General features: G+C 43.4%; 1 protein-coding gene across 1 annotated transcript; it reads left to right on the top strand.

The window, feature by feature from the left end:
* Positions 1-15,879: 15,879 nt before the first annotated feature.
* On the top strand, positions 15,880-40,689 carry LOC144248266 (3'-5' RNA helicase YTHDC2-like). The gene is made up of 27 exons (XM_077790253.1): positions 15,880-16,054; positions 16,682-16,772; positions 17,145-17,338; positions 18,946-19,145; positions 19,751-19,917; positions 22,354-22,456; positions 23,628-23,784; positions 25,990-26,097; positions 27,190-27,338; positions 27,727-27,862; positions 28,217-28,343; positions 29,301-29,366; positions 30,148-30,332; positions 30,483-30,579; positions 30,656-30,743; positions 30,843-30,923; positions 31,364-31,446; positions 32,368-32,473; positions 32,611-32,730; positions 33,084-33,356; positions 33,850-33,976; positions 34,420-34,625; positions 35,920-36,115; positions 37,223-37,332; positions 38,754-39,043; positions 39,439-39,616; positions 40,405-40,689. Exons 1-27 carry the CDS (start codon positions 15,880-15,882, stop codon positions 40,447-40,449), a joined length of 3,858 nt encoding a protein of 1,285 aa, XP_077646379.1. The 3' UTR covers positions 40,450-40,689.
* Positions 40,690-71,136: the final 30,447 nt, after the last annotated feature.

Here is a 71,136-nt window from a genome sequence, read left to right as displayed (position 1 = left end):
CTGTTGTTGCAAGTAGCTGACTGCCTCCAGACACTGGGGCTGCCTTTTGTATCTCCTGGAAGCTGGGATCTCTGCTTTAAAGTGAGCATCTTGCATTTTGTTTCCCTCAGGGAAAATGGTGAACGTGGAAAATCCCAAGATGAAATACACTGAAATGGAATATATTGGCAAGGGGTGAGTCCAGCCACACTTACTTCTACACAACCATGGGCCAGGGGTTCTTCTGGTATATCACTGGTATATCAGGTGTTCCACTGGAATATCTATCCAGTGTGAAGTCAGGTCAGCTGCAAACATGTTCAGACACTGGAGATAGATTGTCCTATCTCTTCAGTGCTGCTCAGAACTTGTGAGTGTGCTCAGAAGGCATTGTCAGAGACATCTCCATGCTGCCAAAGCCTGCCTACATCAAGGAGCAGGACCTGGAAGATCTCCTTGTCTCTCAAGTGTGGGACAGCTCTGTGTTAATTTCTTCAGTATTTTTGTATGTCTCAAAACCACACTGCCACACTAATGAATAAAGAAGAATCTTGCTTGCCTGAAAGGGCAACCTAGCCCCTCTCAAAGCTGTGATATAACAGTTCCCAGGAACATTTCTTTCCCATGGTCTGTGGAAGGAAATACTCCATGGTCTAGATAGGAACCACTCTGTTTAGAAACTGAAACACAAGATGAAAGAATCAATTCCTTTAAGAGCTGAGGTAGTAAACCCCAGCGCTTCTGCAACCAGCCCAGGCACTGCCCATGCACTTGAGAGGAAAATGCATCATCTGCCTTCTGGCAGAGCCCTCCTGCATCCTGCAGGTTTTAGGCATTTACAGCAGAGATCTCCTGTGTGGGCCGGCTTTCACTCTAAGAAATAAACAGCTTCTCCTTTCTCTGCTTCTGTTTTGTTTCTAGGCATTTTGGATCTGTGGTTAGAGCACTGAACCAAGCCACAGGAGGAGAGGTAAATGCCAACATCCCCCACAGACTCTGCTGCACTCAAGGGGTTTCCCCTCTGGTGTGACCAGCTGTGGCCGGAGCTTTGGTTCGAGCTGTGCTGAAGAGGCACAAGAAACACAGACTGGTACCAGCCTGCAAAATACATTGGAGACAGTCTTTGTCCTTTTCAGCTGCCAGAAGGAAGTCACGCAGGGCAGCAGTTCATTTCAGAGAAGGATGTGCTCACTTTCTCTCAATTGCTAAAACAAAGGTGGTGCCTCAGGGCATCTCACTGCTCTTTGGGGCTACAGCTTCAGAGTCCTGAATTCTCACTTCTGGTTGCCAGCAAATACATCTGAAAGTTACTGGTAGTTCTTTAGCCACCTGCAGTGCTGCACTTGGGAACTGCACATAGGGAGAGATCTAAGAGGCGTCCCTAGAAACTCAAAGCCCTGCCCATAGCCCAAGATGTAGCCACAGAGTATTAAGGCATGGATTACTTCTTCTGAATCCCATACAAAGCAGCAGGGAGTGGGCTCAGAGGTTTGTGGGTGATAGTTGAGACACCAGTGTCACCAAGTGTTCACGGCAAAACCTCAGTGGCCACATGTCCTGTAACTGGCCCCCAAGGGAGTGGAGAAATGGGCTATTGCAATGTCACTTCCTAATTACTGCAATGCCTAATCACAAGACAGTTTGGCACAGCTCAACTGTGTCATTGCAAAATCACTTGCTCCATGTGCTTTGTGGTCTCATGCCACCAACTTCTCAAGTTACTGATTTTCAGTGTCATTTTAGGTGACCATAAAGAAAATCAGCCTTAAGGGACGGCAGAGGAAGCAACTAACCGTTAATGAAATCACAATCATGAAGAAGCATAGGAGTCCCAGTGTTGTGAATTATTTAGACAGGTGAGTGGTCATGGTCTTATCCTGTGAATATGCATGTACATACTGCAAACATGAGAGGTTAAAAATCCACTTTGGACACTTCTAGAAAGTAGAGCTGTTAATTATAATGTATTAATATTTCTCTACTCATCTGCAATGGATGAGAAGAGAGTGCATCTTCTCTGCATGAGTCTTCCCTGGCACACGTAGTTTGAAAATTATTCAAAACCTGGATCAGCTGTATTTTATATGTTAATACCTTTTAAGTTCACTGCCTCCACATTTTTTTGCATTGATTTTTTAAAGTTTCTTCAATGCTGAATGATGAACCATCCTAAAGTGGATTTCCTTTGGATTGTTGCCCACCTTTTCTGTTGCTATGCATGCCAGGAAGACTAGGTGCTTATTTCCAGAAACACCACGCGTGACAGGCTTTTGATCTGGGCTCTTACTAAACCACACTTTTCACTTGCTGGCCATCTAAGACATCTCCTTTTTCACAGCTGTGCCTTTCTCCCTGAGACTGTACAGATTGCAAACAAAGCACAGCCAAGAGGGAATGTCTATTCCTTTTATTTTGTCCTTGTCACAAAGGGCCTTGGAAACAAGATGCCCGGAAGCAAAAAATCAACCTAGCCATACATGTTTATCTTCACGCCCTTGTTTCTTTCCTTCAGCCACCTTCTGGGTGAGGAACTCTGGCTGGTCATGGAGTACATGGATGGAGGCGCTCTGAGCGATGTCATCAGGAAGACCTTCCTGACTGAAATCGAGATAGCAGTCATCAGTCGGGAGGTCAGCAAGCCCACCTGTGCTTCCAAGGGTTTGGGTAGGATTATCTGGGAAACAGGGGCTCAGAACAGGAGAGGTTTCATGTGCCAAACTTTGCTTCTGCGTTGCTGGTATGCTATGGGCATGTAAAAGCATCTCCAGTGAAATGCCTGGAGTGCCCCTGCACCCACTTTACTCAGTTCTTGTACTCCTATCTCCTGCTGTTGTATTCTCACTCTGCCTCTTGTATCTGCTGTTCTCCATCTTGCCTCCCTAAACTTTTGCCTGTCTTCACTGCATTCCTCACTTGTAGAAGCAAGGTGCTGGTAGCAGGATTTGAAATGAACAGCAAAGGAAAAAAGAGAGACTAATTTCTCTCAGTCCTCAGCTAAAAAGGGTACTAGTGCAGCTAAAATGCTCTTTGCTTCTGGGCACATCCACTGCAGCAGCAGTCATCCTGGCTGGTTTGCAGGGGACAGTCTACAACAGCAGGTGCTGTTGCTCTTTCAAAAGGTGACATGCCTTTCCTTAGAAAGGTCCTGCTCTGCAAGTGTTGGAGCAGCAGCTCTTCCTCTCAGTGGCACTGTGTTCTGCCATTACTCGCCATTCTCCTAGGGAATGGGAACCTTTTAGAGTCTCTGTTTCTTTTCTGGTGTGATGAAATCACTGGGTTTGTCCCTCCTGGTTCTGTTGACTCTCTCAGTGCTTGCAAGGATTGGCTTTTCTTCACTCAAACCAAGTGATCCACAGAGATGTGAAGAGCGACAACATCCTTCTCAGAACTGACGGCTCTGTCAAGCTGGGTCAGTATATTCCTGGTCAGGTGCAGCTTTCAGGGATGTGGGGTGAGGGGCTGCTTTGAGTGGCTGCCAGCTCCCCAGGAATGGTGCTGGTGGCAGTGCAGGGACCCCCCGCTCTGAGCTGATGACATGGTTGCAAGGTGCACAGAGGTATGACAAGGAACAAGCAGTCAAAAGGGGTGTTGCTCTGTGTGTGTCCATTGCAGAGGGAGGGAGCAACAAGTCTAAAGCTTCCATAGAACAAAAGCCACTGCTGAAGGCAGTGTACAAAATGTGGGGATTTGGCTAAAATCCTGAGGAAACAGAGCAGGGACAGTTGTCCAGGAGATTCAACAGCACATTCTCAAAGTTCTACTGGGCAATTCTTTTGCTTGGTCTCCTAATTGCACAGAATTCAAATAAAAGCAGTATTTTGCTTTCCACTCAGCTGATTTTGGCATCTCTGTTGAGCTCAGCCCTGAGAAGAATAGACTGGCCTCGGTAGCCGGGACTCCTTGGTGGATGGCGCCTGAAGTGGTGATGGGTCAACCATATGGCCCCAAAGTGGACATATGGTCTTTTGGAATTGTGGGAATCGAAATGATAGAACGGAAAGTTCCCTACCGGAGCCGAAGTCCTGCCATGGTAAGGGGCAAATACTCACTGATCCCGCTTGTCTTTCTCACCTGCCCTGTGTTCTGCATGCCATTGGACAAAATCCCATTGCCATCTGCTGGAACTACTGCCACCAAGGTCCCGTCCTTAAAATGTCCCTGCAACACATCAGCATCTGCTGTAGTTGTGGTTGCATCAGTGTGGAACTCAAGCTATACCACATGCAAACAAACCCCATGCTCAGGCAATATTTTCCTTTGGGTTGTAAGTGGTTCCAGTTCTTTGGTCTGTGTAGATGGCCACAATAAAAGGAAACAAGCATCTTAGAATTGGTGCTGTCCTTCCAGAAATTAAGGAAAGAAAGCCAAACCTAACAGAGTTTCTAAGAGAGTGGTTTTAGTGAGGAACTGCATCCCCTGTGCAGTTTCTGCCCACTGAGAAACATGCCTGGAACATGGACATGAGGCTGCAAGGGCCACAGAGTCTCTTCTCCTTCTTGTGCAGTGTTGCTGAAACACTTAGTGACTGTGTTTCTCTCATAGCCCAAGCCACCTTCTCCACATCACCAAGCCGGAGCCTGGTGAAAGGGAGAGCCTGCCAAAACCTCCTGTTTGTTTCCTGGCATTTTCTGGGATGGGCCTACCATTCATGCATTGACTTGTGTAGCTAAATGAGCAGAGGGTGTCCACAGGGATGGCACCTCTCCATCTTCGGAGCAGGAAAAGTTTTTCTGTTGCTGCATAAGGGAAGCTGAAATTTTCAGACTGCTGACAGAAAGGGCTGCAGGTGGCTCCTGTGTGTCCAAGCAGGCATTTTCATCCCCATACATTTGTGCATGCACCTTAATGTGTCTGTGTGGAATATGAGATTATAAATATTTGTTTCCTTACCTGGGGATTAACTGATGGATTTCCTTTCTTTTTGTTCAATTACCATTGTTTTCAAGAACAGACAAAAAACCTGATGAATCTTGTTGTATGGCAACCGGGCTGAAGGGACCCACAAGCACTGCAGAGATGCCTTTCATGTCCTAATCCTTGGAATTAGTTAGTATTACAAAGTCGCCCTTCCAAAAAGGCTGCCAAACTGGTGTGAATCCTCAGAGAAGCAAATGTGCTTTTGCTGATGTAGTTCCCAACTAACTAGGTCAATCAATGAAATTGGCTGCCAAGGCAAGATCTGCGAGATGATGGAAAAGCTGTGGCTGCATCAGAATTTGGTTTTTTATTGGTAAAGGAAAGTCATCTCTGGGTCTCTGCCAGGGCAGAAACTGCCACTGAAGAAGAGAGGTTAAACAATGGCTTCTGGGAGGGCAGTTACAGATGGGAAAGAAGCAGGTGTAGCCTTGTGTTTCCTGTTTCTCCAGACTAAATTCCTGATAGCAACAGCAGGGACGCCACAGCTGCAGCAGCCCAAGCTCCTCTCGGCTTGGCTGCGTGACTTCCTGAGCTGCTGCCTGCAGAGAGATGAGGAGCGGCGCTGGTCTGCCAACGAGCTGCTGCAGGTAAAATGCCAAGGGGCTGAGGTGAAACAGTGTGCGAGGGATGGGCTCCTCCTCCACCAAGGTCCGAGGCCTCAGATGAGCCCCCTTCCTCCTCACCTCCACTCTCGGTGCTCTTCAAATGAAAATGCTGAGGAGTGCTAGACTGGGCTGGGCTGGCAGGGCTCTGTAATGTCCTGTTTTACCTAACAGCAAAAGAATTGACGTAGAGCATTGTAGAGAGACATGAAATGGTGGTGGAGGAAGCCACGGCTGCCAGTCCTGGCAGAGCACTCTGGAGAGATTTGGCTGTGGGCAGGAGGGGCTGTGGGGGATTCACTGTGAGCCTCTGAGGGGTCCTGGTTTGTGCCCCCCACCCCACCCTTAGAGGTTTCTGGCACACAAACAGGGAGAGCTGAGAGGGACTTGTCCCAGCCCCATCTGCTGCCTGGAACACTCAGGCAGAGGGGAACTGGCCCAGGCTGACTGCCAGGTTGTGTGGCAGAGAGGGAACTGCAGGACCCAGCGCCACTCGGCTGGCCCTGCTGGGAAGGAAGGTGCCATGCAGCACAGGAGGGGCAGGGCATGGAAAGGCAGACACTGCTCTGTGTGCCTGTGGAAACTAGCACAAGACAGGGACCTATGGGAGTCATTGGAGCTTCTTGAAAGGAAGAAACTCCAGGGACAGAAAGCACCATTTCTAGAGCACTGGCAGGGCAAAAACCCCAGCAAGATGGAGAAACCAGAATAAATGGATGAGTGGGATTCTGGGCCGGGTTTGCCTGTGATGGCAAGATCCTGCACATGACAATTGAGCAGCTGATGGTCCCATTGTTTTACTTTTCAGGTCTTTCTAGGAACCAGAGGAATCGTGATTGAGTATTTGAAGCACTAAACTTGGAAGGAGATGGTTCACTGTTCTTTGTTTGGTTTTTTTTTTTTTTCCCCTTGGCCAGCATCCATTTGTAACATCAGCCAAGCCAGTGTCCATCCTGGCACCACTCATCACTGTCCTGAAGAGGATGCAGGAGGGAAGAATGTATAACCAAGACAAGGTGTCATCTCCACAACCAGTTTTGAGTAGGATTGTAGAATAGGATTGTAGAAGAGTCTTGTAGAATAGGATTGTAGAGGATTGTGGTGTAGGGGTGTTAAAGAGTTTTGTAGAATAGGATTCTGGAGTAGTATTGTAGAGTAGGATTGTTGAAGAGTTTTGTAGAATAGTATTGTAGAGTAGGATTTTAGAGTAGGATTGTTAAAGAGTTTTGTATAATATGATTGTATGGGCAGACTGTGGAGTAGCATTGTAAAGTAGGATTGTTGAAGAGTTTTGTAGAATAGTATTGTAGAGTAGGGTTGTTGAAAAGTTTTGTAGAATAGGATTGTAGAGTAGGATTGTGGAATAGGAATTTTGAGTTTTGTAGAATATGATTGTATGGGCAGATTGTGGAGTAGCATTGTAAAGTAGGATTGTTGAAGAGTTTTGTAGAATAGGATTGTAGAGTAGGATTGTAGAGTAGAAATATTGAGTTTTGTAGAATATGATTGTATGGGCGGATTGTGGAGTAGCATTGTAAAGTAGGATTGTTGAAGAGTTTTGTAGAATAGGATTGTAGGGTAGGATTGTTGAAGAGTTTTGTAGAATAGGATTGAAGAGTAGGATTGTGGAGTAGGAATATTGAGTTTTGTAGAATAGGATTGTATGGGGGAATTGTGGAGTAGCATTGTAACATAGGATTATTTAAGAGTTCTGTTGAATAGAATTGTAGAGACAGCTTGTAGAGTAGGATTGTTGAAGAGTTTTGTAGATTACGATTGTAGAGTATGATTGTGGAGTAGGAATGTTGAGTTTTGTAGAATAGGATTGTAGAGGAGGGTTGTGGAGTGACATTGTAAAGTATAGTTGTTGAAGAGTTTCGTAGAATAGCATTGTAGAGTAGGGTTGTTGAAGAGTTGTAGAATAGCATTGTAGAGTAGGATTATGGAGTAGGATTGTTGATGAGTTTCCTAGAATGGATTATAGAGGAGGATTTTCAATAAACAAAGTTTCTGAAACATCAGCCCATTTCGAAGATTACCCTCCTTCTGACTCCTTCAGGGGCTCTGTCCTCACCAGGCTTGTGGGAATTGTTCCAGCAGCTCTGGGTGCCAGGCAAAGCTCCCTCTGCTGCAGCTCTGTCCACAGGCTCCTCTCCTGAACACTCAGGGGCAACAATAACACTCCCCTTGAAACAGAAACAGAAAGAAAGAAACCCTTCTCAGCAGTTACACAGAACACCTGGTCCAAAAACTCTGTGGCTCACACTCTTAATCCCTTGCTCCTAGCAAGAAGTCTGGGCACCAAAGCCCTTCAATAGTCAAAAAGATTTGACTCCTCAAACACAGTCCAAAAACTGTCAAAGCTGACAGTGTTGGACATGGGTGTGACACTGAACACATGGGATGGTGTAGTAGATAGGGACAGGCGAACGGAAGATTTCGGGATGTGACGGAAAGAAAGACCCCCATCCCCCTCTCACCCTGCAACATGTTATCCATTACCCCAAAGAATGTAACCACACCTAACCAAGTAGTTTTCCACTCCTGACTAACCCTAGAGACCCTGCCAACCCCCCCTGACGTAGCAGAGTCCCCCAAGACTATTTAAACCCATGAGATAAGATAATAAATGCTTTTCGACCGTCCACCACATTGGTGTCCTGCGTGTGTCGTTAGCCCGAGTGGCCCAGGGGAGACTGGGCTGCCGTGCTGTTCCTTGCAACCAGGTCGCCGTTGTCTCCCATGAAGGCAACAGATGGCTTCTAAGGAAGGAGTCCTGCCAGCTCCTGGCACAGGGATGTGCTCCTCCCTCCACAGCCCTGAGCACAGCAGTCTCATCCAGGCTACAGCTTGGCAGGGACTGCGTGGGAACACACATCTCTTCCCACAGAGATGCCCAAGAGCAAGGCGACTGAGCTCTGCAACATGGACAGCAAGACGGGCCAGTTTGCCCAGCTGAGGATTTCCCAGATGGAAACTGGACTGCAGGCACCAGGTTACTGAGAGGACAGGAAAGCTGCAGCTCCAGCCCAGCCCCACCCATGGCTCTGGGAGCACCTACAGGTACAGCAGAGCTCTCACAGCAGCAGCAGCTGCAGCCCAGCCCTGCTTTGCCTTGGCCTTCCTACCCAAAAGAGGCAGAGCCCACATCTCCACATCTGCTTCTGGAACAGAGGCACCTCTCGCATGCCCCTCCCTGCACAGGACACTTTGCCTTCAGTGGCAATTCTCCAGGCACTCTTCTCTTCTTTCCCATCAAACAAAGCCTCTTAGAACCTACAGAGCTTCCACTTCCTTACCACAAAGGCCCCTGCAGAAGGGATTCTCCCCAGGAAAATGAGCACGCAAACCTGGCCAACACCTCTCATCCTCACTTAAGGGCTATCCCCCTTTTCATTCCCTCTTCTTTAGGAAATCTTCTTTTACCAAGCAAATCCTGCCCTGTCCATTCACAGCTGAACTGAAGAAGCCTTTGCTTCTCAGCCGTGCAACAGCATTCAAACGCTCTCAGTCCAGCCTCTTTCATCCCTGTCCAATGCAGGTTCCTGAACAGAAGGAGACTTCTCAGGCAGGGATCTCCTGCTCTCCCAAATCATTTTCTCAGCAGCAAGGCCCAGATCTACTGGTGGTGATTCCCCTTCCCCAGGTGCATTCTGTGCTGAGCTGGATGCCCTCAGCGCTGCACAACCAGCACTGCCGGGTGGAGCGCTGGGGGCTGAAGCGTCTGCTGTGCCTGCAAGAATCCAAACACTTTGGTTAGGCTCCTGAATGGGGCTTTGGGATGCAGAGCTCTAATCCTGCCTTGGTTCAAACATCACAGGAAACACATAGAAAACTCTATTCCAGAAGTGTATTCAAATTCTGAAGCGATTTGGAATTTGGATTTCTTCTTCTTAAAAAGTATTTATTTTAATTGATATGTACATACATTCAAGTATGGGCTGTAAAATTGATCTACACACACACTAATGAAGCCAGGCTGTGGCACTGCCTCCCCTGAGATCCAGCTGCTCATTTCTTCCTCATGGTCGTTATTTCCCAGTGTTTGACCTGGTGTCTCCTCTCAAAAGGACTCTATTGCTCCCAGCGTGTACAGCTTTTGCCTGCTTTTCCTAGGAATCCTAAATGTGCTGAACAATCTTTCAGGCTGTTTCCACAATGGATCCTAAGGAGATCAGTAAAGAACAGCCCTTTGGCAGCTGCTTTGGCTACTGAAGGCATTTTCTGCTGAGATGGTGATGACTCTTCATTTCAGTTTATGATGGCTCATGACTGTCCAACCTGGGCCCTCAGCCCTCAAGATCTGCTAAGCTTTTGATTGAGCAATGGGCTGTAATCACTTTGTTGAAGATTTTGTTTTTAGGAATATCCCAGGAAGTAAAGAAGGAACAAGACAGAGCTGGAAAAAGGCACCTGGGTGTGTTGGATTTGGCAGAGCTTGGTTTTTGGTAGCAGGGGAGGGCCATGTGGGTAGCTTCTCTGGAAGGCTGCTAGAAGCTTCCACCATGTCCGACAGAGCTGGTCTGGGATGGCTCTGAAGAGGGACATGCTGCTGGGCAAATTAGAGAGGTTGTAACATCTCTGTGATGACATGTTGAAGAACAAAAGCAAAACAGCCCATGTGTGGTTCTTTCCCAGGGGTGGCGAGGCACTGCTGCCAGGGGCCATCCAGGTGCAGCACGTGGCGATGAGCTGCCACGGCTGCTGCCATCCTGGCACGACCTGTGGTGAGCCTTCTCTGCCTGGCTGCTCCTGGCCAGCCGCACTGTGGACAGAAGGGCAGGGGGGCGATGGCAGCAGCTTCTCCTTCCCAGCATCCACATAAAGAGAGGTGTTCAATAGTGCCAGCCCTGAAGTGGCCACCACTGCCCCCATGGTGGTGGCAGGGCCACGTGGCTGGGAGCAGAAATGTAATGAGCGGTTCCCCGGAGCAGAGCCTAGATGAGATCAACATTTTGGTGCTGTGACATCCTGCAAGAAACTTTGAATTAGTCAAACTTTTTGGCAATGGTACCCCATAGGAGCAGTTTTTCTTCTAGTCAGAGAAGAGGAAGAAGTGAGGACATGTGAGGGAAAACAACATGGCAATGCCAAAGTCAATAGAAAAATAAGGATATGAATAAGGGGAGAGAATCCACTGGGCCATAACTCTGTGGGATGTGTCTTGAGTTTTTGGAAGTCGCAGTCTCTCTTTTATCCTAAACTCACAATTTCATCTTGCCCTCTTTGTTTCCTCATTCGCTGAGTTAGTGAGAAAGTACAGATTCCCAATTCGCCTACTCCATTTAACACATATTCTCCCTCATCAAGCATTGTATGGTCATTAAAATTATCTTTAATCCCACCCTGGTCTGAGAGTGTGGTCCTGCATCAAGATCAGCTGCCTGAGCTGTCCATTCTGCCTTTAGCTTCTCCGGGGTGGTAGTGTGTTTTTCTTCCATAAGTTGGTTCTGTTATCCCTGTGCAGATGGTTTGTCCTTGAAGCCTATCCTCTCACCTCCCTTGTCCATCTCCCCAAAGATGCTCTTTGTTCCAGTACCTTCCATGTCCATCACTGTAACTCTGCCCTCCTCCTTTGTCTGTCAGTATAATCCCGTCTTTACTTCCAGATCCTTCCCTGTCAATCTTGTATCCCCCTAAAACCTAACTGGTTCATTCAAACTGTACTCTTCCCCTGTTATTCCCTATGGGTTTGAGCATTGTAATCCCTACCTTCTGCTCCTCCCCAGGTTCCTTGAAATTTGAGAAAGTCTGTAACCTCCCCTTGTACCCTCCCCTGTATATAAATTGGTGCACACCTTTGTTCTGTGTCTTTCCTTCCCTGACCCTTCTCCTGGAATAAACCTCCCTGAGAAACCATTGGAAGACCCCTCCCTGTTCTTTGTCCCGACCCTTTTGCAGATACAGCTCGTGCTCTGGGGGAGCAGCCTCACTGCTGCAGCTTTCTAGCAGCCCTGCTATACTGCCACCAGGCCAATCCAGGCAAGGGGCGGCCACTCTCGGCGTGGTCAGGGAAGGGGCTAGCTAGAAGTTGACCCAGCACTCCTGTCACTCCTGCCCTACAGGGAGAAAGCGTGTGTGGGAAATAACCATTTATTCCCTTTTCCTTCAGTAAAGATTTGTGAGAGCCCTGCTAGAGTTGCCAGTGGGTTGGCCTCTTGCAGGGCTGGGGAGAGTCCTAGGGGCTGAGTCCCTTCTCTTAATGGGGTGCAAGGGTGCCCATGGCAATCGGTTGTAGCCCAGGAGAGGGGTGGAGGGGCTGAAGCTGCTGCCCTGGGCAGAGGGATCTGCCACTGTCACCACCTCCTGCCATGGCTCCTCCTGGGGCCAGTCCCACTCCACGGAGACTGGCACAGGTGGGGGGCAGCTGGGACCCCCAGGGAAAGCAGCCTCCGATGTACCAGCTTCCTCCTCCACATGACAGACTTCGGGGCCATGGACAGGAGCCCCCATCCAGGAGCTGCTGCTCTGGGAGCTGCTGGAGGTGGTGGAGCTGGCACTGGCCACAGGGCTGTTGTTGTCGTCCCTGAAGGCACCAGAGCACAGCAGCCTCTGGGCCTCCTCGCTGCACTGGCCCACCATGATGCTGATGGTGCCATGCACCAGTGGAGCCGTGTGCTGCTCGAGGACAGGCTGCAGCCCCTGCACCAACACCTCGGCGTTCAGCCCCTTGAGGCACAGGTTGTGCAGGATGGAGCTCTCTGCGGCCTCAACCAGCCACCACCAGAGCCGGAATATCCCCTCCAGCCTGCGGCGCAGCCAGCGCTGCAGGGGCTCCAGCAGCTGCGGCTGTCCACGGAAAAGTCGGGCCCACACCTCGGGCAGGAGGCCACCCGGGAACTCCGGCCCTGAGGGGCCCTGCTCAGCTGGGGACAGTGTCCCCTGTGGCACAGCTGCACAGGACACCACAGGGCCATGGGGCTGTTCTCATCCAGGCAGCCGGGAGCTCTCCCTGCCCGGCCGGTGGCCACTGGCAGCTGCTCCGGGGCAGTCCCGGCTGTGTCCTGATGCTCGTCTGCGTGCTCAGAAAGCCTGACGGTCTCTATGGGTGTCCTGCAGAGTGGGCACGAGGGATTCCTGTGTGCCCACCGCTGGATGCAGCCCAGGCAGAAGCGGTGGTGACAAAGCAGTGCACAAGTCACATCCTCTCCGTGCCTGGCACCGAGGTCTGCCAGGAACAGGCTGTGCCCAGCACCAGAGAGGCCTGGCTTGATCCTCTCGGCCGTGGCCTCTCGCTCAGTAGAGTTCAGGCTGCAGCCAGAGTGGCCCTGCGAATGCCTGAATGGAAGCAGTGAGAGACACAATGTCTGTTGGAATCGTGCTCTTCCCAGCCTTCATTCTGGATTAATTGCTGAATACTATGGATGCCTTGAGGGCACTGAAGGGCTGCAGTTCAGTTCAGTTCAACAGTGATGTGGGAAATGGATTTGTAGAGACAAAGCTCAAGTTCTGGACCATGGCAAGTGAGGACCTGAGAGAGATTGTTTTACAAAGACAGAACTGATCAAAAGGCCTTTTCTTTGATGTCTCAAAAATAAATAGAAGTGAAGTAAGGGAAGTGGAAGTGGAAAAGACAGAAAAGTAAGAAATGATGCGTCAGCGGATGATAGGAGAGGTTACAGAAAGGGGGCAGTGGCAATCACCCGGATCAGCAGCCAAAGGTCTGGGGAACTATCAATGTAGGAGTGTATCCAGTAGTGTGCAGTAAAGCAAGAAATGCCCATTTTCACTGCAGTTAATTTATTAAACAAATATCTCTCAATATAATTTGACATCAGCCTTACTTCCCTAAATCTGTATAAATACATAACTTACTTCATGGGATCATTAATGATCACAGCAGCAAACAGCTGTCTGGTTACAAATGTTCCATAATGCTTAAACCCCTGCATACTGGAATTCCTTTTTTGTTTGGGGTGTTTGGGGGTTTTGTTTGTTTGTTTGTTTTGGGGTTTTTATGGGTTTTCTGCATCTTTTTGTTTTTTGTTTTTTGTTTTTTGTTTTTTTTATTATTATTCAAGGAACTGAAAAGATAAATATATCTTGTGCTCTTTCATTAACTTGATCTTGAAGAATTGGCTTACCAGTGATCCTTGCATCATATTTCAACAGCTAGCAAGTCTTACACCACTTAAAATATTTTAAAAATCCCAAACAAACAAAAACCAGAAAGACTAATTATTTTACAGTCAAACCTGACACAGTCTAACACAGTGCATAATACTACTGTTTCACTAACATCCTTTGCAGTTCTTTTTCTCTTAGAACTGGCATATTTTGTGGAACATAAGAGTGTTTACAAGAGAGAAAATGTTCTGCAAACTGAAAAGAAGTCAGCAAAAGTGACTCTAGGGAAGGTAAAATAAGAATGCCTAATTGTATTTAAACATGCAGATGTATCTTTTGCGTAAAACTGTGCTGCCTCTTAATTCTTCTTATAAAAAATACATGGGCATTTGACGTATGTTAATACAAGAAAATAATTCTTATTCCAGGGGTTATTTGTTTTGAGTAAACATTAGCCAGAAGGTATCTCTGAGGCCAATCATGAAAGCAGAATTTTTAAATACTTACAGGTTGTTATTTCTAATACGAAAATCCATAGCTAGTAATTTTTACTAGGAGAATACCTATAAAGAATACAATCTCCATGTCTAAGAGCTTGGTCAAGCACAATTCTTTGCTCATTCATATGCTGAGTGCAGACTGTGACTCAGTATTCAGCAGGGCTGCAGCAGGCAGTGCATGCCTGACCACACTCTCCTATTTTTTCACCCTTCTAATAGCATTGGAGAGTCAAAAAAGCAATGAAAAGAGAAGGGCATGTATTAAGGAATTTGTTATGCAGGATGCACTCAGGCTTCACACCATTTAGCCATACAGATGAGCCCTAACCCAACAGTTATCTCTGTGCACTGCTGTATTTACAGGATTGCAAACTGAGAGCAGAATTGAGCCGAGGAATCTTTTTTCAGAATCATGGGGCTTTTTGTCTGTAGGAAGGCAAGCTGATGCTGTTAAGAGGTAGAAACTGTTAAGAGATCTGGGTGCTTAATAAGATAAGTGGAAGATCATTTGTTCACTGTGATATGCTCGATTACCTTGGTTTGCATAAGAATGTACTGGTGTGTCTTTGAAATGCTTATTTGCTTACAAGGTGATAAGGAGGTTGAGATTAGAGTCCTGGGTATGTGTATCTGGTCTGCTTGCTGCATCTCAAAAGAAGAGACTTAGAAGCTATCACAACGACCAGACTCAGACTACATCTGGAGAGTCACGCCTGCAAGGAGAAGGGGGGGGATAAAAGGAAGGTTGGGACAGAACATTTTTGCGCGCCGTTGGTGGAGCAGGAGACTCCCCGGCCGCCCAGCGCTGTGCTTTGCCTGCCTTACTCGCTTGCTGTTTTAAATAAAATTGCTTTATTGAATTAAGACACTTCAAATTGCCGTGTCACAATTTATAACACTTAAGTAAAGATGTGACTCTTTCAAATTAGTTATGAACTCTCATTTTTCCTTGTTGATACCAAGGATGATAAGAGGAATGCTCATTTTATTCAGCTGGCGTGTTTAATTTTCTATAACTGTGATGTGCTTTGAGGTGGCAGTACTGAATGTCACAGGAACAGCTATGAGGAACTAGCATTTTGTACTTTGATTGAAGATACATAGTCAGATACCTGAACTGAAAAACTGAAAAAAAAATTAAAGTAACCTTAGAACAGATCAATTGTTCCGCTCCAGTGTAATCTCTCAGTGCAGAATTATGCTGAAGTTAGCTTTGTAAAAGCCTTGCTGGAGGTCGCTTAAGAGCTACTTTTCAGCTAGCTACATCAGACAGTGAGTGTTTATTTTCTATTTATTTAATTGCCCATTTCAACTGAGGAGTAGTAGCTTATTCTTCTTCCAAGTACTCTCCTTCTGACCTAATGATGTTTCCGAAGCAGCAGCCTTCAGTACCGAGGCCTGTGTCAGGCCCAAGTGGATTTGGTTAAGTTTCTAGCTCGTGTCTTCAGCGTGGAGTCCAAGGACAGCAGGAAAAGCAGGGCAAGCAACACTTTACCGAGTGAGGAGGCTGAGGCCCGAGATGACCCTCGCCACAGCTCCGTTTCACACCATGCCATGAAAGCAGGTAATTCATGACGGGACAGGGAGCAGGGCCGCGTTCTGCCCGCAGCCACACGCGCAGCGCGCTCCTCGGGCAGCCGTGCCCCCCGAGCGGCGGGACCAGCGCCAATTTCCTCCCGCCGGGGCCGGCTCGGCTGCGGGCGGCTCCAGCCGGCCCCGCCCCGCCCCGGCGGCGCCCTCGGGCCGAGCGGCTGCGGCCCCGGGTCCGGGCGGTGTCGGGGCCGTGCGGGGCCGCGCGGGGCCGTGTCGGGGCCATGTCGCGACACGGGCGGGTCCCGCGGCGGCAGCCCGGCGGGGCTGCGGGGGACGGGGCTGCCGCCGCCGCGGTGCGCGCCCGGGCCGAGCCCCTCGGGGCCGCCGGCGTGGACGAGGTGGTGGCAATAGCGGCGCAGCTGGCCCTGGAGCGGTTCCGGAGCGGGGACGAGGCGGGTGCGCGGCACGGCCCGGCCCGGGGCAGCTGCGGGTGTGGGGAGGGCGCTGGCAGCGGGTCAGGGAGGGGATCCTGCCCCTCTGCCCGGCCCTGGTGAGGCACGGCTGGGGTGCTGTGTCCATCTCTGGGCTCCCCAGCACGGAGACAGGGAGCTGATAGAGCGGGTCCGGCAGAGACCACTGAGATGGAGGTCTCTCATCAGGAGAGCTGTGGGAGTTGGTCCTGTTTGGCCCAGAGGAGACTGAGAGGGGATCTCACTAATGCATATGAATATCTCCGAGATGAGTCCCAGGAAGGCGGTGCAGGCTTTTTGGTGACAGGACAAGGAGCAATGGCCATAAATTCAAAGAGAAGAAGTTCCACCTGAACTTGAGGGAGAACTTCTTTCCTTTGCGTGGCAGAGCACTGAAACTGCTGCCCAGGGAAAGCGTTGAGTTTCCCCCTCTGGACACATCCCAAACCCTAGATGTGTTCCTGTGTCACCTGCTCCAGGTGACCCTGCAGGGGGGTTGCACTGGGTGGTCTCCCTTCCAATCCTAACAATTCTGTGGTTCTGTAACATTGAGTTGTCAAGATTACTGCCTGTTGCATTGTTACTGTCTTTTCATTATTATTTATCATTCTAGAGATGGAATTTCCTTCTAGCTTCACTAGTACTGAAAGAGCATTTGTTCACCGGCTCTGTCAGTCTCTTGGACTGGTATCTAAAAGCAAAGGGTGAGTCGGGGTACAGTTTTCAGTTCTTTGGTGCAGATGATAGAATTTCAAGACTAATGATAACCTGATTGATGTTTTCAACATCCTCAACTTGCTGCAAGGAATAGTATTAGAGAAAAAAGTGTAAAAGTAGCTACAGATATGAGCATCTTTGTTCATTGCTGTATGCATGCTTGGAAAAGCTTGTGACATGCATTTTGGGACAGCATGATTTTATACTCTGTGGATTTAATGGCTCCATTAAAAAAGGTTCTCACTGTGATTTCTGTTTTTTTTCCAAAGATTTTGCTTAGCATCTCATACCCTGACAGATAAAAGTTAACCTAGAGTAGGTTCCTTTTTCCTAAAATAAGTTTTCCCTCCCCCTGACAGAAAAGGAGCCAATCGATACCTGACTGTAAGGAAGAAGGATGTGTCAGAGGCACACGCAGTCATGACTTGTGACTTGGCTCTCTGTACGAAACACGCCGTTCGGAGCCTAATTCAGCGCTTTCCCGTCACAAATAAGGAACGCGCGGAGCTCCTGCCAAGGACAGAGCGAGGAAGTGCCTGTGCTGTTGAATCTGGTACGTTCAGCATGTGTTCTCATTTGGACTTGTCCATCGACACCACTCAAAACCACCTGCAACCCAGTGACAAAACAAACCTCTTCCTGCTCTGTCCCCTCTGGTGTCCTAACAGACACCTTCAAACAAATGCATTAATTTTCCTTACTTTTAAGGTCTTTTATAACTGGTGCTGTGAGGAACTTGGGAAGTCATATCATGCACATTGAGATGTCCACCTTGTGTTGTGTTAATTTAGAATCTTTGAGCCAGTCCAGCCAAATCTTTTTGGAAGCACATTTTGAAATGTGGCTTCACAGAAGTAACTATGAGGTGGGGTTGAAGAGTCAGTGTTACTGTGATGCCATAAGAACGCCTATATTAGAAAATGAGGTTGTCTGTTCTGCTTATAGAAATTAATGTCCTTGATAAATCAAAAATTTCAGTTTTTACTTCTTCATCTCTACAAAATAGATTTGGTCCTTAAGAGACTACTGTCCAGACTTCTTGATTTCTTGAATATGGAAGAGTTCACAGAAAGACAAACTTCTGTCGAAATGCTGGGGTTCTTTTTAAAAGCAAGGTTTTCATCTAAATTATTGCTTTAGCAGCTACAAGTGGAAGAGTTGCACTGTGTTTCTGTGTGCAGAGATGGGTGTAGTGAACAGAAAACATTTGTACCAGTATGCCTTGTTTAATTGCATGGTTTTGATACGTGGTGTCTCTTCTTGACGTGCTTTCTTTGCTGTTATTTCCAATTGTTTTAGTTGTTTAATAGGATTGTTATATGAACCAGAGGGAAGCTGTAATAAAAGTACTGAAATGCAATGTCTTAGGAATGTAAGGGATAAGTTAATGAACAGTCTAATATTTGCCTTTCTCTGCATCTCAAGAATGTATTTTTAGTTCTCCTGATCTCTTAGTCGTTTGTCTTGGTACAACAGAGCTTGAAATTTAGTATGTGAATCTGTTAATGGCATTACATATGTATAACTGAGTTTACAGCAAACTTTTCATTCTGCCAGAGAATAATTCTCAACGAAATATAGAGTAGCACTTGCAATGATGGATGTGAAGTAGCTCCCTCAGAAGATGTGCCTGTTTTTTGGCTACTTATGCACTGCTTTCTAACACATCGCACTGCTGCGTGGGGGCCAGGGCTCTTGATACAGCATGCTTGCATTGGTATGATTTCAGGCAAACGTGTGGAATAGCTTAAAGGTTTAACTCTGTCAGTGTGTATTTCTAGGGGGAACTGCAGGTGTGAAATGTGGGCGCAGATACAAAGGCCACCAAAATACGCCAGGCTGATATTCTCTGGTTTAGTTTGTTTCTCCTTTTGCTCTTTGTAGGCTTTTTTGACTTGGAGCAATGATCTGGAAGAGTCTGGTTTTCTTCAAAATACCTATGAAAGTAATAACTGTTTTGAAAAATACCTATTGCAAGCACTGCAGGACATGCTATAAATATGACGTCTAAATGTGTGATGGGTTTGTCACTTTACCCACAGGGATGCATAAAAAGCCATCAATGTTAATTTTTAAGTACATTTTTAAGTAATTTTTGAGCAGTGTTTTTGTGACCTTCCTCTGTGTCTGCATAAATGACCTTTTAACTTGTCTTCACAGAAAAGAAAGAAGTAAACAAGACAAGTGGTCGACTTAATGATGGTATCCCCCAGGTCCCAGGGAAAAGAGGGGAATCAGAGTTTGATTCCTTCAGGCAGTCACTACCAGTTCTTGAAAAACAGGAAGAAATTGTCCAAACCATAAAGGACAATAAAATCGTTCTGATTATAGGAGAGACTGGATCAGGAAAAACGACGCAGGTATGTTGCTTCAATGATATAAAAACTATAACAGTATTTATTCTAAACTAATGCCAGTTGTGTAAAATTTGTGATATGGGGTACTTTGATGCTATTTCAAGGCTTTCCTTTTCCTGTATGATTGAAAATGTTGTTCCAATTTATTTTCTTGCTTTTGAAACACTAAGCCTCTAGATAGGTACTAGAAGCAAAAATGATTCCTTACAATTTTCTGGTAGATACCATTTTTTCATTAAAATAATACAAAATATTGAAGGGAAAGTGGCTGTGATGTTTGTATAACCCTTTTTCTTCTAAGGCTAGTTCTGTTCTTAGTATCCAGAGTAATCTATTTTTTGTGTTAAAATGTGAGATTATCTGCAGGGCTTTGTTTTTTTTTTAGATTTCTCTGAAGCAGGAGGGAGGCACTGTAAGGTTTTTCTTTAAAAAAAACCTAAATAGGTTATACTTAGAAATTCACTTTCTGCTGATTCAGATATGCTTGCTGTGATAATTGTAATGAAAAGTCTTTTGCAGTGTGCAATATTGATATGCAGTTAATGGTTTCCCTGTGCTAACAAAGCTGTGACTTTCTCAAATAGCAAATTTGAACCACTTCTTTACAGATCCCTCAATTTATCCTTGATGACTGCTACAAGAATGGAACTCCCTGTCGTGTGTTTTGTACTCAGCCAAGACGTTTAGCAGCTGTTGCAGTGGCTGAAAGAGTGGCAGCAGAAAGAAGAGAGAAGATTGGCCAGACAATTGGTTACCAGATCCGGTTAGAGAGCAGGTACCAATGGTACTTCTAAGTGTCGGTTGATCTTGTGTTGGTCTTGTGAATCTTGTGTACATTGAAACTGCAGTATGTTTGTGCTGCAGCCTCACAGATGGGATACGTTACTGCAGGTAAGGAATACGTAAGAGTGAAAAGGATGGCTTTCTTCCTGTGTTTTGCAGTTTCATGTAGAAGGCTGTCTTACAGAACTGAATCTCAGGTATTTTCTGTTGATTTCTTCTGCATGGAAATCCTTGTCTGATTTTCAGATCAAGTCTACACTTTCTTCTTTTTTTCCCCCTCTTCTCTGCTTTTAACATGTGTGGATTCAAAAGGTCTGCAAGCTTAGAAGGTAGGTGTGAAAACCAGCATGCTGTAACAAATGTTATGTAGTGAGAGTTGATAGGAGCCATAAAAGGGAAAACAGAAAAATTGGAATGTGACTGATGAAGCTGAGCATTATTTATCAGTCTAGCCTGGATTAAATGTATTCTTCTTCAGCTGCTGTGTTTAAAACATGAAGTGATGTAAAAATAGAGGTTTCAGTATCACTTGATGAATTTGTCTGTAAAGCAGAGCATGAATGGATTGTTTGGGGTTTTTACATCTTTGCACCGTGTAGCGAAATGACATTTCAGGGAAAGGCCAGCAGTTGAGATATGAGTGACCAGAAGATGGCTAAAGGTTGTGTTGCTTGAGTGAACAAAGATAACACATAGCTGGTGAAAATGAATGCACTTGAACAATGAAGCCACAATAAGAATTCAAATATGTGTATGAAAGCTCACAAGGATATTAAGAGATTAGAAGAGCTGGTGAAGATGTGTCACAAATAAGCCGAATGATTAATATATGGAAGTACTATGCTGGCAGAAGAAGAGCAAAGTCAGGTGAAAATGGTAGAATTACTGGGAGCAGTGCAGAAAATCCAGCTTGAGAAAAATCAATACAATTACTCCAGGGAAACACTGAAAGGGGGAGATAACAATATTTTGAACTGTGGACAAAAGAAATTTGGAGTGGAGATGTTGAGAGGTGTTTCTAGTAAGACAGAAACATAATTTTTAAGGTTTTCTCAACTGTCTTCCAGAGAAAAGCTGTAGAGTACAGTACAGAGGAACTTTTCAGCTCTTTTAGGATGGCAGTAGCAGAGGGAGTAGTGAGAATTGCTGTTTTTATTGGGACAGCTAACTGTGCCCCAGGTATGGAATTGTAACATTTCAGTATTTTCACCTCCTGAAAAACCAGAGGATCAAGCAGATGCCTCTGTGATTTAGCTGTAATGAATTGTGTCTTCAAGGCAAGGCTTTGGGAGCTGTGGGGAGGCTTCTGTGAGGACGTGCCAGAAGCCTCTCCCGTGTGTGACAGAGCCGGTGCCAGCCAAGACAGACCTGCCTCTGGCCAAGGCTGAGCCTATCTGTGATGGTGATAGTGCCTCTGGGACAGTGGGGAATGGGGGAGGAAAACCTGCACAACAGAGGCAGCAGTTCATGAAGAGTGGTGAAAGCATGTGAGAGAAGCAGCTCTGCACACAGGAAGGTCAGTGCAGGAGGGGAGGAGATTCTCCAGGTGCCAGAGCAGCCCATGGTGCAGCCCATGGTGAGGCAGCTGTGGCCCAGCAGGCCGTGGAGGTCTGTGGTGCAGCAGGGATCCTCCTGTGAAGGATTCTGTGTTGGAGCAGGTAGATGCTTAGAGGAGACTGTGATCCTCTGGGAAGTCTGTGCTGAAACAGGCTCCTGGCAGAAGCTGCGGCCCCGGGGAGGGAGCCACACAGAAGCAGGTTTGCTGTCAGGATTGTGACCCTGTGGGGTCCCACACTGGAGCAAACTGTTCCTGAAGCACTGCACCCTGTGGAAAAGGACCTGTGCTGCAGCAGTTCCTGGAGAACTGCAGCCCATGGGAAGGACCCATATTGGAGAAGCTCGTGGAGAGCCCACTTTCCCGTGGGAGAGACCCACATTCTCCTTATCTTTCTCTGGGGCCTGGGAGTCTTTTTGTTATGTTTCTTCTCCCTTGCCCGTGGAGAGGACAGATAGAGTGGCTTGGGTAGGCACTTGGCGTCCAGACAGGCTCATCCCACCACGTGTAGACAAGTACAAAGGCTATATCCAAGCACAGGCTGAGGAATTGGAACCTGGTTTTCCACATGGAATTTTCTAGTAAAATGAATGACGTGCAGGCTTTCTTCACAGTTTTCTTTTATTTCCTTAGTTATTAATATTGAATCTTATTCTTTCAATTAATACGTTGTCCAGAGTTTTGAGGCGCAAGCACTACAAATTGTTAGGAAATGTCTGGGAAAAGGCATAGTTTAAAAACAAGTGGTGTGCATGAATCTTTTGAGGAGAGAACTGTAATTTCTCTTCTGGTCAGCAGCTGCTTTAATTTTTGATCCATGGAAAGCTTTAAATGTTGCAAACCCCTGAGTTGTCTCTGTGATGTGATCCATAGGGTTTCTCCAAAGACGCTGGTAACATTCTGCACTAATGACATGCTCCTTGGCACGCTGATGGCAGGAGACAGCACTCTCTCCACCGTGACCCATGTTATTGTGGTGAGCATCCTGTGGTCTTTCATGTGGGGTGGAGCAATATGTATTGCTTTGGAAAATGAGGTCCTCATTTGTTTTACTGAAATTTGCTGAGCACTTTAGGTGTTTTTGTTTGGTAGAATCTGAATCAACTTCAAAGACTTTCTGAGTCCTCAGAGTAGAATGCATGTTTCGTGCAGTTTGGTGTTTTTCTGTGTGTTTGCGTTTTTCCTGTAAAAATATCTTATTTTCATGCCAATGGTTAAGTGTGGAATCAGGAGGAGTGGAGAGGGACAGAAGTGTAAATATTTCTGAACTTCCATGGTCAGCAGAAAATCCTTAGGGAGGCTTACCTTGATGTGGTTCAATGTGATTGTGTCAGATTTTCTCTTACCATTTGTTTTAGCAATACAGGTTTTCAGTCCATTTGTTTGCCCAGAGTTTTCTAGATAATGTGGAGTCTAATTGCTAGCAAACTATTCAGATTGTTCATTTGTGATTATGTCAATATTCCTATGATGGAACTGAATAAGTAAAGGGAACTAGAATGTTTTTGGCAAGACTTAAGTACTGAAGATGAAAAGGTAAGTTTAGGTGCCTGCCTGTTTATCAGAGTTAAAAAAGCATGAGAATGATTTATACATTCTTGATGTCAGCCTACAAACTTTGTATTTTGAGTCCTTGTTTCCTTCATTCATAATATAAATCAAAACAGAAGAATGAAAAAGATGATTAATCAGTTATGTACCTTAACTTATAGGCTTTGTGTATGACTTGTCTAAGCAATTTGTCTGTTTTTCTGATTATGTGGTGTCATACATTTTTTTAAATGCTTATCAGTGGTGAAGTGAGAATTTATTAAAATAAGATTTGTAGTTTGTGGTGTTTTCTTGAAATTTGGCTTCAAATACAAAACCAGAGAGGTTTCAGATACTCACTTTAGCCTCTAAAGTTAAGGTGCTTACAGCTTCAGCATTGCAATGCACTCAGCGCTGACAAAAACTTTTTGAGGCATTTTTGTTTCTTTATGGATAGTTTTTTTAAAAAAAACCTATTACTTAAACTAGACTCACACATTTTAAGGCCTCTGTAATGTGCCACCAAAACATGTATTTTTTTTTAGAGAAGTTTGTTTTTGTCAGAAGTTGTGAATCTGTGATGGTTTTTTATCTCTTTTTTTCCCCTTTTGTTACAGGATGAAGTACATGAGAGGGATAGGTTCAGCGACTTCTTGCTAATAAAACTGAGAGATGTGCTGCAAAACCAGAATAATTTAAAACTAATTCTCTCTAGTGCTGCTCTAGATGCAAATCTCTTTATTAGGTATTTTGGAAGCTGCCCAGTAATACATAGTAAGTCGTGATCTTAACTCTTAAGTCTGAGTATACCTGCCCTGAGACTCACAGATCTTACTAAACTGTAGCAAATTATTCTGAGTAAAGGCACATGATTAATACACTGAGAATTCCAGGAATCCTTGTTCTTTCTGTATGCAGGTTTCTTGTTTCTTGACTGTTTGCACCTCATTCAAAGTGAAGTGTTTGAGTCACTGGGAGTTCTGTAAATGCAGGTACATCCTGCCCCCCTCCACTCTTAATTGAAGAAGTAGGAAGAGGTTATTGAAGTTCTGTCTTCATGCTGATACAGGACTTAGGAGCTACATGAGTGTGATATATATCAGTGCATTCCAGTAGGATCTTACTCTTCAGGCTTTGTGAAGGTTGTCACTGGTTACTGGATAAAACACAGATAACTGTACCAGTTCAGTTCAGAAATACAGGCTTAGGCAGATTGGATTTCACATGAAAAAAGAATCACATGATTCTCTGATTTAAGGAAAATTAGTAGTTGTTCATCTAGGTAAATATTCAGAAAAGACATCCAGTTTTGCTTAGTTTGTTTGCAGACTCAGTTACCTGCAGTTAGACTACATTCAAATGCAAAGAAAAGTTACCATTATTTGCTGGTTTAATTTTATTTGACTGATCTTTAGTAAAGCCAAAATGTAAATGCGTGGGAGATTGCGGGTTTTTGTGGGTTTGCGGTTTTTGCCCCACCCTCCTGGCTTGCAGGTTTTCTGCATGGGTGACCTCCTCTGGCACCTTGCAATCCTCTTACTTTTTCAACAGTAATGTCCAACTTTAATGTGTTTTGAAAAGTAGCTTTTAAGAGAAATGCTTTATCTGACAATCAGGTAGACTCTCTGCATGTCAGCCTTTTTAAAAAAAATCTCAATGGTTTTAGGAAATGGGATTGCTTACTGGTTTATTTTAGCAAATGTTTGTGAGGAGGAAACCTTTTTTTCCTTCCTTTTTTTGCAGATGGAATTGTTTAGTTCTCAGTTTTGAATTTCTGCCCAGTTGAATAAGGTTTGCAGCTTGTTGGAGACAGGAATCTGGAAATTACACGTGATTTCATGTTCTTTGAATTTTTTTTGCAAGGGAGTGCCTCAGTTATGATTGTTGTATGACTTTCCAGTTTAGTCTTTTTGCAGCTTCCTGTTCTTTCAGATTGGTCAATTTGTGTTGGAAAATCTGCTGGCAATCTCTCCCAATCTCTCCAGTTTACCACAGTGTTTGTGCTGGTTATGTAACAGGCCAATAACAATTCAAAAGATATTTTTTCCCCGTTTTTTTTTGTTGTTGTTGTTTTGGGGTTTTTTGTTTTTTTTTTTTTTTTTTTTGTTAATTTAAGAATTAAAAGAAGTGGCTTTGTCTGTTAATTTAATATACAAGGTTTGAGTCTTCTTCAGCAATACGGCTGACAAAATCCTGACCACAGAAACCACATTTTGTGGCTGTGGATCGCTGTAGTACACAGAGTTTGTGATCAGTGTTGGAAGGCTTCCTCTGTGACCAGCTTCTAAAAGTATGTGAATTGTGGATTGTTCTTTCTGAAGGAAAATCCTGAGTGTTCCTGAGTCAGGTTAAGGAACAAGAAATCAAAATGTAGAGATTTTAATCTTCATGCAAAAAGCATCCTGCAATGTCGACAGATAAGGTCTAGAAAACAGTCCTGTTGAAAAAGAGATCAGGATAAATTATCAGAAGGTAAAGGCCGCTGGGATGTCTCATCTGTCAAGAAGTATTCAGTAAAGAAAGCTCAGCTTTGCTGAATTAGTAGAGGACATGGAGATAAGGCTGCCTTCTCACATGATTCTCATGAAAAGAAAGGAGTTCAGTACAAAGATTTACTGTCTCTGTGTGGAACCTTGCAAAAAGCTGTATTAATTGCTTATTATTTAATTACATTTTTAATCCAGATGGGAGACTTACATGGCAAGTTCTTGTTTGTAAGCCTAAACAAAAACAGCTGTTTTCTTTTTCTCGTTTAAAAAAAAATTGTAGTTAATAATTGTCAATCTTACGAACATCTGCTGGAACACTTCATAAAATTGAAGAGGTTGAGGAGAAACAAGGTGGCATTTGATTTTGGAAATGTTTTGTTTTGTACAGTTTCGAGAAAAATAAACTCCAGTGAAGGTAGTTTTTTAAAAAATTAATTCTGTAAGTGAAGCTGGTGAATATATGATCTTTTACGGATTTTTTCTATTTTAGTCCAAGGGAGACCTTTTGAAGTTAAAGAGATGTTTCTGGAGGACATTTTACGAAGCACTGGGTATACAAACAAAGAGATGGTGAAGTACAAAGAAAAGAAGCAGCAAGGTCAGTGGACTTGTTAATTCTAAGGGTTGGCAATGAGAATCATTGATTGAACAAACAATTAACAGGATTATTTTCTGTTGAAATTCCAGAGTCAGGAGATTAAATGAGTGTGATTTAGATGACAGCAAGTATCTTTAAGCTGTCAATATTTACATTATGGAAATAGTTTATGCAATTAAAGAAAAAAGATCACTTTGATTCAGTGGTTGCATTCTGTTTTCACTCAGTTGATGAATGTCATCTTTTTTCTAATTATTATGCTGTAGAGTTATATATAACTGGGGGCTCTGCCCACATGAATGCTAAAGAAGCATAGGATGCTCTGTACCTTTGGGTGCAAATTAAAGTGCAGCTATTAAAGCAGGCATGATTTTGTACATCTTGCACTAAATGGACAAGGTATTCCCTTCAGTAACATTTTTCACTGCTTTCTTCAGGCATGGATGTATTTTTTTAAGTGTTAACACTCTTGAGCTAAACATCATTGGTTTTAAGTTGATTAAGTAGATACTGCTTCAGAAGTTTTCCTGGCAACTGAAAGTAATGATCCCAGTGATTATTTAAAGGAAAAGTAAAAAATGCAAACCCCAAAGCTATAACATTCAATATCCAGTCCTAACTGGGTATTGATCACAGTGCTCATCTCTGATCACTGGGGTCAGAAAAGTTCAGTTAGGACACTGGTGTTTGCTGATGTTTCTTCCACTGGTGTAGAAAAGTAAGTTGTTACATGCAGGGACTGTATCACTTGTCTTCAGAATTCCATTTGTGGAAAAAGATCTGGCCTGAGATTGTGTGGAAGGTGATTACTTAAGGAAGATACTTTGAATGCAGTAGTTTGGAATAATGGAGGTTTGGGGGGTTAAACACCAAAGTGTTGGGTTTTACCTCGTTTTTATAGCCCTGGTGCAGTGCACTTTGGGTACCCTTAAACATGTCATTTCTGTTGGACTGGTAGTAGCATTCTAGACTAAAAAAAGATGTTGAATGGGTAAAACTTGGTAAAACCTGCTGTGACTAACTTTTTTAGTAGAAAACAATGGATAATAAATATGACTCTAAAACTTTCTTGGGGAATACTTCACATTCTAGAAGAGAAACAGAAGAACACTCTTGCTGAGTGGTGTTCAGCTCAAGATAACACTAACAAAGGGACATCTCGGAGACAAAAATCGGTTCCAAGGACAAATGAGGAGTACAAACAGTTGGATGATGGCGGTGACACAGTATTTAATCAACTGGTAAGTTTTTTCTTTAGTCGGAAGAGATGTTACAGGTGTTTATATTTGTGTTGTATTACTAGCCATTTAAAATCTGTTTTCTAAAATTCTGTCGAGTCTTTCAGGACATTAACATATTTTAAAGATTACTTGATGAGGATGAACGGCTCTAGCTGAAGTGTGCTCTTCAGTTCGGGTGGTTGCACACAGCTTTTCCTCAGATCAAATGGCTCGACTGCCATTGTGTTCGTACTTGCGTATGACAAAATCAATGCATGAACTGATACCTGAGTGCTGGGTTCTGTGGCTGCTGGGAAAAATAACCATTGCAATTCTTTGTGGGTAATGTATGAGAATAAAGACAACTCTTGGAAAAGATGAAGCTTTCAATATTGTTTTTTGTCTTCAGACTGAAAAAGATGTGAATTGCCTTGAACCGTGGATAGTAAAAGAAATGGATTCCTGTCTTTCTGACATCTGGTTGCATAAAGATATTGATTCGTTTGCTCAGCTGTTAAATCTTATTTTAACTGAAAATGTCAGTGGTAAGTTTCATGTGTTATTGCATAAGAAAAGAGCAACCTCAGATGTACTTAGATTTTTATGGCTACTTTTATCTCCAGTTTCAAATGGTGTTACCTTTGCATTCTGATGCTGACTGAAAAAATGATAGGGCTAGCAGAAATAATGAGTTGTTTAGTTAGTTGTTGTTTTGAAGTATTGACAGAAGTGTGTTTCTAAAACAGTGTAGAATTCATATGAACTAACTTCAGAGATAAAGTGAGGAAACAAATTCTCTTTGGGCTGGAATTTGAAAGCAGTATTTGTACTATATTTAGATGAAAAAATAACATTTCTACTGGGTTTGCTGGATTTTTTTTTTTTTTTTTATTTCTCAGTTGATTATAGGCACAGTGAAACTGGTGCGACTGCTCTGATGATTTCTTCAGGGAGAGGCTTTTTGAGTCAAGTAGAACAGTTGATCAGCATGGGAGCAAGTATCCACTGCAAATCATCTAATGGCTGGTAAAAACAGAGAAACCAAAAGATAGATTTATTTGTCAATATAGGAGAGAGGAAGAAAATTCTTTAACATCTAAATTAATTTGCTAGCTTATCACACTGCTGTAAGAACTATAGATTTTGACAGCCTCAACAATTTCTAACTCCTGATAATCACATTGTTTTCTGTAAATTCTAAATTGAATTCTTAATTACATGGTCTTGATTGTGAGCTATAAACTTTGTTTCAGTAGGTCTTGTTTAAGATACTGGTTAGTAGAACAACTGTAATCTACTGAATTGAACCAAAATATTTGGCAATTCCTATTTTCATGGAGTTACACATATCAGAAGATCTTTCTGTTATGTTTCTAAATATATTGTAGCATGTAAAAATATTTGTGGATCTGTAGAAACTCAGGTTTTGTGGTCATGGAGTATGTCTTCATATAAACAGGGAAGTACAGTAAATAATTGTAGTATGGAATGATAAGAATTAGGATTCCAGGGGTCTGATATTTGGTACTAACATTTGAATAACTTGGGGAAGAAATGCAATTTAAAGTTAAAAGGGTGAACTGCATAGTGAGGACAGCTTCTGAAAGACATGAAATAACCAGATGTTATGCCTGGGGTGTGACTTTTTGAGATGACTTCAAGGATACTGCAAACAGGCAGGTCTGATCTCTGCACCATTTTTAAAGGAATGGCACCTTCTTCCTCCTCACTTCCTTGAGCATGTTTGCTCCTGTGTAAAACTGACATTCTATTGTGGTAAAGAACTGTAGTCACCTAAAAGTCAGCTGTTAACACCTATTCAAGCACTTTCAAATGGGAAGTTGCAGATCCAGCAATAACAGTACTGATGTCAATACAGAAATGGGTACAAAAGTCTGATGTCAATTGCCTCTCCTGATGTGCTCTTCATATGCATCTTTTGAAGTGAAAAGTCTAATAAAAATACTTGTGCAACTATTTCAGGATGGCTGTGGACTGGGCTAGGCACTTTGGACAGACAGAGGTTGTTCATCTGTTGGAATCCTACAGGTAAGCTGTAACTGTTTTGCAGAATGAGTTGTATATGATATACATAGAGTTGTGATGGGAAATTTGAGATTTGTGTTCTTCTAATCAGAACAGGTTTTAGCTTTTCATGCTCTAAAATCTGGACTTAATAGCAATACCTTTTTTTAAGAATAGGAGTATTTCAAAAAATAAACAGCAAAAAAGTTTGTACTCAATAGCATATTGTTTATGCTTGCACAACTTGCTAATTCTATACTATGTACCATTTTCTTTTCACATGCTTATTTTGGAAACAAATCTGTAATGTGTTTTTATCTATATTTTTTATATGTAATAGGCATATTAAAGAAAATTTGCAGAAGTAATGTGTACACTAGGCCATTCAAGAATGATTCTCTGATTAACTTACAGTTATCATACTTGTGGTAGTGTTTTGTAAAGATTATCTCTACTATAATTTCTTTTAGTGTAGTTTCTGCTAGTGGGAAATTTTTGGAGAAGACGTATCTCTCAAATATTTTTACTTGAACAGATAAACGAGAAGTATCTTTATACTTTGCTTATGGTTGTGTTTCAATGAAGTTGAAGAAAACTAAAGTTAACACTAATAAATAAAGTGGCATCCTTCATTGGGTTAACATTGGAATTGGTAAACAGTAATAGTATGGTGATTCCCTTCTGCAGCACTTAAACATCAGAATTCAAGACCAACAGTCATGTTGGTCTCAATCTAAGTTTGAGTTGATGGCTCAATGCAAACCCGAAGGGGCAGCCTTGATTCTGGTGTATTTTCCTGTTACAGCGCTTCATTTGGATTTGGAAACATGGATGAAAGTTCCAGTTCCCTGGTCCAAAAAAGTGCTAGTGACCTTAGTGCAGAGGACAGAGAGCTACTGACAGCTTACCATCACAGTTTTGATGATGAAAAAGTGGATCTGGATCTGATAATGCACTTACTTCACAGCATCTGTCATAGTTCTGATGCAGGTAGGTAAATACCTAACCAGTGGTTGTGGATTTGACTTCTGATAATTATGCTCTTTTTTCAGCAATCCACAGATGTTAAAACCTTCTGAGTGCTATTCGACATGTATTTGAATTTTCTGTTTAACTTTGCAAACCCACTTCCTTTTTTAGGAGCAATTTTAATATTTCTTCCTGGGCATGATGAGATAGTGAGCCTGAGGGACCGCATTGTTTTGGATGACAAGAGATTTTCTGATAATGCTCACAGGTAAAACCTTTAGTTACTGTGGCTTTTCATTGCTTCTTTTAAGGATCCTTAAAATGTTCCTTTTGTCTTGCATTAGATACCAAGTTTTCGTGCTTCATTCAAGTATGCAGACTTTGGACCAGAAGAAAGTGCTTGAAAGTCCACCTTTTGGCATCCGCAAAATTGCAAGTATTAGAGGACTTTTTCCAATGCCACAATAACCTATTTTGCCATTGCTTTTGCAGTTATTATAGTTTTGGTGGTTTTGGGTTTTTTCTTTGCAGATTCTTTCTACTAATATTGCAGAAACCAGCATAACAGTCAATGATGTGGTGTTTGTCATTGACTCAGGCAAGGTGAAAGAGGTAGGACTGCCTTAAATTTTCCTAGTGTGATTCTAAAACACACAGTGTATAAATTTTGGAGAACTTTTTTTTTTTTTTTATTACTTTACAGTAAAGTGAGAAAAAGCTTTTACTAGCTGAGAGCTAGTGCCTGTCAGGCAACAGTCCTTTCTGAAAGGCTTCAACATGAATTTGTTTTAAGACAAATACTGTAAGCTATCCGTCTAAAAAACCTTGAAAATCTTGAATTTCAAAACTTGTGGAGCATTAAGATACTAGAAAGGAGATACCCTCATTAATTCACTTGAAATTGAGAAGGTACCTTTGTCTCAGAAGCTGCTGTATATATTACTATTTCATACTTTTTAGAAAACTCCTGTTGGTAATCTAACTAACTAGTAACTTGTATTTCATGTACCCTATTGAGTTTTCAGTTTGTATTCCTTTCTTTGTTTTTCTAGAAGTCTTTTGATGCACTGAGTTGTGCTACAGTGCTAAAAATGGGGTGGATTTCAAAAGCCAGTGCTATCCAGAGAAAAGGCAGGTAATAAATGCCTCATAGTGGTTCCCATTTTGCAGATATGCACAGTCCTTTCTGTTTAGAATAAACCACACAACATAGTAATTGTTTCTGGCCTATTCCGGTGTTGTGTTGCATAGAGGCCAACACTGGTTCTCTGCAGACGAGTAGGCGTCAGCATGTATTTCCTTGGAATAATCTCCCAAGTTGTAGAAAAGTGATGCTCAGGCATTTCCCAAAGGTCTGGGTTGTTTTCCCCCCATTAATTTGTTCTCCTTCCTCTTTCTCCCACGTAGCACCCGCAGTCACAATGTTTTCACATCATGTCTATGGGCAGAGGACTGCCTATTTCACTTTCTCCAAGCTATCCATGACTTAACAGGCCATGATTATATTCTTCCCAGCACTGTGGGGGAGGGCTCAGAAGTTTATGTAGCAACAAATGCCTGTTTAATCAATCATATTGGCATTAAGCTGCATGTATGCACATAGATGTATATGACTGAGAGAATTTGCTCATTCCTCCCTCATTCACTCACAAGTTACTTCATCTTTATTCTACCTTTTACTCCAAGGATAACTTCTGTTTAGGGGATGTGAGGGGAAGCAAGAAAGTTTGCAACTGGTTCCTTACAACAAAGGATGATTGAGATTTGGACTGGTCTTAGGTTAGCAAAAAACCCACAGCACTTTACATTAGAAAAGCCTTGTTTTTCTTTCTCCAGATTTCTCAGTGTTGGGTTAAAATTACAGTAAAAAATTGCCACACTCTCAAAAATAATTAATAATTAGGAAATTCTCATGTTGCATGTGACCTAACAACACTTTCTTCATGGTAGTGCCTCTTCTTTTCCATTCTGAGTTTCTGTGTCTGTTTGTTGGCTTTTGGTTTTGTTTTTAGAAAGAAATCCTCATTTTCACAACTTCCCATATTTTATTTTCAAGGGCTGGGCGCTGTCAGCCTGGGGTCTGCTTTCATCTCTTCAGCAGGCTCCGATTTCAGAATATGTTGGAATTTCAATCTCCAGAACTTCTAAGACTGCCGCTTCAGGTGCATGTTCAGTTAGAAACTATAACTTTAAAAAATACAATGTCCTCAAACCATACTACTAATTGCAACAAATCATGTGTTTGGCGGCTGCTTCCAAATCTTGGTAATCTTTTTTTGTTCTGCCTTTTACCTTGCAGGAGATCTGTTTGTACACAAAAATTCTGGCTCCAATTAATTGTCCAATTGTAGACTTTCTTATGAAAGCTCCTGATCCTCCGCCTGCTGTAACTGTGAGAAATGCTGTGCATATGCTTAAGGTCAGAAAAGGAATAGGTTTAGATGGTAATTGTGTTTGATCCCAAATTTGTGGTGTAGCAGTTTACTGACTTCAGTTTGTACTGAAGCTGTTTTTAATTACTTAAGGATGTTTTGAAGTTTTGCTTGTTGTCTGTTTTCATTTTGTGTGTGGGGATGTGTTTTTCCATGTCAAGGGAAGAGAGTGCTTCAAAGTCTTGTCTCTGTTAATAGTCTGACTTGCTTCTTCAGTGTTTGGAAACAAGTCTAGTTAAAGTCCATTATTCACATCCTTTTTGCTTTCACTGTAAATTGATTTTGTCCACTGTACCCATCCTCCTCTCCTTTATTTGTTTGTTTGTTTGTTTATGAACAGACCATAGATGCCCTGGACCCTTGGGAAGATCTCACTGAGCTTGGTTATCAGCTGACTGAATTACCTGTAGAGCCACACCTCGGTAAAATGGTGTTGTATGCTGTAGTTCTGAAGTGCCTGGATCCTGTTCTGACCATTGCCTGTGCTCTTGCCTGCCAAGACCCTTTTGTGCTGCCCACGCTGGCCTCCCAAAAGCGTGCAGCCGTGCTGTGCAGGAAGCGTTTTGCTGCCGGGACATTCAGTGACCACATGGCCCTGCTCAGGGCTTTCCAGGTAGTCTTTCATTTCAGAGAGTACTAATCACAGCACATCACCCAAGCAAAATGCAGATGTACCAGTTGGATGTAGAGTGGCGGACTGTGATTAAGTCCTCAGAGAAGACTTTCTTTTTGCCTAGTGCCTTTCCTGTGTATTGGACTCATAAATTTGTGAGGGAACCCTTTTTGTAGTATGTTTTGTTTCAAACCCTAGAAAATTTTGAATGTTTCAACAATGTGCCTCTTTGCATCCTACTACACTGAACTTTGAATCATGATCTTAATGTAATGATCTTTATTTATTGTTTTAATTTGACATAATCATCACTGGAGTGAGCACATAAAGAGAATCTAATTGTTGAACAGAAAAAATAATCTGGTTTGATACATTAACTTTTAGAGTGGGTTTTGCATTCATTTTATTGACATAAATGTAATCTTTAAAAAAACACCTGCAGTTTTTAGTTTAAGTCCTTCAAATTAATAGGCAAATGTAAAAACATTTTCAGGCATGGCAGAAGGCACGCAGTGACGGCTGGGAGAGAGCCTTCTGTGAAAAGAACTTTCTGTCCCGAGCCACAATGGAAATCATTGCAGGAATGAGAACACAGGTGCTTGGCCAGCTTAGAGCCTCAGGTAGAGAAGTTGGAAACAATTTTAACGTTGGTTTAAAGTCAAGCATATAGAAATTGTAACAAAAATCATGTTCACTGGTGTAATTTTCCTTAATTTGAAATACACTGTCATGCACACATTCATGCAGGGTATGGTGCAGATGAGGAATTGTGGCTGATCAAACTGAAAGCACCTTCATCTCCACATGCCACTGCGTTTCATGTTTTAATGAATTATTCCCATAGGAAATGTCTTTATATTGTAGAAAATAGTGGTATTCTGTGTCAGTATGAAACCCCTTATCAGGAAGGATTTCAGTGTAATGGTTTCTTCTTGGTGCTGTTAAGGTTGGCAGTGGTGAAAAATGCAACAAAGAAGTCATTTATTTCACCTTTTGTTTCTGACTCCTTTTGAGAGCCAAACACAAGGTAACATGGCACTGTTTTGTCTCTTTCATTTGTCAGGTTTTGTGAGAGCCAGAGGAGGAGCTGATATTAGAGATGTTAATACTAACTCTGAGAACTGGGCTGTAATTAAAGGTGCCTTAGTGGCTGGGATGTATCCCAATCTTGTGCATGTAGACAGAGACAGCCTGGTGTTGACGGAACCAAAGGAGAAGAAAGTGCGATTTCATCCTACCTCTGTTCTTGGTCAGTCTCACTATAAAAAGGTAAAGACACTTTGAATTCATAGTTCAAAAAAAAGGGCACTAAAATCTGTCACGTGTTTTAGAAATGTCTTTTCCTATTTGTCAGTACTTCAAAAGCAGTATAGGCATTTAACACTACAGCTTTAGAAAATACTGTTCTACCCAGCTGATAGAATTGGAGTTGATTCATTTTTCTGTCGTTTCAGTTAGTCCTTTCTCTAGATGGAAAAGGCAAAAAGGCAAAAAAACTGCCCTGCTATAAAATTGTTTTAAAGATATAATGATCCCTATTCTTAAAAGCAAGTTTTTCTCTGAAACTCATTTTTAACATTTCTTTTTAAAACAACATATTTTGTTTTACCATGGTAGGATAATTGATGAATCTGGTTGAATTCTCACACTTTTTTTATGTGCATGTGCGGCTTTCGGGGGGTTCTCGCTGCTGTCCCCCGTCCCTCCCCGGCCCCCTGGGACCCTCCGGCTAGCTGTCCCCTCTCGGGGCCGGGGTTTTCCGCGGTCCCGCTGCCCTGGGCTCACCAGGCAGGGCTGGGTTAGCACGGTCCGAGCGGCAGCGTTGCCTCAGTCGCCGCTAGGATTCGAGATAAAGAGACCAAGAGAGACCAATGGTATGCTTGTCCAGAGAGGTTGTATTGCCTGAACGGTTGCAGGGACCAAAGACACTGGGCTATTGCCCAGATACAGTTTTATACAGCAGAATTAAGAGTTAAGGTCTAAACAATAGAGACAGTTTTCATCTTAGGCACATCAGAACCGCCCCAGGGGCCAGGTCCAATGGGAACTGCTCAGGGGTGGGGAGAAAGGGGGTTTAGAGAGGAATGCTGAAGCAGGACTTTCCTGAAACAATGGAGCATACATAAATGTATCTTTTCCCTCAGTTTCTCATTTCCAGGGCCTTTCTAAAACAATGGGGCATACATAAATGTATCTTTTTCCTCTGTTTACGATTCCCAAGGCCTTTCTAAAACCTTCCTCCACACTACCATGCCAGCATGATAGCAACATGCATGTATATTTTTATATGTATATAATTGTACATGTATTTAATTCTCAAAATACAGAATCATAGAATGGTTTGTGTTGGAAGGGACCTTAAAGCTTATCTCATTCCAGCCCCTGCCATGGGCAGGGACACCTTCCACTAGTCCAGGTTGCTCAGAGCTCCACCCAGCCTGGCCTTGGGCACTGCCAGGTTGAGGCACCCACAGTGTCCCCGGATAAAATGAGAAATACGTTCAAATTTACATTAATTACAGGTAGAGGGTACAATAGCCTGGTTTTACCTGCTCTTCCACAGATTGCCCCAGCAAATGGACAAGCTGCAGCCATCCAGGCCCTCCCCACAGACTGGCTTATATATGATGAAATGACGAGAGCTCACAAGACAGCAAACATCAGGTGCTGCTCTGTTGTGACACCTGTCACCGTGGCCCTCTTCTGTGGACCAGCCAGACTGCAAAGTAATGCCTTGCAGGCATCTTCATCCTTTCAAGGTACACTGGAGTCTGGATTTGGCATGTTTCCATTGGTATACATCAGCGTGTGACATGCAGAGCTTATTTTTCAGTAATATTTAATACATATATTGGCTGATTCTGGAAACAGCGCTGTTATAATTCCTGTAGCTATTCAGGAAGAGTTTGTTGGTTCTGTAACAAATCTCTCCATTTTGGGATTCCTTACCTATTCAAGTCCATAAATTACACAGTCATAGGGTCTCAGAAACTGCAGTATAGTTTGTAAGGAAAGAATGCAGCCACAATATCTAATGAGAACTGTAGTATTGGTACTGAGAAGTGTAGTATGCATGTTCTCTTTCTGCAGACTACTTTATTTGAATCATTGAACCAGATTATTCAAACAGAATAATTTAGAAACAATCAGTATGGCAAACAAGTCATGTTGCTTCTAGCTAACACATACATTTTCAAGATATGTTCTACTGATAATTTTTAATTTCAGTTAACTGTACTATTAACTGTAAGTAATAGAGAATATATTTACATTTCCTTCTTTTTTTCTCATTTAAATTGAGTCCTGTTGGAATGGAAGCAAAAATAACTGCTTCTAGTTGTCATAGTTTGAATCAAACTAAAAGTCCAACTTATTTCTAAAGCTTTCCTGTCTTGCTTTTAAACTGTGAACCTTAGAGTAGTACTCATGCTGACTGAATTGCACTTAAGAAAAATAAAGAATCCTAATTAATAGCCATACATATTTTTTTTTTCTTACTGGGTCTTTAAATCTGCTGTTTTACTAGGAAATAGAGGCATGTGTGATTTTGCCAACAGCTTTAGGCAAAAGTTGTATAGTGGCCTGTGAAAACTGGTGAAGGTACATGAGTTGGGTCACATCATATCAATCCACGTTTTTACATAGTAGGACCTTCAGCAGGTCTGGCTACTTGATTGCTGCTATCTGGAGCAAAGACTTTGCAGTGTATTTGCAGAAAAGAAGAGGTAGTTTTACAAATGTTTACATTTAAAGTCAATTTTAGAAGGAAAAATATTGCTGGTAATACAGTAGTATGCGGGTTTTTGTATAGAAATAATAGTAGAAAAAATATGGAAATTCTGATGAACCTTTTGTCTTTAATTCAGGGGGAGGGGTATCTAATGATAGCAGCGACAGTGAGATGGAGGACAGGACGTCTGCTGATCTGGCACTGCTGAAGCTGGATGAATGGCTCCATCTTAAACTGGACCCTGAAGTAAGAAATTACTCCTGGGTTTGCTTCATGTAGAGGAATTGTAAAAAGATGTGAAAAGGTTTTTGTAACATTTGAGTAGCCAAGAATTTTCTCCAAGAATGTCATGGTCCATTTGGGTCTCTCGAACTAGGTACTCTGTGATTTAACCTTTACTTCACAAGCTCATTAAGAATTAAACGGCTTCAATCCCCTTTGGCACAGAGTTGTCTGTTGCATGAATTTGTGTATTCAAAATCCAAGTTGCAGTGTTTGATCACCCATACCTTTCTCTTCTTTTACCTGTCAGCAGAAAGAAAGAGAATAGTCACCTAAGTCAACAGTGAGAGTGCTCATCCCTCTTCCTCCATATTGGTGTGGGTGTCCTGTCTCTCACAAAAGGGAGCAGGAAAGCCTCAGCAATCCAGATGCTGTTGGGTCTGTTTCAAAAACTTTCTGGGTAATATGATGTTTTATATCTGAGCTTGGCAGTTTTGTCCCTTTCCACAAGTCAGCAGATTCTGAAGAGACTGGCAGACAAAAAATGATGACTGCAAGGGACAGCAAGCTGCAGGTGACAGTGACAGCATAAGGGCCCTTCTGCTCCTTCTGGCCTCCTGTCCTGCCTGCATGGTGCTCCATCAGGCCATAGCACAAGCTGGGATAAGCTAAAATCTGGACAGGAGCTGAGAGAACAGTCACATTGGCATATTGTGTTCTTCTTTCTCTGAGAGGATAACCAAAATCAGATCAAAAAAGGAGCACTTGAAGCTGAAGTTGCTGAGAGAAAGTTGCTGTCAGATTTTGGAAGGATAAATTTCAAATCCTCTTTGAAATAGAAGTCTTTATGTCCTTGAGGAGCTGTGGCTGCAGTTTATGGGTCATGAAACACACAACTTTACCAACTCTAATAATAATACTGTCTCTCCTAGTCATGTCCAGAAGAGTGATTTTTAAAAATTTATCGTAATGGAAGCGTTTCTGGTAGCAGAATTAGACAGTAGTCTTCTGAATTTAGTCATCACATTTGACCAGGTGTCGATGTAAGAAAAATATCACTTAGAGCTCTTTTCCATCAACTATACTGAAGAGTGCATGAGTAGAGACTGATTTGAGAGGAAGGGCATAAAGCATGAAAGGATTGAGTTTTCTTGAAAGATAAGAAGGAAAAAAAAAGTCTGTGGAATTACAATACAAAGCTAAGTTTAGTACAGAGCTAAATGAAATGTTTCCAAAATGACCTTGTACCCAAGGAAAAGAAAGCAAATTAACATCATAGTTTAAATATGGATTATTCCCCTTCCCCAAGACCTTAGTCTTGCCTTCAATCCTGGGCTCTGTTTATATTGGAATGCCAGGTGTTGCTTGATAGGGAAAAGACAAGGTTCTCTTACCTGTGTGATCTAATTTTCATCAGTATTTAACAGAATTGGAATTCATTGCAGGCTGCTGGTATGCTGCTGCAGCTCAGGCAGAAGTGGCACAGCTTGTTTCTGCGTCGTATGCGAGCTCCTTCTAAGCTGTGGTCTCAGGTTGATGAAACAACTGTAAGAGCAATTACAGCTGTTCTGAGTGCTGAAGAACAGTCTGCAGGCCTGCAGCAGCCTTCAGGAATTGGCCAGAGACCAAGGCCTGTGACTTGTGAAGAACTTCCTTTGGCATCTACATGGAAGTCAACCAGCAGCAGAAAAAGCTCAACAGAAACAGAATTGTCTGACTCCTCTCATGCTGAAAAGTAAGATGCTGAGGTCTTCTGCTTACTGTAGGTTGCAGTTTATGTATACAAGTATCACTTAAGTTTCTGCTAGTAATAGGTGAAAACAGTGGAAGTACATTTGGAAGGTGTTATACTGTTGTATGCTGCATTGTAATCCCAAAGAGAAGTATTTCATACCTGGGGCTGCTGTTTGAGAGAGCAGTCAGGAATATTGTCCATGAATTGTGATGTTTGAGAAGTAGCAGAAGAAGTTTAACAGTAGCATTAAAAAGCAATGAATGGTCAGTATGAGTTTTTAGTTAGGTTTAATAGATGTTGTAGTTGCTGTAATACATGGGGTCATGCTGTAGGTGGACAGGTCGATGTAAATTGTTCAGTGACTGCTTGTGAAACTCAAGGTATGTCCTTTGTAGGGTTTCAGTGAAATCTTCTTCTCCTGCACTTCACCAGCCAAAGAAGTACAAAGAAAAAGACATTTTGCTCTCCGGACAATCCTCAGATGACAGATCAGCTCAGTCCTCAGTAAAACCTGCAGAAAGCAGTAGCTATTCCAGCCCCTGTGCTACTCCTTCTTCTCCAGTGTCTGGAAAGGTAGAGTTCTCTAACATACTACCCTGCTCTTCCAAAATAATAGAATTTCTTGCTGATATCATTCTGCAGTTAGGTATTTTACTGATAAATTAGGAATCTAACGTAGCTTTTCATTTGTAACACTGCATAATACTTCCTTCTGGAATTTAAAAATCTAGACTAAATATCCTTGTTTCACTAGTTTAATACAGCAAAAATAATTTATGGACTGCTGAGGTAAAGCTATCCAAAGTAGAAAAAACGAGATTTAAAAAAAATCCCAAACTTGTTCTAATAAACGTGTAAGTTTTTTTCAACTAAATGAGTATATTATATACATACTTCTGAAGTTTTTGGATTCTGCCTTTTTCTGCATTCATAATAGATTTTCAGTATCAATACTGATTCTGTCTTACCTGCCTTACTATGACTGATTTTTGTGATGGTTATTTTAACAAAGCACACATTTTTAATGAGATTACTGTGATAGTTGTCCCTATATACTTGAATAGTAGACTGCAGTAACACGAAGGAGATCATTCAGAGGAAACTTCATGGACTCATTGGAGGATGTAGTAATTCCTCTTGAATCTTTCAGCTTTTAAATTAAGACAGTGTAAAAGGAAGAAAACATGTTTCCCGAATATAGAAATGCGAGTAGTGTGCTGTAGGCTACACTCTAGGATGATGAATTTTGGTGTCATCTCAAGGTCTGTCAAACTTTAACCAATTCTAATTAATCACTAGGCTTTTTAATCCTATTCTGCTCTACTTGTTTCCTGCCCCTCATGGATGAATTACTGTGGAAGGGGCTAACAGCAGGCCTGTTAGCTAAAGGAGCAAAAAGAAGCTGAGAGGCAAGAAGCTGATCAAGAGCTCTCTCCAAGGCTGCTACCAAGGAGGCTGAGAGAAGAACTGGAGAAAGATAAGGAGAGAACTGCAGCTGGATAAAGCATTTTCAGAAAGTTAACTAAAGTCACTGTTACTGTTCACCAGTGGTGTTATGTTGATTTTTTGTGGCCAACAGTTGGGGTAGAAGAAGTATAAACAATTAGAAAGTTTATAAAAGGTCATGTTCGATAATAAAGAGTTGCCATCTGAGACCGCCTGTGGTCTGTGCTTTGTGTGGCGACCGCCTCACGATGCAGTGTATATACCAGTGACAGCTGGTGCCCACCGCGTGGAGCAGCAGCCTGAGCAGCGTGGTCGGTCTGGAGCCACGCGGGGTCCCAGCGACTGGCAGCCCTGACCCGCTGGGGAGTGGCGGGGGAGGCGGCGCTGGTGCAGCTGAGAGTGGCGGGTGGAAGCCACAGGCAAGTCCTGACCTGATTTTCTCCTATCAACACACCTGGAAGCAGGTGGGGCACCAACTAGTGATAATGGGAGATAAATCTAAAGAGGAAGAGACTGTTTTGGCTACATAGAAAGCTTTGTTAAGAAATAAGGGAATTACTACTTCAGACTATGCCCTTTGTAGTATATTGCTGTGGGCTAGATCATAGGATTTTGCTACTGATCCTGACACAGCATTTAGTGTTAAAGGTTGGAAAAAAAGTCAGGAACAAGCTGTGGGAAGTCACCTGAGCGGGAGATAAAACTATTGTCAATCTAGTTGTTACTTGGAGATCGCCTTTTGAGGCATTAAAGGAATGGAAAACAGCGGGAACAAGCAGAGTACAAGGTGGATGAAGATTTGGGGTTGATAAAGGAGTCTGATGGGAGGGATGAGTCAGATGGGGCCTCTGATGGGGAACTTGTTGCATACATCCTTGAAGAAAGTGCAGGTGCCCATGGAAGTTACCAGGCAGGCTACCAAAGCTTCCAGGAAAGTTGCTAGAGCTTCTGGGCTGGATGCTGAAGCTTTTGGGAAAGCTGCTAAGGCTTCTGGGCAGACTGACAGAGTATCTCCTTCTCAGACTCCTAAGCCTCTTTATCTCACCTGCACAGCAGCTTTCAGCGGTGCCTCTATACACTGCACCACTGCGCCAGTTAGCGGAAATGTCTTTGGCAGAGAGACAAACCCAGCTGTCTGCCCCCTGCTCCCCTCTGACGCTGTTGAGGCAGGATGGGAATGAACAGACTTTGTTCAGAAGGCTGAGACTATAACTGATTTATTTCAAAATACATCACTCTTTTATACAGAGCTTTGTGCAGACCAACTCTATTGGTCCTGAAGTGAAAACATGTCACCCTATTGGTGTGCAGTGGATGACGTACAGTAGTAAAACCTAATTATAAACAATGTGAACAAGAGAGATAAAGAACTTATATTCTTTCTCAACACTTTCTCAAGCTTCTACCTGGTTAGAAATTTATGGTTTTTCTTTGAATCTAAGACCTACACCCCTCCACTCTAGCCCAGCCATTTGCCCCCCGCCCCCCTCTGAGCTGCATGAACAGTTTGCAAGGTCGTATCCTCCACTGCTGGACAGTGACAGCAAATCAAGTGAAGAGTCACCCGCAGTAACACCTGAGGTGGGGCAGGGAACTGTTGGCAGTTCAGCTTCTAAGAGATCTAGCCCTACTGCCCCATGGACTTTGCCTCTGTGTCAAGTAACTGTGCTTCCATGACAGCCTCAGAAGTTTTGGGAATTTCTTAGGAAGAAAGCAGCTGAATAAAAAAATTGGGACCTAATAGAAAGATTTGGTGCCCCAAAAGTACCTCAGGAGGAGAGTGTTAAGGCAAATGTTGCCTGTGATAATCCTATGGCTTTTCCAGTTTTTAATGCAGTTCCTGGAATAGGGCAGGATGACAGTCATCATGTCTTTGCCTGGAAGGTTGTGCAAGATCTCCAATTGAAAGTGGCTCAGTTTGGTATTAATTCCTCAGAGGTAATGCAATTAATACATGTAATTAATGCAGTATGCTTGTACCTTATGATATCATGCATTTTGCTACAGTTTTATTCCAAACAGTACAGTATGGTGTGTTTCAAGAAACTCGGAGGTGAGTGGCTGAGCTCACAGCTTTAACAAATATGCAGCTGCCTCAACACGACTCGTCATGCTGTGGGTGTTGATGCCTTATTGGGCACTGGGCCTTTTGCTAACCCAGATTTGCAGGCAAGGTGGGATCCTTCAATTTTGACACAAGCTCGGCAAATAGGCATGAGTGCTTTAATTAAAACAATGGAAATGGCAGCTCCAAAACAGAGATATGTTACTATACAACAAGGGATGAGAGAACCATTTTTGCAGTTTGTGGAAAAGCTTGCTGCAGCTATTGAAAAACAGGTAGATAATGAACCTTTGTGACATAGATTGTGTATAGAATTGGTGAAAGAAAGTGCAAACCCAGACTGCAGAACGATTATTGACACCTTACCTGGGGAGCCCACATTGCCTGAAATGGTTACTGCTTGCTCAAAAGATGGTTCAGTAGAGCACAAAATGGCAGCTCTTGCTGCAGTTCTAAGACCACCACCGAAATGCTGTAATTGTGGACAGCAAGGGCATGTAAGGGCACAGTGTAATACCCAGAAAATAACATCTAAGTCAAATGCAAGCAGCAATGTTATGTGCAATCATTGTGCTAAATTTGGGCACTGTGCACGAGTAAGTATCATGCAAATGGTCAGCTGTTGCAGGGAAATGGGAAGAAGAACACGAAGGGGTGTGTGGGGACACAAATAACCTGACGACCATTAACAGCAATTATGGGCCTTCCCAGCACTGTAAAGCTACCCATTTGCAAACAGTATTCAGGAGCAACAAGTGGGTCCACAGGGATTGATGTACCCACCACCGACACAGTAACTATTTTGACAAAAGAAATCTGCAAAGTGCCCCATGACACCTATGGCCCAATAGGACGTGGATTGAGTGCATTTCTGATAGGGATATCAAGTAGTACACTTAAAGGTATTCATGTGCATTTAGGACTTATTGATGTTGATTATTTAGGACAGAGTCATGCTATGATATGAATTGATGAGTGCCCTATTACTATTCAGAAAGGAACTTGCATCACTCAGCTTGTAGCCTTTGTGAGTTTTGTTCCCAATACGGTAAGTACCTCAAGTGTTCCGGACTGAGAAAGTAACGGAGAACCATCCAGAAAAGACATGCATCCTCACAGCCAGTGGATATCATCCAGGGACCGTATCGGTAACAGGTTTGATTGACACTGGAGCAGATGCTACAATACTCTCGTGACTGCGTTGGCCTCAATCGTGACCTCTCACTCGTGCAAGTTTTGGACTGATGGGGTTGGGTGGTTCTACAACAGGTGGCTTGTCAGCCATTGTAATTCATGTGAAACATCCCGATGGCCAACAAGCTAACATCAGACCCTCAGAATTACTGGGATTTTTAATTACTATTATTACAGAATTGCTATGGATTTTTAATAGGAGCCACTGTGATGCAGGGTGGTGAATGTCCAGTTGTAGCCTTGACATGGTTAACAGATAAACCTGTCTGGGTTGATCAGTGGCCCCTTACTACTGAAACGCTTACTGCCCTGCAAGAATTAGTCACAGAACAATTGCAAGTGGATCATATTGAAGAATCATTCGCCCCCTTGAATACCCCTTGTAATAAAAAAGAAATCAGGAAAATGGAGACTTTTACATGATTTACAGCACATAAATGCTGTAATGGCAACAATGGGAGCTTTACAACCAGGCTTTCCTACACTGACAAAACCTGGCTAAAAGATGCATTGAATCAGATATATATCACTAATACTTTCTGAAAGACTAAATATGGTCTGCAATAATTCTAAAGTTCATCAGCTGCTTACATTATTCTTAAAATGTAAAATTGTACTGCTCTCAAAAGTAAGAACCTTCCTCAAACTCCTAAGTAAAAGGTTGTTTGAAACGTATTCTTTCAAACAAGAAGTGTTTCTCAAATATTTTACAAAACCTAGTGAAAATATTATTTTCTTGCAAAATTTCACATTCCTGTACAGACCCAAGCCAATTGTGCTTAAGCAATCATAATTACTCATACTATTACTGTGTTCTTCTACGCTACAAAGTACATATTATTTAATGTCAGTAACTTCATTTTATAAGCTAAATTAATAGTTTAAGACTTTCCATTAGGAATCAAAGTGTATCTGACAGTATTTCGGAGATTAAAATGTGTGAAAATACCACAAATACATAAAATTGCAGTCCTATACAGCATGTGAACATAGTAAAATACAATGATCATGACAGTTACATTTTTCCATTCTAATCTTTTTCTGAAGCTTTGCATGTGTACCAGGTAACTGGGCTGGGCTTGGTGTATCGCTGTAGAGCCCCAGGAGCTCTGCTCCCACTCAGCTGAATGTTAGCACATGGGCACCAGCCCTGGGCAGGAGCCAGTACAGGGCCCCTCCTGCAGGAGAAAGGATCAGGCCCTGCTCTGTAACTTTCATTTTGGCCACTTCTGTGAACAGGTAAGAAAGGTCAAAATGAAACTTTTCCCAGCTATTTCCGTCTGCTTTATCTTTTTAGGTGCCAGAACTCTGGGTCACAGATGGCCTGGGTGTGTGCTGAGCAGTGCAGTCCCCATGAAGTCCTTGGTTTCCCCACAAGTTGCCATGCCTTGTTCCCAGGTGTGCCCAGCTCTGACAGGAGCAAGAGTCTGCAGCGCCGTGCCCTGCTCAGCCAGGGCTGTCTGGCACAGAGCAGCAGCAGCGCCAGCACCTTTCAATCCACTCCTTCCTTATCTTCTCCTGGGACACAGAAGCCTCTGGAAATCAGCACCACCAGTCTTCTTCCCAGCTCGGAGCAGCTCCTACTGGCAGGCAGATGCTGCCAGTTTGACTGCTTCCAAAGGGGAATAAAGGCCGAGATGTACATGCTCAGGAGCCCTGGGCATATCCAATAAATGTGCAAACATGTGGGAGATTTGTCGGAATTGTTTCAGCTGTTATGCCAACAGTGCCTTCTCTCCTGGTTCTGTGTGTTATAGATGAGTCATGTAACAGTTGGCTCTCAGTGTTAAGAGGTAGATATTATGGGGATGTAAAAATGTATAGTGATGTTATTGTAATACATCCTCCCAGAGTCCTATTTCCCCTGCCCCTTGCAATAGCCTTGGTAGTCAGGGCTTGTGACCAGGAGGTGTGGGTGGCGTAGCAACACCTGACCTCCAATAAGAATGTAAGAAAGGAATCTCCACCAGTGGATGGCAAAACTTTGACAAAACTTTGGAGGGGTTAAGGGTATAAAAGGCAGAGCATCCATTCTATAGATGTGCTGCTTGTAATGGTCAGAGACTCCCAGTGCTGCAAATTTTCCTTATTCAGTCCTTTGTTAAGATTTAATAAACATTTAAATTTTTTAAAAGTAAGCGTTGTTTCTCAGAAGTGCAATGCTTTGGGCCATTTTCTTGGTCTGGTTTCCTTTGCTTGGGTCCCATCTGAGTGCTCAGTTGGGGTACAAGGTATAGGTGTTTGGTGCACTCCTGGAGTTACTCTTGGATTCCTTGAACAACAGGGTTTGGCCACAAAGTGAATTTGTGCTGCTTTGTGACAGAGAAGAACTTCCCCGGTTATTTTGCGTTTGCTGTACGGAAGGGTGGTTATTGCTCTGCATAAATTCACAGGCCAATATAGAGTGCTTGCACTGTGATGTCAGGGCATGGTTGCCATGTGGTCATGGTGACAGCAGAAGGTTGTCTTGGTGCACGGAAGGCCTCAGTGTCAGAGCAACCCTAGGGCTTGCTCAGTGCAGGAGCATCCTCCTGGTTGAGGTGCTTGTCAGTGAGAGCTGCCCACTGACAAGAGCCTTGTTTTTTCTAGTGTTGGACAAATCTGCACAGCAGTGCTACAATGATTGAGCAACTTGCTGCTGCAGCTTTCACAGCTTATGGCGTTGTTTATTCTGGCTATTACCTCACTAACCTGGCACGTAAGTAGAGGTTTTCCCTGGGTGTACCCGAACCTGGCTTCTGTATGTCTTCCTGCTCTTTGTTAGTGCCTGAGTTATTTTAAAACAGAAAGAACACTAGGGTGCCACTGGTTTGGTAAAGCTCCTGTCAAGGCATCCAGGTACAAGGGGATTTCTGCAGCCACAGGGGCAGCATTTGCAAGGGAACCTGCAGGGGTTCTTTTCCCTCCACGGGAGAGTCTGAGGCAGCAGAGTCTGTCTTTTCCTCAGTTTGCTGGGACATGCAAGACAGCTTTGAAAATGTAAACTGGAGACCTTCTTGGAAGGCCTTCTAACAACTGTGCAGTATTTCCCAGAATTCAGGGAAAGCTTCTTTCTTTCTACATTTTGTCATGAAAGGATTTGACTGTCTAACTTGAGCCTTGACTGAGTGTTAAATAGTGATTCCCTTTGCAAGGAAGAGCAAACTCCAAAGCAGTGAGTGTCTGCTCCTGGAACTTGGAGCTGCTGCTGTGTTGTGTCACAATAGAGCCTGCCCCATCAGAGTGGAATTTTGGAAAAGCTTTTCTGGGCAACTGTTTCCAGCAAGTTAATGAGAAGTTGTGCATGCATCTGATTAAAAAAAACCCTAGGTACCAGAAGGAGAGGATTTTTAAAAGAGGTGTTATGTGTTTGGTAGAACAGGAGCATTGAGTGTTAGAGAACAATTTGCATTTTCTTCATCATGTTTGTGTTCATTTAATGGCTAAACAGGCCAAAGGGTAGGCATGCCCAAGAATATTATCTGGATCTCTTGCTGGTTGTATGAATGAAATGTGTCTGCTGAAGGGATGTTGTGAAAGGGAAAACTCTCTGTTCGTGGTGCTTGTTCTGTGGGTTTCACCAGCCCAGACAATTTTCTCACAGCATCTGGTTCATTTTCCCTTGCCTACTACAGGTCACCTGAAGCATGTATTCAGCGGTGCTGGTCCTAAGGTGAGTAAGAAAGGAACATTTCATGTTTGTGCTGTTTGGCAATTGCAGAGTAAGCTGTGTGCTTAGCCAGAACCAGTAGGCTGTAGAGGGCCAGGCATGCAGGCTGAAAGAAAATCCATTTTCAGGCATTCCACAACAAATACAAAGGCATAGCTGGATATTTCCTAATTTCCAACTCAGAGCCTTGAAGACCTACAAACTCAGTTTTGCAGAGAGTTGAATAAGCCCATTTTAATGAAGTCACAGCAACTTAGATTCCTATCCTTATAAAACTTCATGATACTTCCTTAGAAGATGTGGTTGTAGAATTAGAAGGACAATTTAATGCAGTATTTGCAGTCAAACGGGCAATTTTGTGGCTGGGCAGCTGCGTGGGCCAAAGGAGCCCAGGGTGCCGGTCAAGAGCAGCTGAAGGTGGCCAGCGCCTGGCCAGGTAGCCAAGAAGGCCAAGGGCATCCTGGCCTGTGTCAGCAGCAGTGGGGCAGCAGGAGCAGGGCAGTGACCGTCCCCCTGGGCTGGGCAGCGCTGCGGCCAGAGCTGGGAGTGTGTGTCCACTTTCTGCCCGGTCGGTCTGCATCTCACAAAACAGGATGGGACCCGGACTGGTTGCAGACTTAACATTTATTATGTCTGTATCCTCCAAGCAAAAAGCCAGAGACACAGAGAAATGAACATCCATGCAAATCTAGATCAAAGGCAAGATGGCAGTTGATGCAAAGCCTTTTTCTACATATTCTTTGAACCTATAACATAAAAGAAAAGGTGCAGAGTCATTATACCCTAACCAATAAGAAAAGGACCCATGTGGGTTTAACATTACCAGAAGGACTTCTATGAACCTCAAACGATATAGAGTAATTCATTATATAAGACTGAAACTTTTTCTATTTTTGCAAAGCATATATCTAGGACTTTTGACATCTCAAACTATCACTAAGTTCTTGTTCTTTCTTGCTCCTTATGATAAATATAAATGAATTCACTTGGTTCTTATTTTCCTAGCTTCCCATGAGAAGGTTTTGAAATTTCCCAGCCTTTTTCAGCTTTATGTCTACTTTCTGGGGCCTTTTTGCACTTTCTAAAGTTTTTTACCTTTTATATATTCCTACAATTCCCCCTCTCTTTTTAAATAAACTATTTTTGACTTGTCACTTATTTATTACTTTGTGTTCCATAGCTTTACTACTGCATAAATTTATTCATGTAGGAAAAAAGTTATAAACTTTTTACATGAAGGTACTTTTGTTTTTGTTTGTTTTAAGCTCTATAATTCTAAGTTAAACCATTCTTAATGTTGGGTAAAGTTAGGTTTAGTATCTGTATTAGGTTCTGATAAATTTTGACTTTTTAAGGCCTCAATGTAAAGGTTAAATTTGTGAGTGACTTTAATTGTTTTTGCTGAGGTTTTGTGAATTGTCTATAATTTTTTAAAATTTTTTTCTTTTGGAAAATAAAAACTTTTTTGATGAGTTTGTAATTTGTTGTGAATAATGAAGTGTATGTGGTATTAATATTAATATTCTAATAACAAGATTTTACTGAACTTGTAAAGTTCTTTTGATTAAGGAGTTAAGCTCTACTTCCTGAATAAATTGTTTAACTATGTTTCTTTATTTTTAATTGTAGATTGTAAAGTTTTTAAGTTTTTGTATATTTTTGTGAATGGATTTAGAATGATTAGACAAATTTATGTAGCACATTCTTTTGAATTCTTTTCAACTCTGTTTCTGTGTTAGAAAAGAAAATTAACTGTTGTTTGATTTTGGAATTTGTTGGACACTGCTGATGTCAGTCTGCGTGTTACTGAGCGCACTGGATGTGGTATTTGTTTGTTTAGTTAATATTTAATCTTGTCTATTTGTCTTAATGTTTTTTCTGAAGCAATTGTAGGTAAGAAGAAGCTTGTTGAAATATTTTGTGGTTTTTTTTGAAAGACTGAAATTACTGCTGTAATTTTTTGGGTATATATGAATAGATCTTTTGTCTTTTCTTGTCTTTTTTGAAACTGTTTTAGTACTAGGTGTTATTACAGTGAGTGTGCTAATGTTACATGGTTTGTCTTTAGGGTATGATAGAATGTTTTGCTATGTTTTATTTCTACAAATGAACTAATAACATTTTGGTAATTTCCGTGGATATTTGTTAACTTTAGATTTTTATCTACAGTGTATGAGTAATTGCACTAAAGCCTTAAATTTTTGTATTCATAGTAAGAGTGAATAGCACTGTATTTTGGAGAATTATTTTTTTTCTAATTGTTTCTTGAAAATGTGACACGGAAATTTATTGCTAAGGAACTACGGATCTTTAATTCTTGGGGTTCTGAACTTGTTTTGAGGAGTTGTTTGGTCTAGAGGCTTTAATCCCTTGTGCGATTGTTTCTATTAGTAATTTCACTTAGCTTGTTGTTAAATCGCTTTTTTGTTAAAAGATCATGTTATATAGGTATTGGCTAATTTTTAGTGGTACACTAACTAAACAGGTTGAAAAAGGCTTTTTTGGATTTGAGTGAGACATACATATGGTATCTGATCTTGTAGCTTTGGTTAATGTGACTTAGACATTTGGTTTTGGTGTTGTATAGGAAAATTTGCATGATAAAAAGTAAGCAAAGTTAGAAAATACAAAGTGAACTGATTTTCTTTCATATCTTTTTTGTTGAGTTACTCTTTGTTAAAAGAATTTTCGATAATATTTTAACTTTTAAACTGCATTTTTTGGAGAGTTTAGAATATTAATTTTTTAGAATCTAATGATAAGAAATCTTTCTTTTCATGTTTTTGTTAAAAGAGCTCTACGAAACAAGCTCTACACATGTATCATTATCATTAGATTGAAGTTTGCAGATTCTACAGGTGACATAGGAACACTGGGCGTGACTTGTAGTCTCTGTTTAGCTTACGTTTGTGTGATTGCTTTTTTACTTTTGGGTTTGTTAGTGTGTTTTGGTGTGTTGTATGGTTTGATGCTCTTTATTGGAATTCACTTTGCTTTTCTAGTACTTGGAGAAATACAAGTATACTCTTTGCTTTAAGTTATTAATTGGCGAGGACTTTTAATTTGTCTTCTTTCAGGTCTTTTAATTAAAACAAGAGAATTTTTTTTTAGTTTTGTTTGTGTGTTATTTGTAAAATGCTTAAGAATTGGTGGATCTGGTTCTGCAAAAGAACTGTTTAAAAAATTATAAACATATAAAGCTTGACTCAATTTTATCTGTAGTATTACTTCTGCTCCCCTCTTCTGTTGATCTAAATGTGTTTTAATATGTGATATGTCTTTTTAACAGTTGTTTGATTTGTGGGGGAGTGGGGAATACTACAGGTGTGATGAACATTTTAATTTATTAGGAATGTTGTTACTTTTTGAGATAGATATGTGGGGCTATTGTTTGTTTTCATTTCCTGGAGTACACTTAATGAAGTAAATGTTTGTAAAAAATGTTGATAGGTACAATTACTTGTTCTCTTGTGTGGATAGAGGTAAAAACTGTACTTGATAGTGAATCTACTGAAACATGAATATTTTTAAATCTCCCCAAAGAAGGGTATTTAGTGATGTTTGTTATAATTGTACTCTTTATAAACTTTGTGGATTAACAGTTCCTGTAGAAACAGGGGTTTGCACAAGGTGACAATCAGGGTAACTGTTAATAATAGCTTTAGCTTGGGATTTAGAGATACAAAACGTCTGTACAAGTACTTGTGTATATTGAGGAAAAAGGTATGACTCAATTTTGCATGCTGAAAAATGTTTGCTAATGTGTTTGAGATAACTATGGCCAGTTTTTTTGTTCTTGTATTTCTTTTTGCTAAACATCTTGGTAAAGATGAATGAGTTGTAATATGAGAAATAAAATATAGGTTAGTTCTGTGTTGTAAATTTTTATGAAGACATGAGAGCTAGCAATATACATTATTATTACTAATATTTTTTAAAACGATATTTTTACCTACATTAGTAACAGAGGTAGAATCTGTAATTAAACTGAAAGGCTTTGAAAATAGCTGAAGAGCTTTAACAACAGCAGCTATTTTAACTACTTGAGGAGAACTTTCAACTATTTGGATATTTGATTTCTAATTTTTTGTAGTTTGATTTAACTATACAATTACTGATTTATGTGTTTTTCTTGACTTATTAGCGAAGAGCGTTGTATTACTTAAAGGCCCTTCACTTAGCAAGGGCTGTTTTTTGAAACTCAATTTTGTTTGTAATAATTTGTGACTTGGATAATGAATAGCACAAACACTTGCAAAATTTAAGAATGCATTTTGTAAATCATCTGAATTTTGTAATGCCTAATCTAAATAATCTTTATTTAAAGGTAATTAGAGAACTGTAAAATCTTTACCTATTAAGGTTAATATTCTTGCTTTGGCCTTAATTACAATTTGTGCTACTATCTCTAGGGTTGTAGAAATTGTTTTTGGAGACTTGTAGGGAAGAAAAATTTATTATTCTACTATTAATAATGGATCTTTCTCAGATGGATCTCATGGAAAAATGAGGCTATAAAGTTGTAGCTTCTGTCTCAAAGCAGTCAGGAAGAAAGGTTTCTTGGGAGCATAATGATGGGCTTGTCTTCTTTGGAAAGTTTTTGTGACTTTTTATGGTGAGTTGAGCTTCAGGTGTTAAAATCTTGGGAGATTTAATGTCACAGTTTTCTCTCAGTAGATCAAAAAGTGGAGCAAGTTCATCGTTGGCAATTTTCAAAATAGGTTTCATCTAGTTCATTTCTCTTAAAAGTTGCTGTAAATCTTGCAAAGTGTTGATGTTGACTTGAAGGTGTATCTTTTGTAGTGAAATTGTTTGTTTTGCTATCTTCTATCTTAGATATTTTTAGAGTGGGATTTCTTGTATCTTAGATGTAGAAATTCTAGTTCAGTCTTTTGGATTTCAGTGACAGCACTGTCACGAGTTTGTTTCATCTTTGTCTGTGTCAGTGCTGCAATGAGGAGATCATCTATGAAGTGTAGAATTGTGGATTGTGGATGCTTCTGTCAAGTTGGGCACAGTACTTGTGTGACAAAATATTGTTAAATTGTTAGAGAAGTCTTCATCCCTTGTGGTAAAGATTTCTAGTGCTATCTTTGCATTGGCTTTCTTTGATTGATGACTGGAACTGAGAAGGCAAATCTTGGGGCATCTTCAGGATGAAGTGGTGGTATGTTGAAGAAACAGTCTTTTATAGCGATAATGACAAGAGGCCAGTTTCTAGGAATTATTGATAGAGAGGGACGTGCAGCAGCTGTCTTCCTTTCAGGACTTGTACTAGTAATTATGGATTCACTTTGTAAGCAAACAGTAGTTCTTCTGATCCTTGTGAGTGTTCTCATAGGTGATACTAAGTGTTAGCTACTGGGCTAAAACAGGAGAGAAATTACAGAGACATCTGCACCGTATCTGGTATGCCTGTAACATCAATTGTTCTACCACGATGAGTTAGGGCACAAGTCAGTTCTGGTTGGTTTAGAACATACTTCTAAGTATGTTCTACTTAGAAGACACCTAGCATTGGAGTAGAAATCACATCTGGAACACCTTGGTACACCGTTTGATTGGTTAACAAAGCATCTTGTTGAGATACATTTTGTTTGAGTATGTCTATAGGTAAAGCAATTGTAAAAGCAAGAGGCGTCTTAGGTTGAATTATTGTTGGGGCTTTGAGGAGAAGAGCTAAAACTATTAGCTCTTCATTGTAGTTTACTGAAATGATAACTGGAAAAATTAATAGTCCAAGACTTGTATTGTTGTCTTAACCTATAAGAATTTAAAATTCTTGTCTTTGTTGTGATTTCTTAATCACACCTGTAGGTATACATTCGTAACAGAAATTTTTTAAAAACCGTATTAATTTTGAGTTGGCCAAGTCCAGTTTTGTCCTTGGAGGTAATAAGAAGGAACATCTTGTGGTACTGGTGGTAAAGGTGTTTGGCTTTGAGGTCTCCTAGTTAAGGCTAAGGGGGCAAAATTCCCTGGATTCTGGGTTACTAATGCTTGTTTCACTGCGTGGTGGGTCGCGCTTTGCTTGGAGTTTAACGGTAGGGGATTACTATCTATATCAAATTTAGAATGACAATTTTTTGCATAATGTTTCCCTTTTTGATATTGAGGACTAAGAGAAGGTATTCTTCAGATTTTATTATTGGATCAAGGTAAGTCTTTATCACATGACTAGTCTTCTCACATCTGAAGCACGACTTTTTAGTAGAATTTCATTGAACAGCAGCAAGAGTTTTTTCAAAAAGTTTTATTTGTTCTTCCATTGCTTTTTAAACTTTGTTTTTTAGTGAATCATGAGATTTAGTAATTTGCTCTCTAAAGGCACTAGCTTGTGCTGTAGCAAGATACCTTGGAGTGCTAATTTTACTGTAAGTTGAAAGCATTTGAGTAACAGTTGGAGGCTGTTTGGGTAATGTAGAAATAATTTTTTTGCAATCATCATTTGCATTTACAAATGCTAGGTTTTGGAGAATATAAGAATGAGCTGCTTTATCAGGGCGTTGTTATTCAACAGCTTGTGTTAACTTAATTAAAAATGTACGATATGATTCATTTGTTCTTTGTGTCATGGTCGAATATGCTTTAAGAGGAGTACCTGTTGATTTGACAGAAATGAAAGTTTTTCTTGCAGCTTGTTTAATATCTCTCAGCACTGACCTAGGAAAAAAGTTTCTGTGTCTGGTTTATCATATGGCAGTTTGCTAGACAATTTAGCTTCTGAAAATGTTTCATATGTACTACTAACATATTTTTCCCTTAAAACCTTAGTAAGTATTTTCTGCTGGAGTTTTCATAAATAACATAAATTGTGAATTAGTTAAAATCAGTCTTGCCACAATGCGATAATCAGTTGGCATGAGTTCATAAGAGTAAAAAAAATACTTTTTAACACATAATTAAAAATAAAGAGAGTTAATTCTGCTTTCTTTCAAAGTTTGATTTCACTCTTTGATGTTCTTGTCATGGTTTGACACTGGCACAATGCCAGTGCCCCCATGAAAATTCAATCTCTCAATTGAATGCTGTAATGCAATCGAGGACAGAGCAAAGCAAGCCAAAGCTTTTTAACAAGGAAAAAACTTTATCAAGCTACTACTATAAAAGGGAAAAAAAAGAGAGAAAAAAACCACACAAAGATCAAAATGAAAACCTTGCAAAGTATTCTTCCTCCCACCACCAACTCCAACAAACCACAGTGAGACACAATCTGGACCCCAATCAGGTTTCCACCCTGCAGACAATCGATACTCAGTTCATCAAGGGAGAACAGGAGTCTCCTCTGTGCCACAGACCCCCCCAAGAAACACACTGCCACATCCTGTGTTTCCATGTCACACATGGCACCGCCCGGAGAAAAAGTTTGCCATGGTGACCCTGCTCCTTTCCATGCACAGTGCTCTCACCACCAATGCCTGGATGGACCGACTGCTTTTAGGATTTTTTCTTTCAAGGATGCTTTCCAAGAGGGGGAAAACAACAGCTCAGTTTTTTCATTTTTTGGGACGACAGTTCCCCCCATTTTCCCCTGGGGCCGAGGGTCCAAGAACAGAGATCTTCTTCTCTTCTTCTTTGAGGTCAGGGGACACCACCACAAACCCCCTAACTCTTCTCTGTTTGCTCCACTTCTGTCTTTTCCCAGCTGAAGCAGGTCTCTTGGCTCACTGGCATCCTCCTAAAGTACAGTCTCTCTTGAAAGAGAAAAATCGGTTCAGTCTATGGCCAACAAGGAAAAGTCCAGCCAAAAAAACACTCCTCATCTCCTCCCACCTAGAATTCCTCCTTCTAACATCCCAGGGTCCAAGCTGTCTCTCTTCCTCTCTTTCAAACCGAGGAGGAGTGAAATTTCACCAAGCTTTCATTTCTCAAGGAAGGGTTAAAAGTCCTGACTCCCAGGGCTGGCTCGATGCTCAGGCTCTGGCTCCCACAGGCAGCTGGGCACCTTGCGGCCCCTCGCTCTTCTCCTTTCCTGCGGCGTACTGCTGATGCTGATAAAACCACCACTGTCTCTTCACTCTCTCTCTCTCTCTCTCGACTCTGGGGGGAAATGGAGACATCCCAGATTTCTCCACCCTTCTACCTGCAGTGGCCAGCCCAGTTCCAGTCCCTCCACCCCTGGGCCCACCTCAGTCAGGCCATGGGCCTCCCCCTCCCCACCCAGCCACGGCCGGGCAGGGGAGAGTCCTGCACTGCACGCTGACCGGAACCAAAGAGAGCCAGTTCTCCTGGGAATTCTGATTTTAACCCCTCTGTGTTCTCAGAGGCGTGTCCACCTTCAATTGGTCAATATCCAAATTGACCTCTGCCTTCCGAGAAAATTCTTTTTCCATGTCAAAAAACAAGAGTTATAATGTGAGAGTGATTAATACATAGGCATAATATTATCCCTCCCATAAGAGACTGGCATGGATAAAATTTGTTCGTTTAAAAACTTAAAACCTCTTTTTTTTCCAAAAGATATAACCCTATTTTTTTCTAATCAGATGTTGCTACATCATGTTCTGAACTAGGCAGATTATTGTTGTAGCAACTGAGCTCTGAGAGAAATCTGTCTTGGTTTCTAGACACAGTTCTGGGCTTTCTGCTGAAAGAAGTCTCAGCTTGGTTCCTTACTAAATTCTTACTATAGCAACTCGCAGTCTCAGCTTTATAAATTTTAATTTTCCTTAATGATTTAGATCCCGATTTTATGGTCCTGATTGTGCTTATTAATTTCAAATTTCCCAACATTTCCCAAAATTATGTCTACATTCTAAAGTCATCTTACACTTTAGAAAGATTTTTATCTTTTTATTAACGTAAACACTTGTGAGCCCATCTGAAGCAGAAAGCCCTGGAGGGGCTGGAGCGTGTGCAGAGAAGGACACAAGAGCTGGGGAATGCTGTGGAGCACAAGGCCAAGGAGGAGGTGCTGAGGAAGCTTTAGGGTGGAAAACGGGAGCCTCTAGAGGGACAATCAGGCAAACTTCCATGGTTCCATAGGTGACAGTGCTCACCACCAGGGCTGTTCCCCTGCCAAACATGCCCTCACTGCATCCCAGTGCTTTAGACACTGGTGTCAGAGACACTCCCTGCTTGTTGCTGGTTGCATTTTTGTTTTGCTGGTTTAGTAGAGGAAAAGTCCTGTTGATTTTCTCATTTTCCAACAAGCAAATATGCTTCTGCACAACGTTTCCTGCCCTTTTCCAGCACTGGATGAGATTCAGATCCAGTTGTAGGCTTCCATGTCTGCAGCAGTAATAGCAAAGGTGTAGCTGTCTCTTTCTTTCTTTTCCATTGCAGAGCTTTCAAAAGCTAAAACTCTGCATTGCAGAGACAATGTTGCTTGCTGATGGCAGCCAGGGAGGAATATCAGCTTCATATCCATATGCAGTTCTGTTGAATTGGCCTGGTTTAATTTGATCGGTGTGGCTTAGAATCCTTTTACTATCCTTTTACTCTGGAATTTTATGATTTCTCCTTGGAAGATACGGTCGTAGATGTGAGAAGGAAGGAGGTTATACGTGATAGGTAATAGCTTGTCCCACACGCTTCTCTCTTGTCCCAGAGCACAAAACCAGCATCGGTGTCTGCCCCAGCTCCCTCTGCTCCTGGAGAAGATGAAGAGGAGCAAATTGAGCAGAATGACCGCGAGTCTCCATCAGTGGTCAGAGCAGAGCCTGAATCTTCGGAGCCAGTAAGTGCCAGTTGTGGGTGGTGCTGTCTTTAGTGCAAGGCAGAGCTGCAAGTTTCGCTTTTGCATTTCAGAGCTTTCAAGATTCAAAAGATCAGAAAAACAAGTAGATCATTGCTACCTCATAGTAGGCAGGGTGGAATATTTACATCAGAGCAATTTGCATTACAGATGGATCTGCCAATTTTAATACCATGAGACCACCATAGAATCCCATTGCAATAAAAGTTTCTTAATATTCCTCGGAAGATTTAGTGTTATATGGGAGAAGAAAGATTCTTATAAATGAGAGGTAATGGCTCATCCCTCATGGTTCTCTCTTGCTACAGCTGAGAGAGGCAACAGCAGTGTCTGCCCCGGCTCCCTCTGCTCCTGGAGAAGAAGCCAAAAATGAGAAAATTGAGCAGCATGACCGCGAGGCTCTATCAGTGGTCACAGCAGAGCCTGACACTTCTGTAAGTGCCAGTTGTGGGTGGTGCTGTCTATCGTGCAACACAGAGCAGCAAGATTTCCTTTTGCATTTCAGAGCTTTCAAGTATTAAAAAGTCAGTTACAAAGAGATCATTGCTCCATGATAGTAGGGAGGGTGGAATATTTATTTCAGAGGAATTTGCATTACAGGTGGATTAGCCAATTTTAATGCCATAAGAGCGCATTGGAATCCCATTGCAATTAAAGTTTCCCAATTTTCCTTGGAAGAAATGGTGGTAGATGTGAGAATATAGAAGGTTATAAATTATAGGTAACGGCCCGTCCCTAATAATTCTTTCTTGTCACAGATGACAGAGGAAAGAGCAGTGTCTGCCCCAGCTCCCTCTGCTCCTGGAGAAGAAGCCAAAGAGGAGCAAATTGAGGAGTATGACTGCAAGGCTCCATCAGTGGTCACAGCAGAGCCTGAATTTTCTGAGCCAGTAAGTGCCAGTTGTGGGTGGTGCTGTCTTTAGTGCAAGGCAGAGCTGCAAGTTTCTGACCAGCCAGCTCTTGCTGCTGCTTGGCTGAGGATGCTGAGTGCTGGAGTCCTGCCAGGACCCGGCGATTTCCTGCAGGCAGTGACCACCAGCCAGAAATTGGCCTTGGACCTGTCATGTTGAGGCACCAAAGCCTGTTTGCCTCAGGGTGACCATCTGTCTGCTCGGCTCAGTGAAGCTCTGTCTCTTGGTTTTTGAAGTGCTGTTGCCAAGTGCACATGAGGTGGTGCTGGAGCTTCATTTGTTTGCTTTGTTTGCTTTCTCTTTGTGGAAACATGTGTTTGGCTGGTGAAATTGCTCTTCAGCTTTCTTGAGAATTTATTCAGTTCTACAAAGTGTGTGGCCCAGCTGTCTTGTGACTTTTAATCAGATGGAAGGAGACGAGTGTGTTGTCCATGAATCTGTGGGGAACAAGACCTGTGGCCACAGAAACAAAGTGTGTAGATGTGAAGCCCTGTTGTGAGGCAAAAAGCTCAAGGAGCAAGGTTCTGTAGATGCATTTTTAGGGTTACAGTGCAGCTTTGGAAATGGCATTGGAGCCTGGAGGCGGGGGTGAAGCTGCAAGTCCTTGACTGCTGTCTTGTTGCTGAGAAGAGGCAGGACATCTTGGAACAGGGGATGCTGTATTTGAAGTCAAAGGGGCAACTTTGTTGTGGGGGAGCTGTGTGGGCCCAAAGGATGAAGGCATGCCGGTCAAGAGCAGTGGAACAAGAGCCAGGGTGTGGCCACATAGCCAAGAAGGCCAAGGGCATCCTGGCCTGTGTCAGCAGCAGCGGGGCAGCAGGAGCAGGGCAGTGGCCGTCCCCCTGGGCTGGGCAGCGCTGCGGCCAGAGCTGGGAGTGTGTGTCCACTTGTTGGCCCCTCTGAAGCTGAAAGTCCTTGAGGGGCTGGAGCGTGTGCAGAGAAGGACACGAGAGCCAGGGAGGGGTTTCAGCCTGGACAACGGGAGCCTCCTGAGGGACCTTCAGGCACACTTCCATAGATCCATATGTGACAGTGCTCACCACCAGGGCTGTTTCCCTGCCAAACATGCCCTCACTGCCTCCAAGTGCTTTAGCCACCTGAGGAGGGAACACTTTTGTCTTGTGGCTTGTTGGCTTGCTAGGAGGTGAAGCCCTGCCCATTTTCTCTCTTTTACAACAAGCACAGATGCTTCTGCACAAACGCTCCTGCCCTTTTCACGCACTGGATGGCATTCTGATCCAGTTTGACTTTTCCATATCTGCCGCAGCAATAGCAATGGCCTTGCTGGCTATTTCCTCTTTTTCCATTTCAGGCCAATAAATAAAAGAGCTCAAAGCTCCATTGTTGTGCAGGGGCACCATTGCTTGCTGATGGCAGCCGGGGAGGACTATCAAATTCATAGAGTGCATCAAATAGAGTTCTGTTGAGCTGGCCCATTTTCATCTGGTTGGAGTGACTTAGAATCCCATTGCTAACAAAGTTGAGGATTTCTCCTTTGAAAAGGTGGTTGTGGATCTGAGGAGAAACGAGGTCATAAATGAGAGGTAACGGCCTGTCCCTCATGCTTCTCTCTTGCCGCAGATGGCAGAAGGAACAGCGGTCTCTGCCCCGGCTCCCTCTGCTCCTGGAGAAGGAGCCAAAAAGGAGCAAAAGGAGCAAGATGACCACAAGCCTGCAGCTGTGGCCGATCGATCCAAGACAGTAAGTGCCAGTTGTGGGTGGTGCTGTCTTTAGTGCAAGGCAGAGCTGCAAGTTTCTGACCAGCCAGCACTTGCATGTTGCTTGCTGAGGATGCCGAGTGCTGCAATCCTGTGGGACGTAGCCATTTCCTGCAGGCAGTGGCCTCCAGCTAGAAATTGGCCTTTGACCTGTCACTTTGAGGCACTGAAGGTCTGGGGACTCTGGCTGAGCTTCTGGCTGCTCGGCTCAGGGAAGGTCGATCTCTGGGCTTCTGCAGCGTCGTGGCCAAGGGCACACGTGGCAGTGCTGCAGGTGGCAGGGCTTTTTTTGTCTGTTTTCCCTTTGTGGAAAGGTGTGTTTGGTTTGTGGAAGTGTTCTGCAGTTTTCTGGAGCACTTCTTCACTTGTACAGTCTCTTTTGGCTTTTGCTAAGCTGCAAGGAGATGATTGAGTTGTCTAGGAATCTGTGAGGCCCCATTCTTTTCCAAGCTGTCTGTATTCCTTGTTAACCTGTTCTTTCCCTTTCCTCACAGTCAGTCACTCTTGTCTGAGAGGGATAAGCTGTTGTCTCTGACTGCTATATTCTGTTTGACTTGAGGTGCATGTGTTGATATCTCACCAGGCAGCCTCCAAAGACCTCCAAGAACACACTGGCCGTGAAGATCACCAAATTTGTCCCGGACCACTGGAACTTCCCCCTCCTCGAAAAGTGATGCAGTTTCAGCACGTCTGCACGGGCTCTGGTCCCAATCCTCGCTCTGCAGCAGCATTACTTAAAGGAACCTATGATGTGGAACCTGTGAACTCAATCTCAGCCTTTGGTGATCTCCTTCTTCTCAGCTCCTTCATCTCCCTCCACGTGGCTTCTGAGAACCAGGAGACTGAGGAACAGTACCTGCGTATGCTCCGTACGTCTGCTGTATTTCTTGTCTCAGGGTCAGTGGATTGTGTGCAGGTGTCAGCAGAGCTGTACCAAATGTTCCTCCTGAGTTTGGTGTCACAGGGCCATTTAGGACTCCCGAGAGGAAGTGCTGTGCTCCGAGGCAGCGAGAGAGAGCTCTGGGTGCTCCTGCTGCCTCTGAAGACAGCTGGGACTGGCCTGGGTTTGCCTGAGCTTCCCTCTCGGCTAAAGGCTGAAGCAGGGATTTTTCTTGCATCAGCAGAAGGCTAGGCAAGTCCTGCATGCTAGTGGCCAAACCAAAGAGAATTTTTAGCTTCCTAATTTCCCCTTAGACTCCTGACTTCCAACCAGTCATCAGAGCAAAAAATCTTCACAGAAATTTTATGGTTTTGGACTTTTGTCTTTTTGGTTGGGGATTTTTTTTTAGGGGGCTGGTGGTTTGGGGTTTTTTGCTTTTTCCCTGTTTATTTTTTATGGGGTTGTTTTTTTGGTTTTCTTTTTGCTGGGTTTTTTGGTTTTGTTTGTTTCTTTGTAGGGGTTTTTTTTTGGTGGAGTTGGTTTATCTCCATCCTGAAGGAGCCCTTCTGCCCCACATGTCTTATTGATGTCATTTTTATGACATTTTTATGTTGCCACTACTACATATACAGTTTCTTTTCGTGAGAATGCTATATTTTTGTCAATAAAAAATACTGTGAAAGAATATCAGGTTACAGGAGAAATAGAGAGCAGGAGGTGTTTCCCGTGTGCCCCCAAAGAAAAAAACAGATACTTTTATAACAATCTGTATTTCATATCCTAGTTTTATGCCTCTAAAGATGTGTCCAAGAGAGACACATCGAAGTGGCGCGATCAGATAAATCTGTACTGCAGGCATTTCTCAGGAGACAGCCTCCAGCCCATCCATGGTATATTCCTCAGATCCATGGCACTTTTTCGTACCTTCCCCACTCTTTCCCATGACTCTTAGAATCCTACCCATTGGCCCGAGCCCTGCTCAGATCCGTCTCTAGGAAAACACATCAAGTCCTCTGGGATTCTGCAGCACAGCCCAATGAATCTGCTTCTTGCCCGTAACAGCTGCCAGTGCTGAACTCTCAGATAAGACCTGGTGGGGCTGAGAACAGAGCCCAGTGGATTCTGTGTCTACCATCACCTGTTGGGACAAAAATGGCATTGATCTGCACCTCGGTGTGTCTGATCTCAAAGCCCATCCTGTTGTGGCATGAATGGGGGCAACACTTTGTACGGGGCCCAGGCTGCCTGTGACTTCTTCCCATTGCTTGTCAGTACTCATGCTTGGGCTTTGCCAGCCTTGTTGTGGTCACTGCCCTGTCCCTGAGGGCTGGTGGGACAGGGCTGGAGCCTTCCTTAGCCGCAAGATGGGTGTCTGTGAGCTCAGCCTGCTCATGAAGGGTGAGGGTCCCGATGCTGAAAGCACTGTCGACATTGGTTATAGCATGAGCTGCTCTGGATTACAATTGGAAAGGCATTGTTTGGGCAATGTTTTGGCTGAAAGCTGGAGAAGATGTGCTCCTCTCCTGGGAATGCATCTCCCTGTGCTTTGTTTCCTGTCAAGAGAATTCTTCCAAGGGCTCTACACAATCAGTCTCTGTGCCAGCCATCTGCACTGCAGGGCTGCCTGTCCTGTTGATGTTGTTGCTGTTGTTGCAACTAGCTGACTGCCTCCAGACACTGGGGCTGCCTTTTGTGTCTCCTGGAAGCTGGGATCTCTGCTTTAAAGTGAGCATCTTGCATTTTGTTTCCCTCAGGGAAAATGGTGAACGTGGAAAATCCCAAGATGAAATACACTGAAATGGAATATATTGGCAAGGGGTGAGTCCAGCCACACTTACTTCTACACAACCATGGGCCAGGGGTTCTTCTGCTATATCACTGGTATATCAGGAGTTCCACTGGAATATCTATCCAGTGTGAAGTCAGGTCAGCTGCAAACATGTTCAGACACTGGAGATAGATTGTCCTATCTCTTCAGTGCTGCTCAGAACTTGTGAGGGTGCTCAGAAGGCATTGTCAGAGACATCTCCATGCTGCCAAAGTCTGCCTACATCAAGGAGCAGGACCTGGAAGATCTCCTTGTCTCTCAAGTGTGGGACAGCTCTGTGTTAATTTCTTCAGTATTTTTGTATGTCTCAAAACCACACTGCCACACTAATGAATAAAGAAGAATCTTGCTTGCCTGAAAGGGCAACCTAGCCCCTCTCAAAGCTATGAGATAACAGTTTCCAGGAGAATTTCATTCAATCCACGGTTCTTGGAAGGAAATGCTCCATGCTCAGAATAGGAACCACAGAGTTTAGAAACTCAAACCTAAGATGAAAGAATAAATTCCCTTTAGGAGCTGAGGCAGTAAACCCCAGCGCTTCTGCAACCAGCCCAGGCACTGCCCATGCACTTGAGAGGAAAATGCATCATCTGCCTTCTGGCAGAGCCCTCCTGCATCCTGCAGGTTTTAGGCATTTACAGCAGAGATCTCCTGTGTGGGCCAGCTTTCACTCTAAGAAATAAACAGCTTCTCCTTTCTCTGCTTCTGTTTTGTTTCTAGGCATTTTGGATCTGTGGTTAGAGCACTCAACCAAGCCACAGGAGGAGAGGTAAATGTCAACATCCCCCACAGACTCTGCTGCACTCAAGGCCTTTCCCCTCTGGTGCGAGCAGCTGTTGCTGGAGCTTTGGGTCGAGCTGTGCTGAAGAGGCACAAGAAACACAGACTGGTACCAGCCTGCAAAATACATTGGGGACAGTCTTTGTCCTTTTCAGCTGCCAGAAGGAAGTCACGCAGGGCAGCAGTTCATTTCAGAGAAGGATGTGCTCACTCGCTCTCAATTGCTAAAACAAAGGTGGTGCCTTAGAGCATCTCACTGCTCTTTGGGGCTACAGCTTCAGAGTCCTGAATTCTCACTTCTGGTTGCCAGCAAATACATCTGAAAGTTACTGGTAGTTCTTTAGCCACCTGCAGTGCTGCACTTGGGAACTGCACATAGGGAGAGATCGAAGAGGCGTCCCTAGAAACTCGAAGCCCTGCCCATAGCCCAAGATGTAGCCACAGAGTATTAAGGCATGGATTACTTCTTCTGAATCCCATACAAAGCAGCAGGGAGTGGGCTCAGAGGTTTGTGGGTGATAGTTGAGACACCAGTGTTACCAAGTGTTCAGGGCAAAACCTCAGTGGCCACATGTCCTGTAACTGGCCCCCAAGGGAGTGGAGAAATGGGCTATTGCAATGTCATTTCCTAATTACTGCAATGCCTAATCACAAGGCAGTTTGGCACAGCTCAACTGTGTCATTGCAAAATCACTTGCTCCATGTGCCTTGTGGCCTTGTGCCACCAGCTTCTCAAGTTACTGATTTTCAGTGTCATTTTAGGTGGCCATAAAGAAAATAAGCCTTAAGGGACAGCAGAGGAAGCAACTAACTGTTAATGAAATCACAATCATGAAGAAGCATAGGAGTCCCAGTGTTGTGAATTATTTAGACAGGTGAGTGGTCATGGTCTTATCCTGTGAATATGCATGTACATACTGCAAACATGAGAGGTTAAAAATCCACTTTGGTCACTTCTAGAAAGTAGAGCTGTTAATTATAATGTATTAATATTTCTCTACTCATCTGCAATGGATGAGAAGAGAGTGCATCTTGTCTGCATGAGTCTTCCCTGGCACACTGGTAGTTTGAAAATTATTCCAAAATTATTCAAAACCTGGATCAGCTGTATCATACGAAGTTAATACATTCTAAGTTCACTGCCTCCACATTCTTTTGGGATTGATTTTTTAAAGTTTCTTCAATGCTGAATGATGAACCATCCTAAAGTGGATTTCCCTTGGATTGTTGCCCCTCTTTTTCTTTGCTATGCATGCCAGGAAGACTAGGTGCTTATTTCCAGAAACACCACGCGTAACAGGCTTTTGATCTGGGCTCTTACTAAACCACACTTTTCACTTGCTGGCCATCTAAGACATCTCCTTTTTCACAGCTGTGCCTTTCTCCCTGAGACTGCACAGATTGCAAACAAAGCACAGCCAGGAGGGAATGTCTATTCCTTTTATTCTGTCCTTGTCACAAAGGGCTTTGGAAACAAGAAGCCCGGAAGCAAAAAATCAACCTAGTCATACATGTTTATCTTCATGCCCTTGTTTCTTTCTTTCAGCCACCTTCTGGGTGAGGAACTCTGGCTGGTCATGGAATACATGGATGGAGGCGCTCTGAGCGATGTCATCAGGAAGACCTTCCTGACTGAAATCGAGATAGCAGTCATCAGTCGGGAGGTCAGCAAGCCCACCTGTGCTTCCAAGGGTTTGGGCAGGATTATCTGAGAAATAGGGGCTCAGAACAGGAGAGGTTTCACGTGCCAAACTTTGCTTCTGCGTTGTTGGTATGCTATGGGCACGTAAAAGCATCTCCAGTGAAATGCCTGGAGTGCCCCTGCACTCACTCTACTCAGTTCTTGTACTCTTATCTCCTGCTGTTGTATTCTCACTCTGCCTCTTGTATCTGCTGTTCTCCATCTTGCCTCCCTAAATTTTTGCCTGTCTTCACTGCATTCCTCACTTGTAGAAGCAAGGTGCTGGTAGCAGGATTTGAAATGAACAGCAAAGGTAAAAAGAGAGACTATTTACTTTCAGTCCTCAGCTAAAAAGGATACTAGTGCAGCCAAAATGCTCTTTGCTTCTGAGCACATCCACTGCAGCAGCAGTCATCCTGGCTGGTTTGCAGGGGACAGTCTACAACAGCAGGTGCTGTTGCTCTTTCAAAAGGTGACATGCCTTTCCTTAGAAAGGTCCTGCTCTGCAAGTGTTGGAGCAGCAAATCTTCCTCTCAATGGCACTGTGTTCTGCCATTACTCGCCATTCTCCTGGGGAATGGGAACCTTTTAGAGTCTCTGTTTCTTTTCTGGTGTGATGAAATCACTGGGTTTGTCCCTCCTGGTTCTGTTGACTCTCTCAGTGCTTGCAAGGATTGGCTTTTCTTCACTCAAACCAAGTGATCCACAGAGACGTGAAGAGCGACAACATCCTCCTCAGAACCGACGGCTCTGTCAAGCTGGGTCAGTATATTCCTGGTCAGGTGCAGCTTTCAGGGATGTGGGGTGAGGGGCTGCTTTGAGTGGCTGCCAGCTCCCCAGGAATGGTGCTGGTGGCAGTGCGGGGACCCCCCGCTCTGAGCTGATGACATGGTTGCAAGGTGCACAGAGGTATGACAAGGAACAAGCAGTCAAAAGGGGTGTTGCTCTGTGTGTGTCCATTGCAGAGGGAGGGAGCAACAAGTCTAAAGCTTCCATAGAACAAAAGCCACTGCTGAAGGCAGTATACAAAATGTGGGGATTTGGCTAAAATCCTGAGGAGACAGAGCAGGGACAGTTGTCCAGGAGATTCAACAGCACATTCTCAAAGTTCTACTGGGCAATTCTTTTGTTTGGTTTCCTAATTGCACAGAATTCAAATAAAAGCAGTATTTTGCTTTCCCCTCAGCTGATTTTGGCATCTCTGTTGAGCTCAGCCCTGGGAAGAATAGACCGTCCTCGGTGGCCGGGACTCCTTGGTGGATGGCGCCTGAAGTGGTGATGCGTCAACCATATGGCCCCAAAGTGGACATATGGTCTTTTGGAATTGTGGGAATCGAAATGATAGAACGGAAAGTTCCCTACTGGAGCCGAAGTCCTGCCACGGTAAGGAGCAAATACTCACTGATCCCACTTGTCTTTCTCACCTGCCCTGTGTTCTGCATGCCATTGGACAAAATCCCATTGCCATCTGCTGGAACTACTGCCACCAAGGTCCACTCCTTAAAATGTCCCTGCAACACATCAGCATCTGCTGTAGTTTTGGTTGCATCAGTGTGGAACTCAAGCTATACCACATGCAAACCAACCCCATGCTCAGGCAACATTTTCCTTTGGGCTGTAAGTGGTTCCAGTTCTTTGGTCTGTGTAGATGGCCACAATAACAGGAAACAAGCATCTTAGAATTGGTGCTATACTTCCAGAAATGAAGGAAAGAAAGCCAAACCTAACAGAGTTTCTAAAAGAGTGGTTTTAGTGAGGAACTGCATCCCCTGTGCAGTTTCTGCCCACTGAGAAACATGCCTGGAACCTGAACATGAGGCTGCAAGGGCCACAGAGTCTCTTCTACTTCTTGTGCAGTGTTGCTTAAACACTTAGTGACTGTGTTTCTCTCATAGCCCAAGCCACCTTCTCCACATCACCAAGCTGGAGCCTGGTGAGAGGGAGAGCCTGCCAAAACCTCCTGTTTGTTTCCTGGCATTTTCTGGGATGGGCCTTCCATTCATGCATTGACTTGTGTAGCTAAATGAGCAGAGGATGTCCACAGGGATGGCACCTCTCCATCTTCAGAGCAGGAAAAGCTTTTCTGTTGCTGCGTAAGGAAGCTGAAATTTTCAGGCTGCTGAGAGACAGAGCTGCAGTGGCTCCTGTGTGCCCAAGCAGGCATTTTCATCCCCATACATTAGTGCATGCACCTTAATGTGTCTGTGTTGAATATGAGATTATAAATGTTTGTTTCCTTAGCTGGGGGTTAACTGATGGATTTCCTTTCTCTTCTTCCAATTACCATTGTTTTCAAGAACAGGGCAAAAAACTTGATGAGTCTTGTTGTATGGCAACTGGGCTGAAGGGACCCACAAGCACTGCAGAGATGCCTTTCATGTCCTAATCCTTGGAAAGAGTTAACATAGCAAAGTCCCCCTTCCAAAATGCTGCCAAGTTGGTGTGAATCTTCAGAGAAGCAAATGTGCTTTTGCTGATGTAGTTCCCAACTAACTAGGTCAATCAATGAAATTGGCTGCCAAGGCAAGATCTGTGGGATGATGGCAAAGCTGTGGCTGCATCAGAGTTTGGTTTTTTGTTGGTAAAGGAAAGTCATCTCTGGGTCTCTGCCAGGGCAGAAACTGCCACTGAAGAAGAGACGTTAAACAATGGCTTCTGGGAGGGCAGTTACAGATGGGAAAGAAGCAGGTGGAGCCTTGTGTTTCCTGTTTCTCCAGACTAAATTCCTGATAGCCACAGCAGGGACGCCACAGCTGCGGCAGCCCAAGCTCCTCTCGGCTTGGCTGCGTGACTTCCTGAGCTGCTGCCTGCAGAGAGACGAGGAGCGGCGCTGGTCTGCCAACGAGTTGCTGCAGGTAAAATGCCAAGGGGCTGAGGTGAAACAGTGTACAAGGGATGGGCTCCTCCTCCACCAAGGTCCGAGGCCTCAGATGAGCCCCCTTCCTCCTCACCTCCACTCTTGGTGCTCTTCAAATGAAAATGCTGACGAGTGCTAGACTGGGCTGGGCTGGCAGGGCTCTGTAATGTCCTTTGGTCCAAGTGTCCTGCAATGAGCAGGGACATCTTTAGAGAGATCAGGTTGCTCAGAGCCCTGTCCCACCTGACCTGGAATGGTTCCAGGGATGGGGCACCTACAAGCTCTTGGGACAGCCTGTGCCAGGGTGGCACCCTGCTCTGAGTAAACAAGCTCTTCCTTAGACCTACTCTGATTAGATCCCCTTTGTGTTTGAAACTATTTGCCCACATTCTATTGTAACTGGCCCTGTTAAAAACGGTGTCCCCCACTTTCTTCAAAGCCACTCTGAAGTCTTACAAATTGGCAATAAAGTCTCCCTGAGTCCCGTTCTTCACAAAACTGAATACTTCCACCTCTCTCTGCAGAAGATAGGACAGGTGTTCTATTTTCTTATTCTTTCTGTTGCCCTGTTTTTTAATTTGGTGGTGTATTCTGTTTTACCTAACAGCAAAAGAATTGACGTAGAGCATTGTAGAGAGACATGAAACGGTGGTGGAGGAAGCCACGGCTGCCAGTCCTGGCAGAGCACTCTGGAGAGATTTGGCTGTGGGCAGGAGGGGCTGTGAGGGACTCACTGTGAGCCTCTGAGGGGCCCTGGTTTGTGCCCCCCACCCCACCCTTAGAGGTTTCTGGCACACAAACAGGGAGAGCTGAGAGGGACTTGTCCCAGCCCCATCTGCTGCCTCGCACGCTCAGGCAGAGGGGAACTGGCCCAGGCTGACTGCCAGGTTGTGTGGCAGAGAGGGAACTGCAGGACCCAGCGCCACTCGGCTGGCCCTGCTGGGAAGGAAGGTGCCATGCAGCACAGGAGGGGCAGGGCATGCAAAGGCAGACACTGCTCTGTGTGCCTGTGGAAATTAGCACAAGACAGGGACCTATGGGAGTCATTGGAGCTTCTTGAAAGGAAGAAACCCCAGGGACAGAAAGCACCATTTCTAGAGCACTGGCAGGGCAAAAACCCCAGCAAGATGGAGAAACCAGAATAAATGGATGAGTGGGATTCTGGGCCGGGTTTGCCTGTGATGGCAAGGTCCTGCACATGACAACTGAGGAGCAGATGGTCCCATTGTTTTCCTTTCTGGGTCTTTCTAGGACCTAGAGGAATCCTGATGGAGTATGTGAGGCACTGAGCTTGGAAGGTCATGGTTCACTGTTCTTTGTTGTTTTTTTTTCCCTTTGGACAGCATCCATTTGTAACATCAGCCAAGCCAGTATCCATCCTGGCACCACTTATCACCGTCCTGAAGAGGATGCAGCAGAGAAGAATGTAACAACCACGTAGAGATGTCATCACCACAAGGAATTTTGAGGACTGGAGGATTATAGGAGGAGGATTGTTGATAAGGTTTTATAGAATAGGATTTTAGAGGAGGATTGTAGAGTAGGATTTTTGGAGAGTTTTGTGGAATAGGATTGTAGAGTAAGATTGTTGAAGAGTTTTGTGGAATAGGATTGTAGAGGAGCATTGTGGAGTAGGATTGTTGAAGAGTTTTGTAGAATAGGATTGTGGAGTAGGATTGTGGCGTAGGATTGGTAGAGTAGGATTGTTGAAGAGTTTTCTGGAATAAGATTGTAAACAAGGATTTTCATTAAATAAAATTTCTGAAAAATAAACTCACTTGGAAGACTGCCCTCTTTCTGACCCCTTCAGAAAACTCAACATTTCCTTCTGAATTACCAGCTGGTTTTTATGGGTGTTAAGTCACACTTATGGCTTCTTTTGTATGTTTTTTAAGTAGGGGAAGGCTCTTCTTCATTCATCCTTTCCAGACCACACTGTCTTGGGAATGTGGCCAACTAGGCAGCTTTTGGCCAGCTGTAGTATTTCTAGTTGAGGCAGAAAGGGCAATGGCATTTGCAGGAAAAAGCAAAGGGCAAGTGGTGCAATCAAAACATCCTGTGCAGATGCAGGCCTTCAGCTGTGACTCCAGAGCATTTGGGTGCCTGCCACTTGGATTTGTATCGTGAAGAGCAATGTCTTTGGCTGGAGGAGAGCCTCGCTCAGCGGAGAAAGCAGAAAGATCAGAGAGGTGCTCTGAAAGGTCTCCTGCGGTGCAGAGCTGTCAGCGAGTGTGAGCTGAGAGCGGGCCCGGCCCTGCCCGGCGTGGAGCCGCAGCAGAGCCCTGGCAGAGCCCGGAGCAGCCTGAGCCTCGGCAGGGCCAGGCTGCAAGGAGGCCCTGGTAGCTGCAGGAGGCACAGCCCGGCCCTGCGTGCCTCTTGCTGGCAGCGGGCGCATCCTCCGCTCTCAGAGCCCAAGCGCAGCCGGCTGCTCCCGAGGGCAAGCGGAGCCCTGCTGGGCACAGCCCAGCCTGGAGGCATTGGCCCTCTGGAGTCTGCCCGAGGAGAGAAAGGCCAAGGGCAGCCGAGGCCCGCTGGCCTGGCTCAGCATTCCCACTCTTGTGCCGCTGCCCTGCGACTCCTGGCAAAGGTCAGCAGTGTGTGCAGCACCCTGGGCACCGGGGCAGGGAGCCGGGCTGCTCGGCAGGCTGGAGCACAGGGCAGCGTCCTTCGGGCACGGCACTTGTGCCAGGGGAGCCGAGGCCAGCGGGAGGCAGGGACAGCTTGTCAGCTCACGGCTGCAGGAGCCAGTGCCTCACACAGCTCTGGGAGGCAGCGCCTGCAATCCTGCAGCTCTGCACTGAGCCACAGCAAAGCTGGGAGCTGCAGAGTGCTCTGCAGAAATATTCAGGGCCGGCAGGCCAGCCTGCTTTGTGCTCTCTGGCACACAGCAATCACTGTGCCACACCGCAGCTCGGAGCTGCTGGGAGAGAGGTGTTAGAGATAAACTCTTAGGTACAATTAAATGGAGACAAAGTCATTAAAGTAAAAGAGAACCTTCTTCTTAGCAGAAGGCTCCTCTTGAAGCCAATAGCAGGTTTCTGAATATAACAGGAATTGGATTAAAACTAAAAGTCTGCCACTGCTATGACTGAAATACCAATTTGCATGTTTTCTTATTTCGGAATCAAAATATGACCATGGGCTTTTAATGTTGGGTTTTTTGCAGCTAAGAGTGCAGATGCAATAATCACAGAACTCAGGTCATTTGAGATTACAGAAAGGTTAAAAACTATGCATGGGAAGGTAATAACAGGAATTTCTATCTAATAACAAATGGATTGTCCTGCAGCCTTGAGGTCATATCCTTCTACCCTTCCCAAATGAAAACCTATTCACTGAAGACCCATCATCATCCCAAAACCATGTTTAAATTAATTGGACCTGTTG

The sequence above is a fragment of the Lonchura striata genome, chromosome Z, assembly GCF_046129695.1.
Source record: "Lonchura striata isolate bLonStr1 chromosome Z, bLonStr1.mat, whole genome shotgun sequence".
NCBI lineage: Eukaryota > Metazoa > Chordata > Aves > Passeriformes > Estrildidae > Lonchura > Lonchura striata.
Note: the sequence above shows the minus strand (reverse complement) of the source record. Positions and strands in the feature narration are given on the sequence as shown.

Excerpts from the sequence above, each read along its gene's own strand:
- LOC144248266 (XM_077790253.1), top strand. The coding sequence starts at position 15,880 with ATGTCGCGACACGGGCGGGTCCCGCGGCGGCAGCCCGGCGGGGCTGCG. Across the intron at positions 17,339-18,945 it reads TGCCTGTGCTGTTGAATCTG|AAAAGAAAGAAGTAAACAAG; the intron begins GTACGTTCAGCA and ends TTGTCTTCACAG. Across the intron at positions 23,785-25,989 it reads AAGCTGCCCAGTAATACATA|TCCAAGGGAGACCTTTTGAA; the intron begins GTAAGTCGTGAT and ends TTTCTATTTTAG.